At 40.7% G+C, this 55481-nt stretch overlaps 2 long non-coding RNA genes across 2 annotated transcripts; both read left to right on the top strand.

Moving 5' to 3' along the window:
* Positions 1-1127: 1127 nt before the first annotated feature.
* On the top strand, positions 1128-15618 carry LOC124092658 (uncharacterized). Its single transcript, XR_006851686.2, has 2 exons — positions 1128-1282; positions 15375-15618. It is a non-coding gene; the product is annotated as an uncharacterized LOC124092658 (long non-coding RNA).
* Positions 15619-24335: 8717 nt separating this feature from the next.
* On the top strand, positions 24336-49755 carry LOC131424179 (uncharacterized). Its single transcript, XR_009226806.1, has 4 exons — positions 24336-24446; positions 35109-35223; positions 35673-35796; positions 46353-49755. It is a non-coding gene; the product is annotated as an uncharacterized LOC131424179 (long non-coding RNA).
* The last annotated feature ends 5726 nt before the right edge of the window (positions 49756-55481 follow it).

Genomic DNA, 55481 nt, shown 5'->3' with positions numbered 1-55481 from the left:
TGACACTGGAGATCCTGGGAACTTCCTCCCTTTAGGATTATGGATAATGTAGTCCCAATATTTCCTGCTCTTAGATTAGTATTATGGGAGGCCCTCCCCAAATATTGTGGGTGAAGTATTAAGAGGTTTATGGCTCAGGTTGAGGAATTCTGGGTAATTCTTCCTACCAACTCACATGGAATTGTGGGTAATATAATCCCACATTTTATTCAAACTGTGGAGAATTGTGGGAGATTCCTCCCTTGTTAGAGTTGTGGATAATGTAGTTTCATGATTTATTGGCTCTGTGCAGAGGAACTTGGGAACTTCCTTCCTCCTAGGATTATAGGTAATGTAGTCCAAATTTCCTGCCCACTGCTGGGTATTCTGGGAGCCTCCTCCCTGAGGATTTTGGGTAATGTAGTCCTATGATTTGCCCTCTCCATGTAAAGAATTCTGGGAACTTCCTGTGCCATAGAATTGTGGGTCATGTAGTTCCACATATTACACAGTGGGGGAATTGTGGAAGCTTCCTTTCCTGTGGAATTGTGGGTATTGTACTCCCATGAATTAGCCTCTCTGAGCAAAGAATTCTGGGAACTTCCCCTCCTTAGAATCATGAATAACATAGTCTCAACATTTGTTATTCACCACTGGGTATTTTGTGAGCCTTTTCTCATAAGGACAGTGGTTGAAGTAGTAAAAAGCATACCACTCAATTTGGGCAGCCCTGGGAATTCCACCCAATAGAATTGTGAGTAATGTAGCCCTATGATTTGTCCTCTTTGTGCAAAGGATCCTGGGAACTTCCTCCCCTTTAGTATTATGGGTAATATAGTCCCAGTACTTCTCCACTGACCACTTGGTATTTTGGGTGCCTGTTTCCCTGAAGATGGTGGGTGAAGTAGTAAGCATACCACTCACTTTGGGGAATTCTGGGAACTTCCTCCCCTCAGAATTGTGGGTAATATAGTCACACAATTTACAATATCTGTGGGGAATTGTGGGCGCTTTCTCCCTGTTTGAATTGTGGGTAATGTAGTCTCAATTTGTCTTCTTCATGCAGAAATCCTGGGAACTTCCTCTGCTAAGGATTATGGGTAAGGTAGTCACAACATTTGCGAGCTCAATGCTGGGTATTCTGGGAGCCCTTAGTTTTGTGGGATATGTAATCCCAAGTGTTGCCTGCTCATTGCAAGAGATCCTGGGAAATGCGTCTTCATAGAATTCTGGGAATTAAAGTTTCATTATTTGCTTGCTCACTGATGGCTGTCCTGGGAGACTCTTCCCCTAAGAATTATTGGTAATGTGATTTCAGATTTACTACTCACTTTGGGGAATCCTGGGTGCTTTGAGCCCATATAATTGTGGGTATTATTGTTCTAGACATAACCACTTCAGAGGGGAAGGGGGATACCATTACCAATAATCCTAAAATGGAGGAAGTTCCCAGTATCCCACTTCCTCCATTTTAGTATTATCGGTAATATCCCTGGTTTTTCCCTGATAGCATCAGGGTCTCAAGAGAGGATTATGGGTAATGTAGTCCAAATTGCCTGGCCACTACTGAGTATTCTGGGAGCCTCCTCCCTGAGAATTTTGGGTAATGTAGTCCCATGATTTGGTCTCTCCATGCAAAGAATTCTGGGAACTTCCTGTGTCATAGAATGTGAGTCATGTAGTCTCACATATTACACAGCCAGGGACTTGTGGAAGCTTCCTTTTCTGTGGACTTGTTACTCTCCTCAGTGAGGGTTGTGGGTAATGCAGTCTTGGATTTATCACTCACTGGGGGATTCTGGGAGATTCCTCCCACATAAAGATTTTAAAAGTACAGTGTCAGGTTTACCACAGGCCCAGGGGTTCCTGGAACATCTTTGCCTTAGGTAACACAGTTCCAAGATTTATGAATAACATGCCCCCATTATTCCTTGATAACCATTGGCAATGCTGGGAGCTTCCCCTTTTTCTTGGGATTGTGGGTAGTGTAGTCCCTATTTTAGCCAGCTCACAGTAGGAAATTAGGAGTTCCTAAACCTTAGTCTGTATGCGATACATTCCTGAGTTTACCACTCATGACAGAGGATCTTGGAAACTTCCTCCCATTAGGATTGTAGACAATGTATTCCCACATTTTTTTTTTTTTTGCTTGGTACTGGGTACCCTGGGATATTGTTCCCTTTAGGATTGTAGATAATGTAGTCCCAAGTTTTACCTGATCACTTAGGGAATCTTGGGAATTTCTGCCCATATTAGGATTGTGGGTAAAGTGGTCTCACAATGAGGAATTTGGGGCTCTTTCTTTTTAGAAAATTATAGATAACCATGGATAATTGAATTATGGTTAATTTAGTCCTGGGTTTAATCACTCAATGTGGGGGATTCTGGGACCTTCCTACCTCTTTAGAATTGGAGGTAATACTTTTCCAAAATCTATTTGCTTGCTTCAGAGATTCCTGGGAAACTTGTTAAAAATTATTGTGGGCACTGTAGTCCTATTTGACTGCCCATTGGATAATCTTGGTGCTTACTACCCCTTGGGATTGTGGAGAATGTAGTCCTTGGGATGCCCCTCACTGTTGAGGATCCTGGGAACTTTCCAAGGTTGTGGATAATGTAGTCCCAAGTTTTGACTGCAAACTGCAGTGATTCCTGAAAAACTTATTCACAAAAGATCGTGGGCACTGTAATTCAATTTGAGTGCTCACTGGTGGGGAACCATGGTGGTTTCTGCCCCTTACAATTGTTCGCATGTTAGTCATTGGAATTTCTCTCTTGCTGTAGAGGATTCTGGAAACTTCCTAAGAACTGTGGGTAATATAATCCCAAAATTTGCCTGCTTACTGCAGAATATTCTGGGAAATTTGTCCATATAGGATTGTGGGTAATGAATATTTGTAATTTATCACATAGCAGAAAATTTGGGAGCATACAGTGTCATAGCATTGTGGGTTTTGTAGTCCTTGGATTGCCTTCTTACTTTGGAGGATCCTGGGAACTACCTCACTAAGTATTGTGGTGAATGTTGTCTTGTAATTTGCCAGATGACTGTATGGATTACTAGGAAACTTGTGCATTAAAAAAGTGGCCATCAGTGAGCAGTCAAAATCGTCCAATTTGACTGCTCACTGATGGACACTTGAAGGATCTTAACTGTTACAATTGTGGGCAATGTATTCCTTGGATTTACCTTCTCAATGTAGAGGATCTGGGGAAATTCCTACTTAAAGATTATGGATAAGGTAGTCTCACACTTTTTTGAACACTGAAGAGATTCTGGGAAACATGTCCATGTGGTATGGTGGGTAATGTAGTCTAGAAATTTCACCACTCATTTTAGGAACACCTGAAACCTTCAAGGACTGTGGACAATGCAATATTCAAAACTGCCACCTAGCTGCAGAGAATCCAAAGTACTACTTCCCTAAGGCTTATAGGTTATGAAACTCAACGATTTTAATGTTAACTGCAGGGTTAGGTTTAAGGTAAGATTGTTAGGGTTATGGTTAGGGTTAGGGTTTGGGGTTAGGGTTAGGATCAGTGGTTAGGATTAGAGTTAGAGTCAGTGAGCTGATTTCTATGATATCAACTCACAACAGTACTGTACTCTACATGGTACCCTGGGGAATTAAGGCTCTATTGATGGTACCACTCCCAGAGTTACTGGCTATATGTGCATAACCACAGAATAGGGTTTCTATTATAGGCAGTTTCATTGGCTCCTGAACTCTGTGAAGAACCATATAACTCATCTTATATGATGGTAGGATACACAAGCCTGCTGAGCACAATGTAGAACATAGTTAACTGTTTTCTATTATGTTAGAATTCCCAGAACTGTCAAGATCTACCTATGGTTCTTGGGATTTATGATGAAAAACTTACCATATCATCTTGTGTCTATGGGTGCCATATAACTGGCTTTCCATTATGGCAGGATTCATAGATCTGCTGACCTCTATGTGTAGAAAAAGGAACCAGTTTCTATGATGGGAGGAAAGCAAAACTGTTGGTATCTACAAAGAGAGTTAGAAAAGTGGTGTTGTATTTTCTAAGGATCTTCAGGTCTTCTGCACTTTACTTGGAGATCCAGATAAGTAGTGTCTTATGATAGCAGTTATAAAAGGTATGCTGGTCTCCATGTGAAAAGCAAATGTGCCGCAGTCTGGCTGGGCACAAAATCATGAGCCACTCACAGCCTTGTAGATTCAAACAGCAATTCTTTATTCCTGAACTCACACTGGCACTCTGCAAACACGTTCTGGGCAAAATCCACACCTCCACTGGGCTCTGTATCCCAAAATACTCTCTGAATCTTGCAAGAACTCAACCGGAACTCAAGGAGCAGGTGCGCCTGAGGCAGCAGGATACGCCCTATTCCCAGCAGGGTACACCTTAAACCTGGATCCGCCCTGGTCCTTGAGCAAGGTCACCTTTCATGCAAAGTCACTGCAAATGACCTGGGTCCACCATGGAGAGTCCTTCCTCTAAGCAACATGGGGTAGGCTGATAAAGAAATTGCCATGCGTCATTCCTACTTGGCAATGGCTCTCAGCACAAATGAAATAGGGTTTAATTTGGTAGAAGTCAAATGAATGATTTACTGTGTGTCCAAAGCTAGGGAACTGGGTTTCTCTCATTTCATAACACACAGAGGTGCTCAGCTGTCTGTGCAGACAGAAAAATGGGTTTCTGTGATGGCAGGTACCCCTGGGCTTCTAAACTCTGTAGTGGCCAGCCAGGGATCTGAGTTTCTTTTGTTGGCAATGTGATTATTGTTGCTGGGTCTACATATAGAGACAGGTAACTGGCATTATAGGATGGCAAGACATGCAAGACTGCCAGATTCTACTTTGAGAGTCAGGGAAATAGGGTTTATGATGATAGGTGTTTGAAGGCTGCTGGACTTTATTTTGAAATCCAGGCAACAGGGTTTAAATTAAGGCTGACTCCAAGGACTGCATGGCTCTCCATGGAGGCCTGGTCAATTGAAATCTATGATTTCCTAATACCCAAAGCTGCCTCAAAAATGTGGAGTCATAGAACTGGGTTTCTTTGATGACAGGACACCCAAAGCTACTTGAATCTCTGTGGAGAGTAAAAAATGACAAATTCTATAATGACAAAACTTATAGAAATGTTAGGTTTTTCATGGTTAGCCAGAGAACAGGAGGAATAAAATAGCAGGGATTCCAAGTCTTCATGATCATATTTGGAGAATCAAGGAACTGGAGTACTGATGACAGGAATCTCCATGCTGCAGGACTCTTTGTGGAGTGTCAGGGATTTGAGGTTCTATTATGACATAACTTGAGATTTGACACTATAATGGTGAAACTCACAATGTTGTTGAGATTTATGTATCCTAGGTAAATGGAGTTATATTATGACAGGAGTCACATTTTTTTTTTTTTTTTGTCCTCTTGGTGAAAATTGAGAGATCTTGATTTTATGTTGACAGTACTCAAAGTGCTACTGTGGTCCATGCAGAGAACAAAGGGATGAAATTAAATTGATGGTAGAATTCCCATCCTGTCTGAGCTGTACATGAAAAAACAAAACAACAACAAAACAGGTTTTCTGTTTATGGCACGATGCACAGGGCTCCTGGACTCTACAATGAGAGATGCAAAACTGGTGTTCTATGACAGCAGGACAACTGATCTTTATGCAGAGAAAAGAAACTGTTTTCTTTAATAGCATAAACACCAGAGCTGCTATGAGATATGTGGAAAGCCAGGGAACACAGGTTTGATAAATTGACCTCCCATGTTTTCTTGGCTTTACTTGGAGATGGAGAAATGGGTTCTATCATGTCAGAACTCACAGTTCTGCAGGTCTGTATATGGAGAACAAGGGAACTTGGTTTCTATGATGGCATGACTCTCAGGACTGCTGTTCTCCATGGATATAGCAAGTGAACTATTTTTTTTAATGTTTCCAGGAAATTCTAGTCTGGTGGAATTTACATGGAAATCACAAGAAACTGCGGTTATATGATGACAGGACTCTCAGTACTTTTGACTATCATATTAGTATTAAAGTTCATAGGGGAGTCATTGTATTAGTTTATACATATGTATACATACTAAAGATATTTAAAATACAAAAAAAGGGCTGGGGATGTGGCTCAGTGGTTGAGTGCCCCTGAGTTCAACCCACATCACCAAAACAACAACAGCAACAACAAAAAACCCACAGGGGACTGCAATTCTAGGATGGTTGGACTATCTGTCCTGCTAATATTTATGTGAAAATCATTGAAGCTGAGGTTCTATTTATGGAAGAATTTCTGGTCTCCTGGGGTCTACAAGAGAGACAGGTAAGTGGGTTTCTCTGGTAGCAGTGAAGCCAGAATTAGACAGGTAGTCAGTGTAGATAGGTAAATAGAGTCAGATCAGATCTAGGAGACAATTTGAGTGAGTATGGGCAGTTGGATATTGTCCCCTGAGGGATCTTATCAAGAACCTTCCCCTGCTCCAACCCGTTGCCAAAGTAACCTGTCCCAAGAATTTCCCCTCCCTATAGGGAGCTATAAGGTTGTTCAGATGTCCTTGGCTACTCTGCCCTGCCCTTCCCCCTTCAGCCCACCAGTTTTCCAACTTTTGGCCATCCCACTGGGCATTCCTGGGTCTACTCACTAGGCAGGAAGGAGAAAGATCAGGGAGAAAAGGCAGAAGAAAAAAGGAATTCTAGAACATATAAAAAGGACAGAACACCTCTCCTCTTGGGATACCAGGATACCAGCTATGGCCCCCTTCTCCCTCACTGGAGAAGTCTATGTTACCCCTTTTTAAATAAACCCTGGTTCGTATGCTTGCTTTGGTGTGCTTCTCTAATGTTAAAACTTCAACATGTGGGGAAGCAGGACTTGTCACTGATAACTGGCAGTGTTATAGCTGTGTACTGGTGACAAGTCCTTGCTTCCCCAAACATTGAAGTATAACACCAGAGAAGCATGCCGAGGCAAGTGTAGAGTGGAAAGTGGAAGGCTTTATTAAAGGATTTCAGAAAAGACTTCCTTCAGGAGGAAAAAGGGAATCCATAGATGGGGGAGATCTTCCCTTTTTTATAGCTAAGGTCTTCTTTTAGTCTTCCCACATTTTTGTCCTTTGTTTCCCTTTATCCTACAGTGATAGAATGTAGGTGGGAAGGCCAAAGTGTGGGAGATATATGACTGGAGGAGTTATCTGGGCAGGAAGGGCCTGGGGTGGTTTGATTAGCACCTCCCTGTTTGCTGGGAGCTGTTTCATTAACAGTTCCTTAGAATGAATTCCTGGAGGGCCATGGGGACATTAACATTTCAATTTCCCCAAATGCTGCTCTGGTTTCTTGGACTCCAGTTTTTGATAATGGCCTCAATTTTCTTTATCTTACTCCATATTAGACCCAATTTATGTAACTACACTAACTACCTATCTTTAAATCTGGCTTCAGCAGTATCAGCAGGGCAGTCAGTTCCTCTAAACACTATGTTTAGAAAAATTGAACTGTGGTTCTCTTTATTGGGAAAACATAACGGTAGCAGCACCCCAGAAGAAAAACCCCAACATGGCATCTAACGACCCTCTTTCCCCTCTTTGTTTCTTTCACTGGCGCGAAATGTTCCCGCCAGCGCCAATGTTCAAACCCTGCTGGTGGGAGGCCTTAGCCCCAATTAGAATTAACTTCTTGGGCTCCAGAACTGACATATGGAAGAGCTTACCAATAAATGGGTGACCTGTTATCTACCTCAGCCCCTGCTACCTCTCTTAGACCTATATAAACACACAGCCTTTTGTAATAAAGCGGAAAACCTCTTTGGTAATCTGTGTTGTGTGGTGTGGCATTTTCCAGTCTTACACTCTTGATGGTAGGACTCACAGTGATGCTGGGCTTCACATGATGAGCTAGTAAATTAGAGTCTATGACAGCAGTACTCACTGGGAATCTTGGCTTTTTTGTGGAGCATTCAGAACCTGGGATTTTATCATGGCAGTGTAAGGGTAAAAGAAATTGAAGTTAAAGTGTAAAAAAAACGGGCATTGTAAAGTTTCTAAGCTGCAAGGCCTGAGTTAAAAAGTAAAGAACCAGGTATTGTTAAGTTCCTATGCTACACGCAAAACCTGAAATTCCTGTAGCTGTTAGGACAATACCGGAACTGCCCAGTAAATATTCCCCCTGACCATTTGGTTGTTTAATAACTTAGGACCCTGTGTGTCTTGGCACGTAGGCATCGCAGGGCCTGAACCAATCAGTTTGAATGTACCTCCCTCCTTAGAACTCACCTATCACTCCCGCCCAACCTGTTCCCGCCAATGAACGTACTAATCATGTCTAAGAATTGTTGTTTGATTTTCCCACGGTGTATGATGATTTGTTAAAGGAGACTGTGATGTATGTAAAGTCCCCGCCCTCCCCAAAAAGTGTACTTAAGCATTGCTCAACCCCTGCTCTGGGCTCTGGGCTGCTCTCCCTTCTTGAGTGAGCACGCTGGATTGGATCCTCAATAAACCCCTTTTGCTGTTGCATGAGCTGCGATCTCTTGGTGGTCTCTTCCTCCTCCGACGTTCGCCGGACCCTTACAGCAGTATGGCTGGGGTCTATGTAGAGAGCCAGGGACCTTGAATTGTGGAGAGCAGGATTTGCAGAGATGGTTACCTCCTCATGGAATGTCAGAAAACAGGACTGAGGGAGCCTTCTGGCTGGAGAGATGATGAGGTGCACAGTAAGATGGACCTTAAAAAATGGTGAGGATTTTAATTAAGGCAAGGACATTCTAGGCACTCAGAGCAGCAAGAACCAAGGTGAAAAGAGAGGTGGCAAGTCATAATGACACAGGATTCATTTAGAGGAGTGGTTCTTAAATTTTTTGTCTCAAAGGCAGAGAGGCTGAGGCAGGAGGATCAGTTGAGAGGTCTTGAATTTGAGACAAATTCTGGGCAACAGAGCACAATCCCATTTTTATTCATTATTAAACATTATTCATCACAAAGAGCCTTTATCATAAGATGACATCAATTAGTTTTTATTGTTTTGGAAATTAAAGTTGAGTAAAGTTTGAGTTACTATGTCAATTCCCCATGGCTGCTCAAGGAAGTTGCCACAGATAGTGACTTAAGTGACAAAAAATTATTATCTAGGCTCCTGTAGTAAGAAGTCTAAGATGAATTTCACAGGGCTAAAATGAAGGTATGCCAGGCAGCAGTCTCTTGATGTCTAGCTCCCAAGATAAACCTCAGCTCCATGGGATTACAGATGTGCACCACCAAGCCCAGCAAAAGATTCTTAATTATATCTACAAAATCCCTTTTGTCACTTAAGATAACATATTGAAAGTTTCCACAGATGAAACATGTATATATCTTTTGAAAGACCATTATTCTGCTTATCACAATTAGTAATCTACTAATTGCGCATTAGCACACATTCATAAATCCTAGGGACATGGGAAGTTGAGGCAAGTTGGTCAAAAGTTTGAGGAGAGCCTGGGACACTTAGCCAGACCCTGTTTCAAAATAAAACAGAGGGCTGGGGATGTGGCTCAATGGCCCACATCCTGGGCTCACACCTTGTAAGGGTCCCACGAAACGTCGGAGAAAGAGACCACCAAGTGACCACTCATGCAATTGGCAGAAGGGGGGATTTATTGAACCAGCATGCTGGGGCTCCGTGCCCACTCAAGAAGGGAAAGCAGCCCAGAGCCCCGAGCAGGGGCTGAGCACTGCTTAAGTACACTTTTTGGGGAGGGCGGAGGGCTTTGTATACATCAGAACAAATCATCATTAGGCACGGGAAAATTGAACAACAACTCCTAAACCTGATTAGTTCATTCATTGGCGGGAACAGGTCAGGCTGGAGTGATAGGTCATTCCTAAGGAGGGGGTTACATTTAAACTGATTGGTCCAGGCCCTGCAATGCCTGCGTGCAACCACACAGACCCCTTAGGTTATTAAACAACCAGACAATCAGGGGAAATGTTTACTGGGCGGTTCTAAGCATTGTCTTAACAGCTAACTCAGACCTTGCAGCTTAGAAACTTTTACAACACCCGGTCTTTTACCCTTTAACTTTTACGCTGTAACTTCAATTTCTTTTACCCTTACAACCTCAGTACCACAACACACACACACACACACACACACACACACTCACTTATAAATGCATTACAAGTTAACATAAAATTGTTATAAATAATAATCAAAAGAGTGAGAAGAGCAGTATTGTTTTACTCTTTTGCAAATATTTTAAATTCTAGCATGATAAAATACCAGATTCTTGAAATTTGCTTCTGCATTCAGTTTCTTGGGTTAATGTAAGTCTGGTAGTCTCTGGTCAAATTCTGCTATACAAATATGAAATGATGATAATAAAAAGGCAAATAATGTATTATACCATGAAAAGTTTTCATTTTATGGACCCTCTGAAAGAGCTTCTTGTTCCACAGGGGCTTCTGGATTATACTTTTGATGGTTGTTTTGAGTTTGTCTGAGATACAAGGTGTAAGTGTGGATGATGACCTTGGAACTATTGTTGTCATATTGATCTCCCGCCTATGGTGGCCACCGAGTCCCCAAATGTCTGTAAGTTATACTGACATCAATAGAGGCTTTATGAATTGGAAAAGGTGTCACTATGTTGTTTTTTTATTTTTATTTTTTAGTTGTAGATGTGCTACCGCTGTTTTACCGGTGAAGAGTCCTTGCTTCCCCAATGTTGAAGTATAACACCAGAGAAGCACGCCAAGGCAAGTTTAGAGTGGAAAGTAGAGGCTTTATTAAAGGATAGCAGAAAAGATTTCTCCCCTCCCTGGAGGAAGAAGGGGACCCAAGAGGTGGAATCCATGGAAGGGTGAATGTGTTCCCCTTTTTATAGCTAAAGTCTTCATCCAGCTTTCCCCCATTCCTGTCCTTTGTTCTGTTATCTTTCAGTGATGGAAGATAGGGTGGGGCACAGGTGGGTCAAAGGTGTAATCTGGTCAGGAAGGACTTTTGGATTAGCATCTCCATTTTTGCTGGGAGCTATTTCATTAACATTTCTTTGGGATGGGCTCCGGGCCTTGGGGACATTAATATTCCAAGAGTTGTTCTGCTTTTCCCTGACTCCATTGTCAACATGGCCTTCATTTTCAATTTTACTTGATTTACCTAACTACACTAACTACCTATCCTTAAATCTGGCTTCAGATGGACACAATATCTTTATTTATTTACTTATTTTTATGTGCTGCTGAGATTCAAACTCAGTTCCTCATGCATGCAAAGCAAGTGATCTACCACAGAGCTACAACTCCAGTTCACTATGTTGTTTTTATGTTATTGTTTTTGCAGTACTAGGGATTGAACCTAGGGGCTCTTGCATGTTTGGCAAGTGCTCTGCAACTAAGCAAGATCTCTATCTCTCCTTGCCCTTTATTTTATTGTTTTTTTTAAAGAGAGAGAGAGAGAGAGAGAGAGAGAGAATTTTAATATTTATTTTTTAGTTCTCGGCAGACACAACATCTTTGTTTGTATGTGGTGCTGAGGATCGAACCCGGGCCGCACGCATGCCAGGCGAGCGCGCTACCACTTGAGCCACATCCCCAGCCTTATTTTATTGTTATTTTGAGACACAAGGGATGGCTAGGTTGCCCAGGTTGGCCTTGAACTTTCCAGGACTCCTCCTGCCTCAGCTTCTCAAGTAGCTGGGATTATATGTATGCCCTACAGCACTGGCTCACCACATATTTTTATTTATTTATTTATTTATTTTTTTATATTTTATTATTATTATTTTTTCAGTTTTAGGTGGACACAACATCTTTATTTTATTTTTAGGTGGTGCTGAGGATCGAACCCAGTGCCTCATGCATGCTAGGCAAGCACTCTACCACTGAGCCACAACCCCAGCCCTTCACCACATGTTTTTAAATGGAGAAAGATATGATTTAAATTTTCAAGTTACTTTAGTAGAATCCTGGTAACATTTTGTGGCAAAAAAGAAAAACCACATAATTTTCACATGGAGGATGAGAGTAAAAAATTTGTCATAATGAGGAATTAAGAAAGTAATAGTTCAAGGTTGAGCTCTTGAAGCTGAAGAGGTTGCTAAAGATGTTCAGGTGGAAGGTGTGGCTGTGACTGTACAGGGCTATAGGACCAGGTAAGTGCTCTTTGGCATGGAGAGATTCAAGGATGAGTGTTAGAAAACTCACCACACTTGCATCACTCTGCAAGACAGGGGGCCTGCTAAAATTACCAAACAAAACAGGAGGCTGCTCTGGAGGCCTTTAGGTGATGATATGCGAAACCAAGTATCATATCATTACTAACACAGAACACAGACCTACATAATTATCTCACTTCTAAATAATTTTAAAACTCATTTCTCTGTTTTAACAATGAGAATAGTAGCACAGTCAACTTCTATAAAATACCACATGGTAATAAGTTACTAGGAAGGACTTGTACTTGGCAAACACAGGTTATTAAGTTCCTATGACACTGAGATGCAATACTGTTACACTGGAGCCTTAACTCGTGCTCAACAGTCAATGGGTTGGGCTTTGCTTAGGCTCCGTGAGTGGTTTCTAGTGTGTTCCTGCTTGGGCTCACAGGAGGGCACTGTCTGCAGCAAGCAGCACCACCCAAAGGAGCCATTCCATGGTTTACCGACTCACTCAAGTTGATTCCTTTCTATGGAACCTCTCGCTGCAAGGACACCGGGCAGCCTTGGCTTTAGCTTTCCTGGGAGTCCACTTGGGTGAGCAACAGAGGCCTGGGGCCGCTCACCCTGGAACCCCAGCTCGAGCTGCGGGACCGCGCAGATCGCGACCTGGAAAGAGACCCCTCCCTTGAGGCTCAGGGGGCTAGACGGAGCCCAAGCACAATGGCAGGCATTGCGCCCGCACTGCTTCCTTCTCTCTTATGCTGGTCCTCCTGTGCATACCATTAGCTCACCTGGACACTACTGTGGGTCTGCTGTCTGTCGTGATTGCCTCCGCCCAGGTGAGCTCAGGCTCAGGCTCCCCACTCACAGTGGCGTCAAGATTGAGAGGGCAGTCGTGGCAGGCGGGATGGGGGACTGCGGGGGACACTGGGGCAGCGGGGCATGGAGGCTTCTGCCGCTGAAGCCAGATTTAAAGTTAGGTAGTCAGTGTAGTTAGGTAAATCGGATCTAATATCATATCGAGTGAAATCTAAAATGGAGGCCATGCTGATAATGATTCCGGGAAATGCAGGACAACTCATGGAATGTTAATGAAGTCCTGGAAAGGCCCTAGACCAAAGTCCACCCCAAAGAAATGTTAATGGAACCCAGGAAACATCCCCCAACAGATTTGGAGATAGCCCATCCCAAAGAAGTGATAATGAAATCCCTCCTGCCCAGATTACTTGTTTGGCCCACCTGTGTCCCAACCCTTCCCCCTTACATTCCATCACCAAAACTATAAAAAGGGGAGACAACTGCACTTCCACGGATTCCACCTCTTGGGTCCCCTTCTTCCTCTGGGAGAAGTCTTTTCTGCTATCCTTTAATAAACTTCTAATTTCTACTCTGATATTGCCTCGGCATGCTTTTCTGGTGTTATTCTTCAACATTGGGGAAGCAAGGACTCGTCACCGGCCAACAGCGGTAACACCGATGCGAATATGGCAGCGCCGGGGAGAGGGGCACCCTGGAACACGCTGTCCATGGCCGCCTTGGGAACTCTGATTAGGCGCCAAGGTCCTAAGGTGAAGGTCAGGTGGAGAGCAACAGCTCCCTCTGACCAGGCAGGCGGTGGTCGCATCCTTAATGCAGAGGGGTCTGCGCTGCTCCAGAGCCTGCCTCTTAGAGGTCAGGGCTGTAATTAGCTGGAGGGGCTCTTGGTGGCTAATAGCACCTGGGAGCTCGTCCTAAACCACAAAGCCAGAGTTGTCCTTGATGGGACTTAAACTCCTTGTACTTGATTGAGGAAGGACAGAAGTCATGTCCTTGTGCACATTTCTGAGATTAGCCTAAAGATCTGCATCTCCAGGCACTGGGACAGTGTGCCTGACACTCAGGGAGGCTAGGCACCCAATCTTCTTTTTCTTGTTTTTTCCTTTGTTTTTTGTTAAAATTGTGAGTAACTATCAAAGTAACTTTAAAATTGAAGATATGAAACCTATTCCCATGGCTTATGATTTTCAGAAATTGTTTTAGCAGTATATTGTATTGGGGATATATGATCACAACACCCAAGTTTGCTGGGTTCCATGTGGTGATCCAGGAAACTAAGTTTCTATAGTGACAGTGTTTCTGGGCCCCTCTGAAATTCAGTGTCCGTTCTTTCTATAATGGAAGAATTTCCAGAGTTACTTGACTCTATCTGGAGTGCCAGGATTTCTATCTGGGTTTCTATAATATGATATATGCAGTGCTGCTGAGCTCTGTGCAAACATCAGGGATCTAGAGCCTATTGTGACACTGGGCTATTAGACACTTGTAAAACAACAGAGAATGAGGTTCTATATTAGTAGGACTCATAGGGATGCTGACTTTTTTATGGAGAGAGGGACATAGGTGTCAATGATGGAGGAACTCCCAGTGCTGCTGAGCTCTCCCTGGAGTGCCAGGAAAGTGGACTTTTGTGATGGCAGTGCTCACAGTATTGTTGACCTCTGTGTGATCATCAGGGAGCTGGAGTGTATGGTTACCAGATACACTGGGTTTCTGGGCTTTGCATTGAGAGCCAGAGAATGGGGTTCTAGGATGGCAAGTTTTGCAATCCTGAGGATCTTTGTGTGCAGAGAGAAGAAACTGGATGTCTATGATTTCAGGATTCTCAAGTTGCTGGGATTCACATGGAAGACCCAAGGAACTGGTGTTCCATGAATTCAGGACTCACAGATTTTCTCTGCTCCTGGAGAAGAGAAAGGGATTCTAAGATAACTGGATAGGCAGCACTTCTTGGTTCTAGGAAGAGGCCAGGGAACAGTATTTCTTTGGATGGCAGAATTCCCAGGGCAGATAGGAATTCTACTTAGAGAGCCATGGAAGACAGGCTCTCCATCAAGATTCATGGGGATGCTGACTGTATGAAAGGTGGGATGTTAATGGTATTTTAAGATGGCAGAATATGGGAAGCCAAGGAACTAACTTGTCTTATGTAATTGAAGGATTACAAGGGCTACAGTAATCTACATGGAGAATTGGGAAAATGGGATTCTATGATTGCAGAACACTTTTGGGATCCTGATCTTTATGTGCAGTGACAGGGAGCTATGTTTTTCACTAAGGACTGGTGATCACTGCATTCCAAGCTTGAAACTGGAGTTCTATGATGGCAGATCTCACGGGATTCTGTGTTCCTGATGGAGAGGTGGACAATGTTGATTGTAGTGATGGCAGAATGTGCAAGGATGTTCAGTTCTATGTGGAGTTCCATGAAACTAATGTTGTATGCTTGTAGGATTCACAGGGCTTTGCCAGGGACTAGAAGGGAGTTGTCCTTCAAAGAATAGCCTGACAGTTACAAGAAACAGCCCCCTGGGAGACATCCTGCCTGGGAGACATCCTGCAGCCACCTATCTTCCTGAAACATCCTGAGGTTATCTCACCTTGTGAAGACATCCAGCAACTGCTGATAAGAGAGCTCCCCCATTCCCAGCCCATAAATACCCCTGTGTGAACAATAAAAGTTTGCAGCTTGATCAGACACCTGTCTTGCTGTCATCCTTCTGTGTCTCTTGTCCCTTCATTCCTCCCCATCTAGGTTCGCTGCCCACGTTGATGTGTCCTGCCGGATGGGACAGGGCTTCTTGGCTCTACATGGTGAACCTGGAAGTTCATTATGGCTTGATGTTCAGGACTGCAGCCTCTTCACAGATTGCCAGAGAACTGGGGATCTATTAAGTCAGAACACCCAAGGCTTCTGGAGTCTGTTCAGAGATCTAAGGAACCCTAGTTCTATGATAGCAGTACACTGAAAGCTGCTGGACTGTATATGAAGAGTAAGGGAACTGGCTTTATAAAGTTGCAGAACTTGTAGAAATGCTGAGCATTTTGTGGAGAGCCAGAGAACATGATATCTAAATTGGAAGGAAACACAAGATTGGACTTTGTGAAAAAACAGGATATTGTTTTTCTACTGAGCTCTTTTTGGAGAGCCAAGATACTGGAGTTCTAGAAAGGTAGCAGTTGTAAAGCTGCAGGGCACTTTGTGAGGAGCCAGGAAACCAGGGACCTATTAGGGCATGATTCTGAGGTCTGCTGCGTGCTAGGTGGACACCAAGGAAAATGGAGTACTATTATGGTAGGAATCACAGAACATTTAGACAACATATGGAGAGGTGGGAAACAGGGCATCTATGATGGCACACATTGTGGTACTGCTGGTAATGGGGTTCTATGATGGCAGGGCTTGAAAGGCTAATGGACTTGATGGAGAGCCAGGGATATGTGGTTCTATTGATGGCATGATTTGGAGTTCTACTAGTCTCTACGTGTTGGACTAGTATAAAGGATTTATATGGATGACAAGCCTCATAAGGCTGCAGAATTATACATGGAGAAGTGGCATTTCTGATGACATGGTTTCCAGTGTTGCTGAGCACTGTTTGGATGGCCCAGGACTGGGATTCTAATGATGAAAGGAAACAGGATTGAACCCAGGACCTCACATGTATGAGGCAAGCGCTCAGTCACTGAGCCATATCCCAGCCCTGCAAATGAGGGCATTTACTGCATGGTTCTCCAAACAATGTGGGGTATATTGAAGTATGGGTGAGTACCTATGTGGAATTACGTCATGGCTGCAGTGACACAAAGCGTGAGTACAAGCTGAATACAGAGCTATGGAGAGGGGAGCAGGATCCATGCCCAGAGGGTGGCAGTGCTACAGAGCCCCAGAGTGCTTTCCAACCCTGAAAGCACCAGCTCCTTGTTGCCCATCTGGCGGGAACCAGGACAGCACTGCCACCACCTGGCGCAGGTGGGAAACTACAGCTCAGAGTTAAGTCACATAGCCAAACCACGCAGGCCTGGGCCAGGGTGTAGCGGAATTAGAACTCAGAAATCACGACCTGGAATGCAGCCCTTTCTCCCACTCCAGCGCCCTGGATTGACTTTATGGAGCCTGGAGGGCACTCGCCCTTCCCAGGTGTGGCTTCAGGGGTTCCGGTCTCCACGCTCTGCTGCCAAAAAGTTCCCTGTTTGTGTCACCCATAGGAGGTGCCTGGCGGACAGAAGCCAGGTTGTAGGTTTCTGAAAGGTGCTTGGTTTATCCTGCAGTGGAAACTGTGGGCCTGGCATCCGCGCACCACGGCTCTGCTCTTTCTCCTCCAGGCTCCCCAGCCCGAGGAGGCGCTCACCTGTTCTGCTCCACTCCCACAGTGTGGCCACCAGTCCCCGGGAGACAGGGACAGTCTGCTCACCGGGGGAGACCTGCAGAATTTCGGTGGGTTGGAGCTACAGTTGCTAACCTCAGGGCCACTATGGCTCAATGAAAATGAAGGGAAAAGTTAATTGGAACAACAGATAACACCTCTGCAGCCTCTGGACACAGAGAAAGTTGCTCAGATGGCAGAGTGTGCAAACCCCAACAACTGCTAAACTATCCTTTTAGATCTATTTTAGCAAAAAATATGCAAATGTATGTTGAATAACCAGAACAGTGAATTTCAGAGGTTGTGCATCAGGACTAGGTAGTGGAATAGCTCTCTTTGCAACATTAAACAAGCTAATCAATCAACAGAATCCAAGCTCAGGATGCATTTGCAACCTGGGAAAGAGATGAAATTAAAAGTTGGGAGGGAGGTATGAAGATGTAGCATAATGTCCTCTAAGCTAATCAGAGGTGAGACATAGGGGCCCTAATGACAGACACCTCCAGGTTCTCCCCTAGATGTGGTTCTGTGGGGATCCTGGAGTTGCCTCCATGTTTGTCTGTTGTTCCCCAGGAAGCTTCTATGAACAAAGATGTAGGCCTGGGTTGTTGTGCTTGCATTTTTCTGAGTTTACCACCCACATCCAGAACTTTTTAATCTCTTTCCATAGGCAGCAACTGCATTCTGAGCCTGAGTTTATCAGCTGTATTTACAGGTGTTTCTATTCAGAATTCACTTTTCCCTCTGTGAGGTGTGCAAAGGTAAAGGCAGTCCAGGGTCCAGACCAGAGTAGAGACCTGGGGGAGCTCAGAGACACCAGGGCCTCCATGGCATGCATTCATAGCAGTTATGCTATTTGTTCACCCATTGAAGCACATCCTGATTGCTTAAGGTATTGGAGCATTGTGAATAGAACTACTATATGTAATGGTGTGCTGTTATCTAGATATACATTTTTGAGGCAGTTGTCTATATTTTTAGGACCATGTGGTGAAACCATGTCTAACTTTGGGGAAAGTGCCCAGTTTTTTGATAGTGTTGAACTGTTGTGTGCTCTTCCAGCAATGCACAAGAGTGCCTGTGGCTGTTCATCATCCTCATGGTTGATACTACACTTACTAAAGACCTTAGCAGCTCAGTAGGTGTGCAGTGCACTTGGGGTCTTAGTTTGTGCTTTCCTCATGACAGGTGATACTAAGAATCATTTCTATGCTTCTTTACCATCTTGTATCTTTCTTGTGAGTTGTCTGTTCATATTTTTACCCATTATGTTGTCTTATTGTTGAGTGTCTTACTATATTTTTTACACAAGTTTGTTTTAGACATATACTTTCCAAAGATTCCTCCAGTGTTTGACTTGTCTTTTCATTTCCTTAATATGATTTTTTTTTTTACAGAGGAATTCAATACAGTCCACATTATCAGGTTTTTCTTTCATGGATTTCTTGTTGTTATTGTTTGTTTGTTTGATAGCAGGGATTGAACCCAGGGTGCTTAACCACTGAGCCACATCCATAGCTTTCATGGATTTTGGGCGTGGTTTGTATTTAGAACCTCATCATGAAACATGTGGTCATGCACATCTTCTAGAGTTTTACAGTTTCCCATTTTAAATGAAAATCTAGAGAGTAGTTTGATAGGTTCTGGCATCCATATGTGTGGCTTCTTGAAGTGTGTGTCCTTTTGAAGTCATTTATGTCTAGTCTAGGTTTAAAAAGAGCGTGTTGGGAATTTCTGGAATGCACTGAATCTTCAGATCAGGTTTGAGGTAGTTTCATCTTAATTATATTGAGACCTGAACAAAGACTATCTCTGTATTTATTTATATTTCATTTGATTTCTTTCTAAACATTTCAAGAATTTCTGAAGTATGATTGTACTTTAATACTTACATGTAAATACTTCAAATTTGGGGTCTCTATTTTAAATATTAATGCTTTAAAATTTTTCTTATTTCAGTTTATATATTTCACAATTTCCCCTACATGATGGCTGAAATATAGGAAATCAATGAAATTTTGTCTATGGGCCATGTACTTTGCTGCTTGCTATCTCCATCCATTCTGATCAAGACATAGGAGGTAGGCTCTATTTCTTTTCAATTTCCAAAATCATGACCTGGAATAGTCAGAACTATGAATTTAAGAGCTTCATTGTGCCTAGCACAAGGGGGTGCAGCTCTGAACAGTGAACACCCAGCATCCTGCACTGCCCACAGTGGCCAGCACGGGGCACTCAGAACAACTTTCTCTGATCAACTGCTTTTGTGGGCTGTGTTCTGTGCCCTAATCAAACTTCCTTCTCCTGGGGACCCACCTGAGAGATGCCACATCTAGGGACTCCTAGAGGCTCTATCTAACGTGTAGACCAGAGTTTTTTTCTTTTCTTTTCTTTTTTTTTTCTTTTTTAATCCTGGGGAGACACTGGAAAGATACCATGGACTAGGGATGCCTGGTGGATATGTCTGTGGTGAGGACCAGAGCTTCTTTCTCCTTGGCACCTACCCATGGAGGCTCTACTGTGGATTCAGGATGCCTGAGGTCCATGAGAGGAAAACATGAGGAAGAAACTTCCTGTGCACTGCCTGATGGGCTGAGAAGTAAGTTCTGCCACGTTCTTTACTTTCTCAGGTAATATTTTAGGAGAACTTATTTTACAACAGTATTTCTTACTGAGGCTTTGGCTGCTCATTATCATGGTATGTCAATGTATTTTGTATGACTTGAGTGTCTGAGGACACAAATGCCCCCTCAAGATGGTGCAGGGAGGGCCCAGTGCCTGGAATCTCACTGGGACCTGAGGTTAAGGGCTCATGAAAATGCAGCAAGAAGCTCTGAGGAGCCTCTAGGGTGAGAGATGCAAAGATTATGATGGATTGCACACTACCCAGAATCCTGGGTAACTGTAGAATCCTCATTGCAGTTACCAGAGCCTTCTGCAGGGAGGGCAGCATGGGTCAAATGACAGACTGTGCTACCCATAATTCTTGGGGACCTGCAGCTTGCAGAGACCTCTGCAGAGAGGGCTGTACTGACAAAAAATCAAACTATGCTGCCAATTACTTTTGGGTGCCTTCTCTACCCAGGAGCCTCTGGGGGTGAGAATTGTAAGGGCAGAATACCAGACTTCAATGCTCAGAATCTCTGGGGATGCCTACATACCCTGTAACCCTGTAAGTCCCAGAAGATTTGGTGGTGATGGTTTTGTTGGTAGAGCTCATATCCTACAATCTCCAGGGTCCCAGGGAAAGCATGGGGTCTTCAGCACCTGTGATCCTCAGCAGGACTGTGCAGGCCAAACACTAGACTGCATTATTAGAACCCTTAGGGACTGCAGCTTCCAGAATCCTCTGTGGTGAGGGGCAAACCACTGAACTGCATTACCCTCAATCCTAAGGGGGAACTTTAGTTTCAGAATTTCTGCAGTGAGTAGGAAAAACACAGGACTAAATTACCCACAAATCTCGGTGCCAGTAGCTCTCTGGATCCTCTGTTGTGAGGACTGTTGGACTGAGAACTTAACTACAGTATCCAGAATCCTTGGTGAGGTGTGTTGCCCATTAGTATGCAGCCTGCAACTCCCTGAGGCCTCCCAAGTGAGAGCTGTGCATTATGCAGGTCAGACTACACTACCTACAATTCCTGGGGACACACTGGTGAATGTGCTGCCTGCAATTCCGGGAGGCTCCCACAGTGAGGTCTTCAGTACCAAGACAAGCATGTGGCCTTCAGTTCTCATGGCCCTTGCAGTAGGGGCATGTAGGCAAAACACTGGACTACCTTATCCAGAGTCCTCAGGGGGAATTGCAGTTCCCAGGATCTGCAATAGTGAGGGCTTCAGGGTAGGGAGCTGAACTATGCTACCTAGAATTCTTGGAGGTGCCCCGTGTCCATGTGGCCTGGAACTCTCAGAGGCTTCCACAGTGAGGGCTATGGAGGTAGAGGGCAATACTATACTACCCAGAATCCCTGGGGGCCTGCAACTCCCAGACACCTTCCTTTTGAGTACCGCCGGGGCAAACTTTGTATTGCACTACACAGACTCCTCAGGGGTGTCTAGGTAGGCTTGTGCTACAAAGATCCCAGAGCCGTGATGGGGGTGAAGTCCACTTAGGTAGGATGGATTGCACTACCCAGAATAATCATGGCCCACAGCTCTCAGTGACCTCTGCAGTCAGAGCTGACTGAGTAGAACTGACTACAATATTCAGAATTCCTGGAGGCTCCGAGCTCTAAGTAGTCACTGTACAGTTGAACATAGCACCAGGCTATAATACCCATGATCATTGGGGGCTTGCAACTCCCAGAATCCACTGTAGTGATGCTGCATGGGCAGAACACCAGAATACACTGTCTAGAATCCCTAGGGATGCCTGAGTGACTGTGTAGCCTGCAATTTCTAGAGACCTCTGCAGTGGGGGCTGCATTGTAGAAGACTAGATTACACTACCCAGAATCCTGGGTGGGGGTATGAGGTTGAATGTGCTACTTGAAGCCCCCAGAGACCTCTGAAGTGAGGGCTGTGTGGGCACAATGCCAGGCTACACTGTTCAGAATCACTAGGGGTTCCTGAGTAGCCTGCAGCTCACAGAGACCTCTGCAGCTGGCCTGCAATGTGGAATACAAGACTGCACTACCCAGAATCCTGATGGTATGAGGGTGAATGTGCTATTTGCAACCCCTAGGCATTTCCATATGTCCTATTAAAGTTCTATATTCATCAGAAAGTTCTCTTATTCCTTGCATACAAAGGGGTGGGCCTTCTAATGAGCATGATACTTTATGTTGTCAGGAATTCTTGTGGGAGAACTCTTTTAAGTGTTTTGCCTCTGTTCAAAATATCATTTAAAAATGTATCAACTTACTTTTGATTTCAGAAATTTGTCTTTCTTTTGAAATTATGTATTTATTAGTATTTAGGGTTATTTCATGTAGGAAATGCCATGATTACATTTTATCCTAATGTTGGTGCCCCTATGTGCTTATAAGGTGACTTTCAGAATGCAGTTGAGTATCTCGCTCATATTTGTTGGATTCATTAGAAAAGTACATGCACTTTTGATCATATTTAAATGGTTGCATTTGAATTATTAGAAGCAGAAATCATACATGTTAGTATTGTGAGCTGAACAAAGTGCAGGTTTACTTTAATCATTTTGAGGAGGTTGACATAATGGCTTCTGCCTTGTTCTGTACCTGCCATAGTTGTCAGATGTCTCACCTGGAGAATTTTTTTTTTTTGGCACTGGGGATTAAACCCAGGGCCTTGCTTGTGCTATGCAAGCCTTGAACTACATATGTCCCCAGTCTTTGTTACAATTTCATTTTGAGGCAGGGTCTAGCTGAATTGCTAATGTCAGCTTCAAATTTGTCATCCTTCTGCTTTATCCTCCCAAATAGCTGAGATGACAGGCATGAGTCAAAGTGCCTGGCTTGTCCTGGAGGATTTTGATGTCAGTATCATATGTTTCCAATGTGTTAATAATTTCCTAAGCTAGATTATGTTCATTTTTCTTATCAACATTCAATAAAGCCTTTTTGTTGTTTTTTGATGGTATGCTTAATGTGAACATGCTTTATGATGTGACACCACTGTTCATGATGGTCTAGGTATGCAATACACTATAAGGAGAGTATTTTGATTCTGAGAGTCTCAAGTGTTTTAGGTCCAACGTGTTTCCTTAAGAGGAGTGATTATTCATTTTCTATTTGATTACAAAAATAAGACACAAATTCTCTCTTTTTTTTTTGTGGTTCTGGGGGTTGGTCCTAGGGACTCCTGCATGCTAGAAAATCTTTCTACATCCCCAGCCCCATAGATCCTTTAGTTGTCTTTAGCTTCATGATGAGCTAGTGACAATAAAATTACTTAGAAGTTCAACTAGATTTAGACTCATACAAGAGTGTGGGCATCCATAGCTCCTTGTGATTTCTAAAAGGTAGAGTGTTTTCTCACAACACAGCAGCATCTAATATAATTTCTGGACCAAGCTGACACCTCTGCTTCTCTTGGCTCAACACTTCCTGCAGAGTTCTTGGAGGAGATGACTATTTCTTTGACTATTTGTCCCAGTCACAAATATTTGATTATATTGCTGCTAAAAAGGTATGCATAGAAATAAAATAGAGACAAGCATTCTTTGGGATAAATGATTCAGTCACAGTGAGTCAATTTGCATTAGGAATATATATATATATATATATATAATATATATATATATATAATATATATATATATATATAATCACTCTTTCAGGAAAGTTAAATCAGGAATTGAAATAGAATCTCTAAAATGTCATTTTTTTTTCCTCTAGTGATCAAGTTTTAAGAAGGCAAACCTAGAACCTAGTGACAGCTTAAAAATATAAGGAGTTATGTTATTAGTTCAACATTAAATATGTAAAAGAAGCACATATTTTGAATTTTATATTAGTTTGAACTATTTGATTTTTGTGTTATGAATGTTCATAATAAAATACAGAACTAGCTAAGAGTGTCAGTTACCAGTAATTAACTGTATGAATAATTAAACAAGTAATTGTTTGAGAAAATATAACCATGTCCTAAGGTTTTACTTTAGAGTAATTTAATGGTGTTTTTTTTTGTTTGTTTGTTTTTGGTGTGGGGGTACTGGGGATTGAATCCAGGGACACTTAATCATTGAGCCACATCCCCAGCCCTTTTTTATATTTTATTTAGAGGCAGGGTCTCACAGAGTTACTTAAGGCCTCACTAAGTTGCTGAGGCTGGCTTTGAACTCGAAATCCTCCTGCCTCAGCCTCCCAAGATGCTGAGATTACAGGCATGTGCCACCACGCCAGGCTTAGTTTTATCTTTATACAGAAATTGAAAAGAAAGTGCAGAGATTTCCCAGGTAGCCTCAACCTGATTTCTTCCCTTGTTATGACTTAGATGAGCTGTCTCTAAAGTGTTAACATCTTAGACCATTTGTCATGAAGAAAAAATAATGGTATGTTAACATTAACTGAAGTCACATATCCTTTGGATTCTCAGTTCCGTGTCTTCCTGTTCTAGGATCTCATCTAGGAGACAACATGACATCCAGTCATCATGTCTCCATAGACTTCTCTTGGCGTGACAGTTTCTATGAACTTCCTTGTTCTGATGACCTTGACAGCATTGAGGACGACTTGTCAGGTATTTTTTAGAATTTTTTTTGAATTTTCCTTTTTTTTCATATTTAAACTGGGGCTGTGGGTCTGGGGGAGGCAGGTCACAGAGATGAAGAGTTGTTCTGCCATCTCTTGTCCTAATTGTCATATTAGTATTGACTGTGCTCACCTGGCTGAGTGCCTTTCAGGTTTCCTTGTGTTTCTCATATTTAGCCTGGGGCTATTGGACTGGGGAAGCTGGTCACTGACATGAAAAGCAGCTCTATCATCTCATGCCCTCAAGGTGAAATGGTAGTATTGATTGTGCTTACCTGCTTGAAGAAGGGCCTTTCAGGTTTCTTACTGTGAGGTTACTCTTTTTTTGCATGTCCACATTGTCTGTTCTTCTGGAAGAAGTCATAATGCAGAGCCCATGCTTAGGGATCAGAGAGTTAGCTCTACCTCCTTGATGACTGTGTCTCTCTCAATTATATGGAATTCTTCTGCACAAGAGGTTTCTACTCAACCTCATTTGTTTGTGTATTCAGTCATTTATATATATCAGTCATCTGGACAGTTTCCTTAAGCTGTTTATTGTTCTCTCCCCCCCCCCCCCTTTTAAAATACTACTTTGCTGCTCAATTAATCCCTACTTTAACCATTGGGAATTCTTTCCATTGGAGATCTTTCCATTATCTCCTGTTGTCCTTTAACATATTTTCTGGTTTTGTCCCAAAGTTCTTTCTGGTATTTAAATTACCCTGACTAATATATTTACTGTCTTACTCTTAGTATCAGCCATTTCTTCAAAGAGTCCTGGCTCCTTTGATTAGAGAGTGATATTAAAATCTTTCATCTGGCAGGGGCTGTGGCTCAGTGGTAGTGCACTCATCTGGCATGTGTGAGGCACTGGGTTCGATCCTCAGCACCACATAAAAATAACAAATAAAATAAAGGTCTTTTAAAAAAGTCTATAAAACATATTTCATCTTGCATCTTGATCCACACAACTGACAATGCAAAGAATTGTATATGTATTCTAATCTTTTCATATCCCCTAGTTATAACTATGTTTATGTGGAACCATCTGTGAATGTTTTAAGCAAAATGTGAGTTTATACTCATCTGCAGTCAGTGGATTCTGACCCCTTATGACATAGATCCCTCTGCCTTCACCCCTTGTTTATCATAACTTCTCACCCCATCTAGCTCCCAGTTTCTGCCATATAATTAATTCATTGTTTCATTATGAGCAATGAATTTATTATTGCTCCAGATTATGGGCTTTGACATAATAAGAAATACATATTCAGGGCTGGGGATGTGGCTGAAGTTGTAGCGCGCTCTCCTGGCATGCATGCGGCCTGGGTTCGATCCTCACCACCACATACAAACAAAGATATTGTGTCCACCGAAAACTAAAAAAGAAAAAAAAAAAAAGAAATACACATTCAGCCTCTGCACCCAGTTCCTGGTACAGGACTCCTAAAATCTTCATATTTTCTGAGTGACAGAGGTGTTAGGAGCATTTTTTGTTCTAATATTGATTGTTTTACCTGGGTTATTTGCACAGAGCTCCTATATCCTGTAGAATCTCCTGGGGGCCTAGGAGGGGCTTGTGCTTTAATAAGGACTTTTGGTGGGCTCTAGGGCAGCTTCAGGATGGAGGATGGTCATGAGAAAAACCACAGGAAGGGTGGTGCACCCCAACTCCATGTAGATGGAGACTCCTGTGCTGGGAGGCTCCTGGGCCTCATCCTGCACAACTTTCCCTCTGTAATTTGGTCTTTTCTAGAATGTCATAAAAGGTAAACCATATAGCATGTAGCCTCTTCAGCCTGGCTTTTTTTACTTAACAGTGTACCAGGTAGGATTTATCTATGTCTCTGTGTAGGGTGGCAGTTCATTCCTTTATATTCTGTGTTGGTTATGCATTCAGCTATGGGAGGACATTCTTATTTATGATCTGATCAGCATCATAGAGCTGCTATGCATAATTACATGCTAGTTTTGTTTTGACATACTTGTTCAAAGAATTTCTCTAAATGAAGATAATTTATAGGGACACTGTTGGGTCATAGATTGGACTTTTTTGCTTTGGGAAGAACTGGCACATCATCTTCCAAAGTGGCCATGCCACATGTTCTCCTAGTAATGCCTGAGACTGCTGGTATCTCACATCCTGCAGCTGTTGGTGCACTGCTGTTTCTTAGAGTTCAGCAGTTCTAATAGCTGTGCCATACTACCTCACTATCATTTTAATTTATGATTCCCTGATCATATGGGATGCTGAACATAATTTTGTATAACTATTTGCCATGTTTTACAGAGTAGGAAAAAAATTGTGTGTGTGTGTGTTTGTGTGTGTGTGTGTGTGTGTAGTGCTGGGGATTGAACCCCAGGCCTCACATAAACTAGGCAAGTGCTCTACCACTGAGCTATATCCCATCCTTTAAAAAATTTCCTAGGCTGGGCTCAAGTTTGCAATCTTCCTGCTCCAGCCTTTTGAGTAATTGGGATTGTTGGCCTGCAACAGTGCACTTTGTAAAAATTGAACTTTATAAAGTCCATGTTATTGGTTATTTTTTTTCAGTCAGTTGATATTTGGTATTGTGAGTTAAAACTCATCATCAAGGACTGGGGAAGTAGCTCAGTATTAGAAAGTTTGTATAGCATGTGTGAGGCCCTGCATTCAACCCCTCATACCAGAAACAAATATACACTACCATCACTAAATCTAAGATCACATAGATTTTCTTATTTTTTTTTTCAAATTTCTTTTAGTTTTACCACATTTTAGTTATGGACTATTATGAGTTAATTTTTGTAGGAGTTTCTGTTTTTGTCTACATTCATTTCACTCAATATGGTTTGAATAACTTGTTCAATCACCATTTCTTAAAAAACAAGGATACTGGGTTTCATTTTAGTTTGAATTTCCAAAATCATGGCCTTGAGTAATCTAGATACAGTACTGAATTTCATCCATTTCTCAGGAATGTCAGGGGGTGCCCATACACCACTGAATTGAAGTATTCTGTGCTGGGTCCTAATGACAACTAGAGGGTATGTGCCACCTTCCTGGATATGGCAGTGTCATAATACTGTTATGGTGGAGTGATAATGCTAACATGTTGTCCAAGTGCAGCCTCTAATGCTAATGTATTATCCATAGTAGTCTTTGATGCTATTGCGTCCACATGTGGCCTCTGATGCAAATATAGTATTTGTAGAGTGGACTTGAACACTAATACAACAGCTTCCATGTTAATATAATGTCCACATCATGGCCTCTAATACTAAAATAATATTCACAACATGGCATCAAAAACTAATATAATAGCTGCCCTATGGTCTCTAATCCAAATATAATATATATACTATAACATCAAAAACAAAATAGTATCTCCCTATAATCTTTAATACTAATTTGATATCCACAGTGTAGCATCTAAGGCTAATATAATAGCTGCCCTGTGTCCTTTCATGTTCTTATGGTATTCATAGCTATTGTGGTTTAGATATGAGTTGTCCTTTAAAAATCTCATATGTGAGTCAATGAGAGAAAATTTAGATGTGTAATGACTGGATCCTGAGAGCATTAACCTGCATCAGTGCACCAACCTAATGAAAGCATTAACCTAATTATCCACTGATAGGGATTAACTGGGTGGTAATTGTAGGATATAAAGATAAAGATTAGGGTATAAAGATAAGATTCTGACGGATCAAAACATGAGATGATGGGCTCTATTTTAGCTAAAATATGCAAACGTATGTTGAATAACCAGAACAGTGAATTTCTGAGGTTGTGCATCAGGACTAGGTAGTGGCACAGCTCTCTGCAACACTAAACAAGCTAATCAATCAATAGAATCCAAGCTCAGGATGCATTTGCAACCTGAGGAAAGAGAGGAAATTAAAATTGGGATGGGGGTATGAAGCTGTAGCATAATGTTCTCTAAGCTAATCAGAGGTGGGTCACAGGGGCCCTAATGACAGACACCTCCAGGTTCTCCCCTAGATGTGGTTCTGTGGGGATCCTGGAGTTGCCTCCATGTTTGTCTGTTGTTCCCCAGGAAGCTCCTATCGACAAAGATGCAGGCCTGGGTTGTTGTGCTTGCATTTTTCTGAGTTTACCACCCACATCCAGAACTTTTTAATCTCTTTCCATAGGCAGCAACTGCATTCTGAGCCTGAGTTTATCAGCTGTATTTACAGGTGTTTCTATTCAGAATTCACTTTTCCCTCTGTGAGGTGTGCAAAGGTAAAGGCAGTCCAGGGTCCAGACCAGAGTAGAGACCTGGGGGAGCTCAGAGACACCAGGGCCTCCATGGCATGCATTCATAGCAGTTATGCTATTTGTTCACCCATTGAAGCACATCCTGATTGCTTAAGGTATTGGAGCATTGTGAATAGAACTACTATATGTAATGGTGTGCTGTTATCTAGATATACATTTTTGAGGCAGTTGTCTATATTTTTAGGACCATATGGTGATACCATGTCTAACTTTGGGGAAAATGGCCAGTTTTTTTGATAGTGGTGAGCTGTTGTGTGCTGTACCAGCAATGCATAAGATTTCCTGTGGCTGCTCATCATCCTCATGGTTGATACTGCACTTAGTAAAGATCTTAGCAGCTTAGTAGTTGTGCAGTCCACCTTGGGGTCTTAGTTTGTGCTTTCCTCATGACAGGTGATACTAAGAGCCATCTCTATGCTTCTTTGCCATCTTGTATCTTTCTTGTGCATTGTCTGTTCAGATCTTTACCCATTATGTTGTGTTATTGTTGAGTGTCTTACTATGTTTTATACACAAGTTTGTTTTAGACATATACTTTCCAAAGTTTCCCCCAGTCTTTGACTTGTCTTTTTATTTCCTTAATATGATTTTTTTTTTACAGAGCAGTTTAATACAGTCCACATTATCAGGTTTTTCTTTCAAGGATTTGTTGTTGTTATTGTTTGTTTGTTTGGTAGCAGGGATTGAACCCAGGGGTGCTTAAGCACTGAGCCACATCCCCAGCTTTCATGGATTTTTTTTGGGGGGGGCTGTATTTAGAACCTCATCATGAAACATGTGGTCATGCACATCTTCTAGAGTTTTACAGTTTCCCATTTTAAATGCAAGTCTAGAGAGTATTTTGATAGGTTCTGGTGTCCATATGTGTGGCTTCTTGAAGTGTGTCCTCTTGCAGTCAGTGCTGTCTAGTCTAGGTTTAAAAACAGTTTGTTGGGAATTTCTGGAATGCACTGAATCTTAAGGTCAGGTTTGAGATAATTTCATCTTAATTATATTGAGACCTGAACAAAGTATATCTGCATTTATTTATATTTCATTTGATTTCTTTCTAAACATTTCAAGATTTTCTGAAAGAATGATTGTACTTTAAGACTTACATGAAAGTACTTCAAATTTGGGGTCTCTATTTGAAATATTAATGTTTTAAAATTTTTCTTATTCCAGTTTATAAATTTCACTCTTTCCTCTACATGATTGTTGAAATCAATGAAATTTTGTCTATGGGCCATGTATTTTGCTGCTTGCTATCTCCATTCATTCTGATCAAGACATAGGATGGTAGGCTCTTTTTCTTTTTGATTTCCAAAATCATGACCTGGAATATTCAGAAGTATGAATTTTAGAGCTTCACTGTGCCTAGCACAAGGGAGTGCAGCTCTGAACAGTGAACACCCAGCATCCTGCCCTGTCTACAGTGGCCAGCAGGGGGCCACTTTCTCTGATCAATTGCTTTTGGGGGCTGGTTCTGTGCTCTAATCAAACTTCCTTCTCCTCGGGACCCACCTGAGAGATGCCACATCTAGGGACTCCTAGGGGCTCTATCTAAGGTGTAGACCAGTGTTGTTGTTGTTTTTTTTTTTTCTGGGGACACACCTAGAAAGATACCATGGCCTGGGGATGCCTGGTGGATATATCTATGGTGAGGACCAGAGCTTCCTTCTCCTTGGCACCTACCCATGGAGACTCCACTGTGGATTCAGGATGACTGAGGTCCATGTGAGGAAAACATTAGGAAGAAGCTCCCTGTGCACTGAGAAGTAAGTTCTGCCATGTTCTTTACTTTCTCAGGTAATATTTTAGCAGAACTTATTTTACAACAGTATTTCTTTTTTTTTTTAAATATTTACTTTTTAGTTTTTGGTGGGCACAACATCTTTATTTATTTTTATGTGGTGCTGAGGATCAAACCCAGCGCCCCATCGCATGCCAGGTGAGTGCACTACGGCTTGAGCCACATCCCCAGCCCCACAACCACAATAGTATTTCTTACTGAGGCTTTGGCTGCTCATTATCATGGTATGTCAATGTATTTTGTGTGGCTTGAGTGTCTAAGGACACAAATGCCTCCTCAAGGTGGTGCAGGGAGGGCCCAGTGTCTGGAGTCTCACTGGCGCCTGAGGATAAGGGCTCATGAAAATGCAGTAAGTAGCTCTCAGGAGCCTCTAGTGTGAGAGATGTAAAGATTATGATGGATTGCAGTACCCTGAATCCTGGGTAACTACAGAATCTTCATTGCAGTTACCAGAGCCTTCTGAAGTGAGGGAAGTATGGGTCAAATGACAAACTGTACTACCCATAATTCTTGGGGACCTGCAACTTGCTGAGATCTCTGCAGAGAGGGCTGAATTGACAAAATATCAAACTATGCTACCAATTACTTTTGGGTGCCTGCTCTACCCAACAGCCTCTGGGAGTGAGAATTGCAAGGGCAGAATACTAGACTTCAATGCTCAGAACTTCTGGGGATGCCTATATACCCCGACCCTGTAAGTCCCAGAAGTTTCTGTGGTGACAGTTGTATTGTTAGAGCACACTACCTAGAATCTCTAGGGTACCAGGGAAAGCATGGGGTCTTCAGCTCCTGTGATCCTCAGCAGGACTGTGCAGGCCAAACACTAGACTGCATTATCCAGAATCGTCAGGGACTGCAGCTCCCAGAATCCTCTGTGGTGAGTGGGCAAACTATTGAACTGCATTACTCACAATCCTAAGGGGGAATTTGAGTTTCAGAATTTTCTGCAGTGAGTAGGAAAAACACAGGACTATATTACCCACAAATCTCGGTGCCAGCAGCTCTCAGGATCCTCTGTTGTGAGGACTGTTGGACTGAGAGCTTAACTACAATATCCAGACCTTGGTGAGGTGTGTTTCCCAGGTGAGTATGCAGCCTGCAACTCCCAGAGGCCTCCCAAGTGAGAGCTGTGCATTATGCAGGTCAGACTATAATACCTACAATTCCTGGGGACACACTGGTGAATGTGCTGCCTGCAATTCCGGGAGGCTTCCACAGTGAGGTCTTCAGTACCAAGGCAAGCATGTGGCCTTCAGTTCTCATGGCCCTTGCAGTAGGGGCATGTAGGCAAAACACTGGACTACCTTATCCAGAATCCTCAGGGGGGATCACAGTTCCCAGGATCTGCAATAATGAGGACTGCAGGGTAGGGAGCTGAACTACACTACCTAGAATTCTTGGAGATGCCCATGTCCATGTGGCCTGGAACTCTCAGAGGCTTCCACAGTGAGAGTTATGGAGGCAGAAGGCAAGACTGTGCTACCCAGAATCCCTGGGGGCCTGCAGCTCCCAGATTCTACCTTTTGAGTACTGCCGGGGCAAGCTTTGTATTGCACTACACAGACTTCCAGGGGTGTCTAGGCAGGCTTGTGCTACACAGATCCCAGAGCTTTGATGGTGAAGTCCACTTAGGTAGGATGGACTGCACAACCCAGAATAATCAATGGCCTACAGATCTCAGAGACCTCTGCAGTCAGGGCTGACTGAGTAGAACTGACTACAATACTCAGAATTCCTGGATGATCCAAGCTCTAAGTAGTCACTGTACAGTTGAACATAGCACCAGGCTATAATACCCATGATCCTTGGGGGCTTACAGCTCCCAGAATCCACTGTAGTGATGCTGCATGGGCAGAACATCAGACTACACTGTCCAGAATCCCTAGGGATGCCTGAATGACTTTGTAGCCTGCAATTTCTAGAGAGTTCTGCAGGGGAGTGGGGGGGGCTGCATTGTAGAAGGCTGGTTTATACTGCCCAGAATCCTGGGTGGGTGTATGAGGGTGAATGTGCTACTTGAAGTCTCTATAGGCTTCTGGAGTGAGGGCTGAATGGGCAGAATGCGAGACTACACTGTTCAGAATCACTAGGGGTGCCTGAGTAGCCTGCAGCTCACAGAGACCTCTGCAGCTGGGCTGCATTGTAGAATATGAAACTGCACTACCCAGAATCCTGGCACTATGAGGGTAAATGTGCTACTTGCAACCCCTAGGCTTCTGGGGTGAGGGCTGCATGGGTAGAACATCAGAGTCCACTGCCAGGGTCCTCCAGGGTTCCTGGACCAGCACATGGCAAACAGCTTCCATGGTCCTGAAGGGCAAAGACAGTGTGGGTAGAGCACCAGACTACACTGTCCAGAATCCCTGAGAAGCCCATCTGTGTAGCTTGCAGTTCCCAGAGGCATCCATGGTGAGAGCTGTATAGGCAGGACAGACTGAATGACCTAGAATGCTCCCAGAGGCTACTGGGAATTTGGCCTGAGCTCAGGTTCTTCTACCCTCCTACAGTGGTCATCCTGGGCTGGGAATTAACAGATTTTCTTAAAATCCCTGATTCTAAAATGGGGCAGACCCTGGCTAAGTCACGGTCTCAAAGACTACATGTCCCAGAAGCCTTTGAGGTGGTCTCTGCCCTTGGGCACCTGAGTGAGGGTCTAGACTCCCTGTGGAAGCCTCCCTCTGTGCCTCTGCCCACCTGTCTCAGGCTGCTGCAGCCCTTGGCCTGGTGGAGTGCAGGGAGGGGGTCTCCTGGACTCCATTTCTCCTCTCCTGAGATTCCACTACTCATGGTGCCACAGCCAGACCTAGTTACAGCAGTGGGAACAGATTTTATTCAGTAACAGCTGAGGGTGGAAGAAGGCACTGACATTCACCAGGGAGCTGGGAGAGGCCCCGCCTCTGAGCTGTGAGCAGGTTGGGGCTGGAGCACCTGCACGTGGACAAAGGGGCGTGGTCAAGAAGGGGCAGGGCCTTGCCGCCATCTTTAATGCTGCCTCCCTGAGAGTGAGGAGAGCTGGCTTCCCACTCAGGACCAACCCGGGAGAGCCCCAGTTCCCTGGAGTGTTGGGTCACTCCACAGAGAGGGGCAGAGCTCCCTTCTCAGAGCAGATTGAGAGAGAGACACCCAGGTTGGGGACCCTCGTGGGTCATGCCTCCAGGGACTCCCGGAGCTTCCTTCTCCTCAGAGAAGCCTCAGCGGACTCTTGGCTTAGAGACTTCGTGAGTCATGGCTCTAGGAATGCCTGGGGTTTCTTTGTCCTCAGAGCATCCTAAGGGGGACAGCTGTCTTGGGGATCCTCGTGTTTCTAGGGTTTCCTGAGGGAGATACCAGGGTTGGGAACCCTCACAGGTCATGTCTCTAAGTAGGCCTGGGGTTCCCTTCTCCTCAGAGCGGTCTGGAGGAGACGCCAGTGTGGGGACTCTCTTGGGTCACGTCTCTATTGACGCCCGGGGTTCCTTTCTCTTCAGAGCAGCCTGAGGGAGATGCCTGGTGTGGGGCAGCTCTATTTTGTATTATAGAGACAGGGTTTCACTGAGTTGCTTTGTGCCTTGCTTTTGTTGAGACTGGTTTTGAACTCAAGATCCTTCTGCCTCAGCCTTCTGAACCCCTTAGGTTTAAATATATTACTTCTAACAAAGCCAGAATTTATTAAAAATACATCCCCTGTATTTTTAATAATGAACCACATTTTTTTCTTTAATCTTTGCTTAGTTTTGTCCAATTTTTTTTTTTAGTTGTAGAAGGGCACAATACATTTATTTTATTTATTTTTATGTGGTGCTGAGGATCAAACCCAGTGCCTCACACATGCTAGGCAGGCACTCTACCACTGAGCTACCACTGCCACACATTTTTATTTTGGTGGAGAGTTTAATTAGCAAAAAGCCACCCCTCCAGGACCCTCTTGCTAAGGCCTCCCCCTCCAGACCCTGCCTCTTCTCCAGACCCCACCCATATTCTTTGGCCCTGCCTGTCCTCCTGAATCACCTTCCCCCTCCTTCCTACCCTGCCTCTCTACATCCTACTCATGTTCTAGGGCCTGTCCCTCCCTCAGGTCTCACCCATCTGCCAGGCCCTGCCCCCTTGTGGCTCATTATCCCTCTCCTTCAGACCCTGTTTCTCCTCCAGATTTTTCCCTTCTTCCTGTCCTGCCCCTCCTCCAGACCTCACCCTCCTCCTCTTTTTAATTTTTTTTAATTGCACGTGGACACAATGCCTTTATTTTGTTTATTTATTTTTATGTGGTGCTAATGTTTAAACCCAGTGCCTCACACATGCTAGGCAAGCCCTCTACCACGGAGCCATAACTCCAGCCCAATCCTCTTCCTCTTTAAGACCCTGCCTCTTCTCCAGACCCCACCTATCTTCCAGGCCCCCTTCTCCTCCTGACATTCCCTCCACCTCCTCCAGACTCTGTTCCTGCTAGTCTGGGATGAGCAGCTCCCTGGCTGCTGTGCTAATTGGCAGTATATTTGTAATGGTGCACAAATAACGTCCGTTGTGTAAACACTGACATCCTACATTGGATGAATTATCTTGACTGAATCAGAATGCGATATAACATAAAATAACTTTAGAAATGTCACCTTTCTCATTTTTAATTTTCTCTGTAGATCATGAACATTTGAAATAAAATCAGAATTTGTTAAAGGGCAGATGACAGTCAGCCTTGAGCCCTGATGATCCCAGGATCCCATCCAGTGGGGGAACTCTAAGTACCAGTCCAAGGTTTTGTATGCTAATTGATTCATTTTCTTATTTCAGAGTTATTTTGTAATGTAATTCCCCATGGCCTCCAGGTCTCCAGTTCTGTGCAGTAGGTGTTTCTAATTCAATTTTTGATTAATATTCTTTCAGTTTTCTATAGAAATTTTAAAATATTTTTTTTTAAGTTGTCAGTGGATCTTTTTATTTTATTTATTTATTTTGTTTATTTATATGTGGTGCTGAGGATTAAACCGAGGACACATGCCAGGCAAATGCTCTGCCTTTGCACCACATTCTAGCCCTTTATAGAATTTTTAATTCTGTGGACTTCTATTTTTTTATAAGGAATATTTTAAAAATTACTTTTAGCTTACTTTGTTTTTGATTGAGAGAATTTGCTTGCTTGAGAGAATTGTATTGTTTGGAAATGCTCATAATCAAATGATTTTAATTAATTTCCACTTATTAAGGTATCTTTGGAGACTGGATGTGCAGCTCAGTAGCAGAGCATTTGCCTGGCATGTGGGAGGCCATAGAGTCCATCCCAGTACCACACACACAGAAGATGTTTTTGACAGGACTCAAGCATGAGAGGTATGCTTTTAAAAGATCATGTATTGGGGCTGGGGTTGTGGCTCAGTGGTAGAGCACTCACCTAGAACATGCGAGGACCTGGGTTCGATCCTCAGCACCACATAAAAATAAGTAAATAAAACAAAGGTATTGTGTCCAACTACAACTAAAAATAAAGATTTTTTTTTTTTAAAAAGGTCATGTATTTCCACATACATACATATACCACAGTGCGTCTTCCAAATTCATATGAAATTATTCTAAGAAAATTTCAAATCAATTTTAAAAGAGAAGAGGGATGATATTTTTAATGTCAACTATTGATATTTCATGATATTTAAAACCACTATAGATGAAATTTTCTGAGATGCAAATCATTACAAAATGTAAGAGACAAGTCAGTAGCTGCTTTTTTGCAATTCAGATACATTTACTAAAAATAAGCTTTTTTTATAAAAAGATATTTTTCTTCTTTAAAATTTAGAAAGCATGTCCATATGTCCTATTAAAGTTCTACATTCATCAGAAAGTTCTCTTATTCCTTGCATACAAAGGGATGGGCCTTCTAATGAGCACGATACTTTATGTTGTTAGGAATTCTTGTGCGAGAACTCTTTGTTTTGCCTCTGTTCAAAATATCATTTAAAAATGTATCAGTTTGCTTTTGATTTCAGAAATTTGACTTTCTTTTGAAATTATGTATTTATTATTATTTAGAGTTATTACATGTGGGAAATGCCATGATTACATTTTATCCTAATGTTATCCTAATGTTGTTAATAATTTCCTAAGCTAGATTATGTTCATTTTTCTTATCAACAGTCAATAAAGCCTTTTTGTTGTTTTGATGGTATGCTTAATGTGAACATGCTTTATGATGTGACACCACTGTTCATGATGGTGTAGGTATGCAATACACTATAAAGAGAGTATTTTGATTCTGAGAGTCTCAAGTGTTTTAGGTCCAACATGTTTCCTTAAGAGGAATAATTATTCATTTTCTATTTGATTACACAAATTCTTTTTTTTTTTCCTTTTGTGTTTCTGGGGCTTCCTGCATGCTAGGAAATCTTTCTACCACTGATCTACATCCCCAGCCCCATAGATCCTTTAGTTATCATTAGCTTCATGATGAGCTAGTGACAATAAGATTACTTAGAATTTCAACTAGATTTAGACTCATGCAAGAGTTTGGGCATCCATAGCTCCCTGTGATTTCTAAAAGGTAGAGTTTCCCACAACACAGCAGCATCTAATATCACTCCTGGACTGATCTGACACCTCTGCTTCTCTTGGCTCACCACTTCCTGTAGAGGTCTAGGAGGAAATGGATGTTCTCTGACTGTTTGTCCCAGTGACAAATATTTGATTATATTGCTGCTAAAATGTATGCATAGAAATAAAATAGAGACATTTTTTATAAAGTCACTCTTTCAGGAAAGTTAAATCATGAGTTGAAATAAAATCTCCAAAATGTCATTTTTTCCTCTGTAGTGATCACGTTTTAAGAAGGAAAACCTAGAACCTAGTGACAGCATAAAAATATAATAAGTTAACATATGTTATTACTTCAACATGAAATATGTAAAAGGGGCATATACTTTGAATTTTTTTTTTAAAAATTTTTAGTTGTAGTTGGACACAATGCCTTCATTTTCATTTATTTATTTTTATGTGGTGCTGAGGCTCAAACCTAGCACCTCACACATGCTAGGTGAGTTCTCTATCACTGAGCTACAACCCCAGCCCACATACTTTGAATTTTATATAATATCTGAATTTTGGTCCTTACTACTAATATCCACAGTATAGCATCTAAAAGTAATAAAATATGTGCCCTGTGGCCTATAAATGTCATATGATAGCCATACTATAGCATCTAAAACTAATATAATGGCTGCCCTATAGCCTTTGACTTTAGTATAATATCAATACTTTGTCCTCTGAAACTAACAGAATAGCTGTCCTGTAGCCTTTTAATACTAATTTTATCCATATGTAGTATCATTATAGTCTCCATGTAGCCTTTTATTCTAATATTATATTCATACTGTAGACTCTAAAATAAATAAAATAGCTTCCTTTTTGCCTTCAAGAGTAATATGATACGCTCTATGGTACCTAGAAAATATTATAATAGCTTCCCTGTGGTCTTTAATACTAATAATATCCATGCTATAGTACTTAAGACTAATAGGTGCCTGTTGTGTTTAATATTAAAGATGTCCATACTATACCTTCCAAAAACTAATATAATAGCTGCTCTGTGACCTGTAATATTAACATAATATCCATACTGTAGCATCTAAAACTGGCATAATAGCTGCCTTGTAGCCTTTAATATTGAGATAAAAACTGTGGCCTCTGAAATTAATGTAATAGCTTCAAGTGATGTTTTAATACTGATAGTGCACACATACTATAGCACCAAAAACTGATAATACAGCAGCCTTGTAGAATTTCATAGTAATATAATAATTATAACAGAATATAAAACTTTAATATTAATAAAATATCTATACTGTTGATCTAAATCTGATGAAATGGCTGCCTGTAATCTATAATAACCATACAATATCCATACCAAAGCTTCTAAAACTAGAATAATAGTGCCCTGTGGCCTTTAATGTTAATAGGTATTCATACTACAGTATTTAAAGCTGATACAATAGCTGAATTGTGGTCTTCCATATCAATGCAATGTCAATATTATAGCATATTGAACTAATTTAGTAGCTTCCCTATGACATTTATATGCCAATATAATATCTAACCTGTTCACTTTAATACTAACATATTTGTACTGTAGCCTCTGAAACTGATATAATAGCTAATTTATCATCTAAAACTAATATAGTAGCTGCCCTGTAACTCTAAACCTATTACAATTTTTATAGTATAGCATCAAAATTAATATAATAGCTTCCCATTGGCTTTTATATTAATATGATATCTGTGCTACAGTATATCCAATACTAATAAAATAGTGGCACTGTGGCTTTAAATACCAATATGATATCCATGCTACTGCAACTCAAACTAACATAAAAATGATTTGTGTCTTTTAATCTTACTATAATATCCATATAATAGCATATATTCCATAATAGATGATTTCTGGCTTTAAATATTAATATTATATCCATAATATAGCATCTTAAATTAATATTACATATGTCCTGTGTCCTTAGGACAAATATTATATCCATACTGTTGGATTTAAAACTAGTATAATAGATACCTTGTGGACTTTAATACTAATATGATATCCATACCGTAGCTCCTCAACTTAATATAGTAGCTGCCTGGGCCCTTTAATATGATATGTAATATGATAAACATATTGTGCTCTTTAAAACTAAAGTAATTACTGCTCTGTGGCCTTTAGTGCTAATATAATATACCCTGAAAAACTAATTTAATAGCTTCCTTGTGTCCTTTAATATTGATAGTATAGCATTCAAAACTAATATGATAGCTGCCCTCTAGACTTTAATATCATAATATTCATACTTTGACCTCTAAATTTAATACAATAGCTGTCTTGTGGCCTTTATTACTGGTTTTTTATTCATACTGTAGCATGGAAAACTGATTAAATAACTGTTCTGTGGCCTTTAATATTAATATGATTTCCATATTATAGCAAAAAAATTATATCGGAGGTCTTTATTACTAATAGATGCAAACTATAATATCTAAAACAAGTAAGTAGCTGTGCAATAGAGTTTAATACTAAGTGACATCCATGCTAAAGCATATTAAACTAATAGCTCCCCTGTAGCTTTTGATACTAATATTATAGCCTCCAAAACTGATGTAATAGATGTCCTGTGGCCTTTAATAGTAATGTTACATCATTCCTATAACCTGTGAAGCCAATTTAATAAGTTTCTTATGAAATTTAATATTCATTTAATATCCATATTATAAATATAAAACTGATAAATACGTGCTTCATATAAAACTGGTAAATAGGTCCTATAGTATTAATATGATATTGTATCACCTTAAACTAATATAATATCAGCTTTGTGTCCATTAAACTAATATGATATTTATAGGATAGTGTTAAAATCAATATACTGCCATGTTGACTTTAATGCTAACATGATATCCATACTTGAGTATCTAGTAGTACATAATTATTGACCTGAAGTGTTTAATTCTGATATGATATTCATATTGGAACATCTGAAACTGATGCAATAGTTGTACTGTGGCCTTTGATATTTATATGATATCCATCCTATAGTATCCAAAGCTAATAAAATATATTAGCTACCCTGTGGCCTTTAATATTAGTATAATATCCATACTGCAGCATTTAAAATAATAGATGCACTGTGGCCTTAATACCAAATAATTGGTTTGGATATGCTCATGTGTGAGACAATTTAAGGAAGTTTAAAGGTGAAATGATGGGTTATGAGAGCCTTAACCCAAATTAGTAATCCTCTGAAGGAATTAACTGAGTGGTAACTGCAGGCTGATAATGTGTACCTGGAGGAGGTGGGTCATTGAGGCTGTGCCTTTGGGGTACATATTTGATGAGCTGAGCTTAGGTTCTCTGCTTCCTGATCACCACTTTCCTTCACCACATTCTTCTGCCCCACCTTAAGCCCCAAAGAATAGAGTTGGCCATCTATTGGCTGAGATCTCTGAAACTGTGAGCCCCTAAATGAACTTTTCCTCCTTTAAAATTGTTCTTGTCAGGTCCTTTGGTCAAAGCAGTGAAAAAGATGACTGAAATAATAACATACATGTCATAGATCTAAAACAAATACAATAGTTGCCCTGATGCCTTTAATACTAATATGATATTAAGAGTGTAACATCTAAAACTGATATATAATAGTTTCCCTGTGACATTTAATGTTAATATAATATTCATGCCATAACATCCAAAACTAACATTATAGCCTCCCTATAGCCTTTTATACTAAAGTAATATCCATATTATAACATTTCAATCTAATATAATATCTTCCCTGTGGCCCTTAAAGCTAATGTAATACATAATATTGCATCTAAAATTGATATAATAGCTGCTCTGTATCCTTTAATATCAATAGACATCCTTATTATAGCATCTTAACTTGATATAATAGTTGCTCTTTGGTCTTAATATTTATATGATACCCATAGTAGCATCTAAAACTGATAAAATATTAGCCCTGTGGCTCTTATAGGTAATATGATACCCAAACTATAACTCCTAAAACTAATCTAATAGCTAGACTGTGGCATTTAACATTAATAATTTATCCGTATTATGCACTCTAAAACTAATAAAATAGCCTTCTTGTCATTTTAAGTGAAATATCCATATGATAGCAATAAACCTTATAATATAGCATATCCATATGATAGCATATAAACTTAACATAATAGCTGACCTCTGGCATTTAATAGTAATCTGTTGGGCTGGGGATGTGGCTCAAGTGGTAATGCACTAACCTGGCATGTGCAGGGCACTGGGCTCGATCCTCAGCACCACATATTATTTTATAAAGATGTTGTGTCCACTGAAAACTGAAAAATAAATATTAAAAATTCTCTCTCTTCTCTCTCTCTCTCTCTCTCTCTCTCCCCCCCTCTCCCTCTCTCTCTCTCCCCCTCCCCTCTCTCCTCTCTCCTCTCTCTCCTCTCTTTCTCTCTCTCTTTAAAAAAATAGTAATCTGTTATCCAAAGTATAGTACCTAAACTAATATAATTCCTTATACTAATAAGATAGTCATCACATAGCATATAAAACTAATATAATAACTGAACTTTGGAGCTTTAATATTAATGTAGTATGTATACTACAACATCTCAAAGTACTGAAAGAGCATCCTTGTGCATCCTGTGCATTTGCCATTAATATTTTATCCATACTGTGGCCTGTTAATGGGATATTATAGCTCTTTGTGGCTGTTCATATTAATATCCATTCAATAGCATCTAATGCTAATATAATAGATGCCCTATGGCCTTTAATACTAATTCAGTATCAATACTGTGATCCCTAATACTAAAATAATAATTCTCCTGTGGCCTTTTAATATTACATAAAGTTCATTTATAGCAATTATATGAATATAATTCCTGCCCTATGGCGTTTAGTACTAATATGATATCCATATCATAGCATCTATTAATGATCTAAAAGCAGTCCTCTTACCTTTGTACTGTTATGATATTCATATTATAGCATCTAAACTAATATAATTGTTCTCTTATGACCTTTAATTCCTATATATTTACCATAGCATCTAAATATAGTATAACATCTTTGTAGCTTTTAATACTAATGTAATGTTCTTACAATTACATCTAAAAGTGATATAATAGCTACCATGTGGTCTTTAATACTGATATTATATTCATGTCAGATCATTAAAAACTGATAGAGTAGCTTCCCTGTGGCTTTATTAGTAATATGACATTCTTATTACAGCATGTAAAATTGATATGATAGCTGCCTTTAATATTTATATGATATCCATTATATAGTGTCCAAAGCTGATATAATATCTGCAATGTGCATTTCATAGGTAATATGACATCCTTACTAAAGCATTTAAAAACATCATAAGCCAGGCTCAGTGGCACATGCCTGTAATCCCAGTGGTTTGGGAGGCTGAGACAGGAGAATTGTGAGTTCAAAGCCAGCCTCAGCCACTGTGAGGCATTAAGCAACTCAGTGAGACCCTGTCTCTAAACAAACTACAAAATAGGGCTGATGATGTTGCTCAGTGGTCAAGTGCCCCTGAGTTCAATCCCTGATAAATAAATAAATAAATAAGTAAATAAATAAAATATAATAGCTGCATAATGGTATTTAATACTATTATTATATCTATATTATAGTATCGAAAATGAATATTATAGCTTCTCTGTGGCCTTTTGTATTAATGTAATCATAGAATTGCATTGAAAACGGATATAATAGCAGCCCTGTGGCTTTTAATTCTACTGTGATATACATGTGGCATCTAAAACTGATATAAGAGCTGTCTTATTGCCTTTAATACTCATATAATATCCGTATTGTAGCATCTGAAAATAATTTAAAAAACTACACAGTGGTGTTTTATGCTAATATGATATCCCTAGTGTAGAATCCTTACTAAAACAATAGGTGCCTTATAGCCTCTAATACTATTATTATATTCATAGTGTGCCTTCTGAAATTGATTTAATAGCTGCTCTGTCACTTTTAATATTTCTATGATATTCATACTATTGATCTAAAAGTAATATCTATTCTGTGGCCTTTGATGTTAATATGATATCATACTATAGCATTCAAAACTAATATACTGGCAGTCCATTGTTGATTAAAATTAATATATTATTCACATTATATAATCTAAAGCTAAAGCAATTGCTGCCCTGTGGTCTTTAATACTATTATAATACCCATACTATAGCATCTAAAGCTAATATAATAGCTATACTGTGGCCTTTAATATTACTGTGATATCCTAGTATAGCATCTAAAACTAAATACAACTACCTTTTTGCCTTTAATTGATATAACATTAATATTGTAGCATCTATGTTTTTTTATTAATGTAATATTCATATTTAACATAAAAAATTAATAGCTTCCCTGAGACCTTTAATACTAATATATGTACTATAGCTTCTAAAAATAATAAAAGTAATCAAATACGTGTTCTAGTGCCCTTTATATTAATATTATGTTGATATTATACCATGTAAGCATGACATAATAGCTTCCCTATGGTCTTTAATAATAATGTGATATTCAGGGGCTGGGGTTGTAGCTCAGTAATAGACTGTTTGCCTAGCATGTGTGAGGTGCTGGATTCATTCCTCAACACCACATATAAATAAATAAATAAAGTGCATCAAAACCTAAAAATATTAAAAATAATAATAATGTGATATCCATACTATAGCATGTAAAACAAATGTAATAGCTGTCTTGTCCTTAATATACTGTCTATATTATAGATTCTAAAACTAATATTATAGGTGCCCTGTGGTCTTTAATATAAATGAACTATTCATACTATACCATATTAATATATATAATATATGTCCTATGGCCTTTAATACTAATGTGACAACCATATTTTGCATCTATTACAAATATAGTAGCTGCCACATGGCCTTTAATAGTAATATGATATCTGTAGGAGCTGGATTTATACCTCAGTGGTAGAGCATTTGCCTTGCACATGTGAGGCATTGGGTTTGATTCTCAGCACCACATAAGATAATAAAATAAAATAAAGATATTTTGTCCATCTTAAAAAAAAGAACACCTTTTAATTTGTTCAGAGTCAAATTAAATGTGTGAGTCAAACTGGAGCTTAGGAAGGTGTGATTGTTAAAACATCATGACCACTAAAGAGATGCTAAATACTTTGCCCAGAGACAATAGGAAAGAAGACTTGAGTGCATCTCAGAAATTGGCAAAACCACCCCAGTTTCAGGCTCAAAGATTTAATTTTTCTTTTTCTTTTTTTTGTACCAGAAATTGAACCCAGAGGTACTTAACCACTGAGTCACATCCTCAGCCTTTTTAAATATTTTATTTAGAGACAGGATCTCATTGAGTTGCTCAGGGCCTTGCTAAATTGCTGAGGCTGACTTTGAACTTGCAATCCTCTTGCCTCAGCCTACTAAGCTGCTGGGATTACAGTCAGGCACCATCTTGCCTTGCTCAAAGTTTTAAAAATAAAAATTCCTTTGAGAAGAGATCAGTGAGGCATCATGATTGAAGAGAGAGGCCTAAGAGGTTATTTCACCATGCTTAGCTGCCCAGGCACTCAGAGGTTGCTGTAGTCATGGTTTTAGGAGGTTTGTCTACTGCTTGAGATGGTGGCAGATCTTGGTATCAACTACATGGTGCTGGTTTTTTAAGTTTGCAAGACATTGGCATTAGGGGGTCATGGAGGCTCCCACTGTGATTTCAAAGGACAACCTGGGAGGTCGGGAAAAATGTATTAGAGTTGGAATACCATCAGGCAGCCCCTGAGAGGATGAAGAAAACTATAGTGGGGACTCCTGAGATTAAGAGATGCTAGTAACATGGATCATTTTCCAAGGAAACCCATAGGAATTGAACAAACACAAGTCAAGCTAGGCCATGTGGGCCTCTATTAACAAAGCCATAGGAGTGGAGATGCACAAGTCCTTTGGAGAGAATATCACAATGTTATTTGCCCCAAATATGCTTGATGTGGAACTACAGATCTTGTTTGCCCAGCTGGATTTTGGTCTTGTTTTGGTCCCATCTCTTCTTTCTATGTCCCTATTTATCACTTGTAGAATGGAAATGTTTAATCCATGCCATTATATATTGGATTATATAGCTTGCTTTGATTTTTATGGGGTCTCATGCTGAGTTTTCCTTAAGTTTCAGAAGAGGTTTTGGACTTAGACTTTTAGGGAATACTGGAACTGTTAAGAACATGTGGAGTCCTGGATATGAACTCAATGTATTTTGCATCATGAGATGGACATGAACTTTTGGGGGCCAAGGGCAGAATGTTATGGTTTAGATATGAAGTGTTACTCTAAAACTCGTGTGTGAGAAAAGGCAAGAAAGATTTAAAGGTGAAATTATTTGGTTATGAGAGCCTTAACCTAGTGAGTGCATTAATCCACTGATAGTGTTGAACTGGATGGTAACTGTAGGAAGGTAGTGTGTAGCTGGAGAAGGTGGGTCACTGGGGGCATTTCTTTGGAGTATATATTTGTCTCTGGTGAGCATAACTCTCTATCTGCTTCCTCTTTGCCATGTTCTGATTTGCTTCCTACCTCTATATCATTTGGTCAAGAGCTGTGGAGTTGGTCTTCTATGGACTGAGACATGGAAAATATAAGTGTCAAATAAAATTTTAATTCTCTAAAAATTGTTCTTGTCAGGAATTTTTGACACAATGGCAAAAAAGCTTACAAAAACAATACTGTACTATCTAGAAATAATATAATAGTGGCCCTTTGGCCTCTTATATCAGTAATATAGCATCTAAAATTAATAGTTACCCTGTGGCATTTAATCATATTATGATATAAATACTATAGCATCCAAAACTTAGATAATACCTGCAATGGCCTTTAATACTACTATGATATCCATAATAATGCAAGTAAAACTAATATTATAGCTTCTCTGTGGCCTCTGATATTAATGTAGTATCAATAATGTGGTCACAGGGTAGCTATTATATTACTTTTATAGATCACTGTATGGATATTAATATTAAATGTAAGGAAAATAAAGAGACATAGAGAGAAGATGCAGAGTCAGAATGACAGAATGGCAGAATGGTCAAGCTGCCAGCTTTATTTATATCAATAGGTTGCATTAGGTCATTGGCATCAGTAATATACTAATGTTTATTGTGTTATTTGGAAGGTTATAGAGTTAGCATCGTTATGCAGCTTATTCCTCAGTTACATTCTACAGTTACAATATGCAATGTTAGAAGCTTTGTGTAGCTATCAATAAAGTTTGTTGTTTACAGTTACTGTTAGATGGACAGGTCCAGGAGCATGGGAGCTTGGTGAAACATTTTTATTGTATAACAAGAGTGTTTCTTTATTCCCAGGAGCTGTGTGCCTGAGATCAAGGCCAAAGCTGATAAGACTCCAGCACAAAGCCTTCTAATACAGGACATTGCTATAGCAGGTAGGCATCCCGTGTCTTTGCACAGAAGTTTTCCTAGCATCCAGGCATTCCACATCTTTGCACAGAAACTTCCTAGCCACCAAGTATGCCACATTCATGAAGCCATCAGAGACCCCAGTCCCAAACACAGAACCCTTACAATTAAGGCCAAAGGGAAGCTGTTATATCAGTTTTACATGCTATAATGTGGACATAATATTAGTTTTAAAACTGAAGAGCTGCCTCTGACCTTTTAATACAAACATGTCATCCATACTATGAAATTATAATGGATATAATAGCTCTTTTGTGGACTGTATAACTAATATGGTATCCATATTAAGGCATCAAAAACTGACATAGTAGCTGAAATGTGTAATTTAGTGTTAATATTATATCCATACTATGGACCTAAAACTAATCACATACCTTTCCTGTGGTCTTTCATTTTAATACAATATCCATATTATAGCATCTAAAACTAATATAATAGCTGCCCTGTGGCTTTTAGAACTAATATGATATCCAAATTATAACATTTGCCAAGGACCCTTAATATTAATATGATATTGATAAACTAGCATCTAAAACTAATAAAATATTTGCCTGTGACCTTTAATACTAATATGATATTCACATATACCACCTAAAGCAATATATTAGCTTGCCTATGGCCTTAAATATTAATATAATATTCATACTGTGACATAAAAAACTATATAATAGCTACCCTGTGAATTTTTTTTAAATATTGTTTTAGTAGTTGATGGACACAATTCCTTTACTTTATTTATGTTTTTTAATGTGGTGCTGAGGATTGAACTCAGTGCCTCACATGTGCTAGGCAGGCGCTCTAAAAATGAGCCTCAACCCCAGACCAACTACCCTGTGACTTTAATAATAATATAACATCCATAACTTTTAATAATAATATAACCCATAAAACTAATATTGTAAATTCCCTGTGTATTATATTAATATAATCATTATATTATCATTATATTATTATTAATTATTATATTAATATAACATCCTTGGTATAGTATCTAAAACTGAATAGCTCTTCTATGGCCTTTAATACTAATAAAACATCCATACTATAGCTGTTAAAAGTGGCATAATAGTTTTCTTGCAGCCTTTCATAGTATACTAACATGATATCCATACTCTACCATCTAAATATAATAAAATAGCTTCCCTGGAGTCTTTAATAATAATGTAATATAGTACTACAGCATCTAAAACAAATAGAATAGCTGCCATGTGGCCTTCAATACTATCTTATTCATATTATTAGATAATACTGACAAAATAGCTGCACTGTGGATCTTTAACACAAACGTGATAGCCATATAATGGCATGTAAAACTGATACAACAGCTGTCCTGTGACCTTTAGTACTAACTTTATCCATATGATAGCTTTGAAAATCGATATATTACCTGCCTGTGGATTTAGTGTTAATATTTTATCCTTACTATGGCATCTAAAACTAATTTAATAGGTTCCCTGTGGATTTTAGTACTAATATAATATTCATATTATAGAATCTAAATCTAATACAATATCTGCCTTGTGATCTTTAATACTAATAAGATATCCATATAATAGAACCTAAAATTAATATTATAGGTGTCCTGTGGGCTTAAATACTGATATGATATTCATATTATAGCATCAAAATTGAATATAGTAACTGCCTGTGTTTTTTAATTCTAATATGATATGCATATTATTATATCAAAACCTAAGATAATGTATGCCATGAAGCTTTTATTATTAAGATATTCATATTATAGTATGTGAAATGAATAGCTGCACTGCCTCCTTTATTACTAATATAATACTCATCCTTTAGCATCTAAATCTGATATAATAATTGCCTTGTTGCCTTTATTACTAATATAATATATAATAATATCTAATTACTACTAATATAATATCCATAAAATAGTGTATAACTGTAATGTAATAGCTGCAAAGTGGCTTTTATTATTAACTCAAACTCCATTCTATAACTCCTTAAACTAGTAGCTTGTTGTGGCCATTAATATTTATAAAAGAAGTATCCTGTGGCTTCTAGTACTAATATAATAGGTAGCCTTGAATATTAATATAATATCCATATTATGAACTCAAAAACAAATATACTAGCTGCCCTGTGATCTTCAATATTAATATACAATCTGTACTATAGCATATAAAACTAATATCATGGCTGCTTTGTGGTCTTTAACTAAGATGATATCCAAACTAAAGCATTTGAAGCTTACATAATTGTTGCCCTTTGGCATTTAATATTAATAGTATATCCATAACAGAACATCTAGAACTAATATACCTTTAATACTAATACTGTATTTCCATTGGTATTAAAGATCACATTATGTATGTTATATTAATATTGAAGGCCACAGTTCAGCTATTCTATTGGTATTAAATGTGACTGGGTGGGTGTGTATATACTAATATTTATGACCTCTAATACTAACATAAAATCCAAAATATAGCATTGGAAACAGACATAATAGTTTCCCTATGGCCTTTAATACTAATATAATGTACATATCAGAATATCTGAAACTGATATAATGACTACCCTGTGCCTTTAGTATTAATATGATATTCACACTATATCATTTAAAGCTAATGTAATAGCTGCTCTGTGTTTTCCAATACTAACATGATATTCACATCATATCATCTAAAACCAACATAACCATTGCCTTGTGCCTTGAATACTAATACAATATTCATGGTATACCCAATAAAATAATGGCTACCCTTCATCCTTTAATAATAATATGATGTGAGTATACTAGCATCTAAAATTGATAATAGCTGCTCCATGGCCTTTAATATTGATATAACATCCATATTTGCCTTATGAAACTAAAATAATAGCTGTCCTTTGTTCTTTTAATACAAACACAGAATCCATACTAAAACTGATATAAATAATAGCTGCTCTGTGGCCTTTATAACTAATATGATTTCCATACTATAGTATCTAAAATTAATATAATTGCTGCTCTGAAGAATTTAAGATTAACACAATGTGCAAACTGTAGCACCTAAAACTACTTGCTGTCCTGTGTACTTTAACACCAATATGGTATCCCATATTATAGAATCAAATATTATACATTAAGTGTACTGTGATTTTAATAGTTATATATTCATACTGTATCAACTAAAGCTGATATAATATCTGCCCTGTGATGTTGAATAATTATGCAATAGTCATACTGTCCATACTAAAGTTTCTTAAACTACTATAATGGTGAGTCTCTGGCCTTTAGTACTTATAAAAACATGTACACTTTAGCATGTCAAACTGTTCTAATAGCTGCCCTGTGGCCTTTAATATTAATGTACTATCCATATTACAGCATCTAAGTCTCATAAGATAGATGAACTTTAACCTTTTGTGAAATATATATGTATATATTATATATTAACATATAATAATAATACAGTAATATATTGATATATTTATTAATATATTTTATATATTTTATATATTAATTAAAGGTTAATATAACATTAACTTTTTAATGTGATATATATATATATATATTTCAATCTCTGAAACAAATGTAATACCTTCTCTGAGTCCTTTATTACTAATATCCACAGTGTAGCATCTGACATCTGATATATTAGTTGCACTATGGCCATTAATATTAATATGATATCCATGCTACAGCATCAAAAGTTTAAAAAATGTTGACTTTTGGCCTTTAATACTAACATAATATGTACACTATAGCATCTTAAACTACTATGAGAGCCATCATGTTGCCTTTACTACTTTATCCATAATCTGGCTTCTAAAACTGATGTAATAGCTGCCCTATTCCTTTAGTATTAATGTAACATCTTTCCTACATCAAAACTTGAAGAATAGCCACCCTGAAATTTCAGTATTACTATAATGTCCATACTATTGCATCTAAAACTAATACAATATCTGCCCTGTGTACTGTGTACTGTAGCATCTAAAACCGATGTAACAGTTGTCCAATTGCCTTTGGTATTAATATAATATTCACACTAATGCATCTACAACAAATTTAGTAGCTGTCCTGTCTTTTAATAATATTATATTCATAGTATAGTATCAGAACTGATATTATAGTTGCTCTATGGCCTTTCATATTAATGTGATAATCATACTCTTGCATTGAAAACTGATACCATAACTATCCTCTAGCTTTTAATTTAATGTGATATATATCATTTAAAATAATATATATCACACTGCTATTCTTCCTTATACACTGCTCTTCGCGTGCACGACATTACCTCACAAGAATGCTACGGTCATCCAGCTGCATATCTTGAGTACCTCCAACAAGGTGAGTGCAGGTTTCTAATTTGTGGGTTAGGGTTAGGGGTAGGGTTAGGGTTAGGGTTAGGGTTAGGGTTAGGGTTAGGGTTAGGGTTAGGGTTAGGGTTAGGGTTAGGGTTAGGGTTAGGGTTAGGGTTAGGGTTAGGGTTAGGGTTAGGGTTAGGGTTAGGGTTAGGGTTAGGGTTAGGGTTAGGGTTAGGGTTAGGGTTAGGGTTAGGGTTAGGGTTAGGGTTAGGGTTAGGGTTAGGGTTAGGGTTAGGGTTAGGGTTAGGGTTAGGGTTAGGGTTAGGGTTAGGGTTAGGGTTAGGGTTAGGGTTAGGGTTAGGGTTAGGGTTAGGGTTAGGGTTAGGGTTAGGGTTAGGGGTTAGGGTTAGGGTTAGGGTTAGGGTTAGGGTTAGGGTTAGGGTTAGGGTTAGGGTTAGGGTTAGGGTTAGGGTTAGGGTTAGGGTTAGGGTTAGGGTTAGGGTTAGGGTTAGGGTTAGGGTTAGGGTTAGGGTTAGGGTTAGGGTTAGGGTTAGGGTTAGGGTTAGGGTTAGGGTTAGGGTTAGGGTTAGGGTTAGGGTTAGGGTTAGGGTTAGGGTTAGGGTTAGGGTTAGGGTTAGGGTTAGGGTTAGGGTTAGGGTTAGGGTTAGGGTTGGGGTTAGGGTTAGGGTTAGGGTTAGGGTTAGGGTTAGGGTTAGGGTTAGGGGTTAGGGTTAGGGTTAGGGTTAGGGTTAGGGTTAGGGTTAGGGTTAGGGTTAGGGTTAGGGTTAGGGTTAGGGTTAGGGTTAGGGTTAGGGTTAGGGTTAGGGTTAGGGTTAGGGTTAGGGTTAGGGTTAGGGTTAGGGTTAGGGTTAGGGTTAGGGTTAGGGTTAGGGTTAGGGTTAGGGTTAGGGTTAGGGTTAGGGTTAGGGTTAGGGTTAGGGTTAGGGTTAGGGTTAGGGTTAGGGTTAGGGTTAGGGTTAGGGTTAGGGTTAGGGTTAGGGTTAGGGTTAGGGTTAGGGTTAGGGTTAGGGTTAGGGTTAGGGTTAGGGTTAGGGTTAGGGTTAGGGTTAGGGTTAGGGTTAGGGTTAGGGTTAGGGTTAGGGTTAGGGTTAGGGTTAGGGTTAGGGTTAGGGTTAGGGTTAGGGTTAGGGTTAGGGTTAGGGTTAGGGTTAGGGTTAGGGTTAGGGTTAGGGTTAGGGTTAGGGTTAGGGTTAGGGTTAGGGTTAGGGTTAGGGTTAGGGTTAGGGTTAGGGTTAGGGTTAGGGTTAGGGTTAGGGTTAGGGTTAGGGTTAGGGTTAGGGTTAGGGTTAGGGTTAGGGTTAGGGTTAGGGTTAGGGTTAGGGTTAGGGTTAGGGTTAGGGTTAGGGTTAGGGTTAGGGTTAGGGTTAGGGTTAGGGTTAGGGTTAGGGTTAGGGTTAGGGTTAGGGTTAGGGTTAGGGTTAGGGTTAGGGTTAGGGTTAGGGTTAGGGTTAGGGTTAGGGTTAGGGTTAGGGTTAGGGTTAGGGTTAGGGTTAGGGTTAGGGTTAGGGTTAGGGTTAGGGTTAGGGTTAGGGTTAGGGTTAGGGTTAGGGTTAGGGTTAGGGTTAGGGTTAGGGTTAGGGTTAGGGTTAGGGTTAGGGTTAGGGTTAGGGTTAGGGTTAGGGTTAGGGTTAGGGTTAGGGTTAGGGTTAGGGTTAGGGTTAGGGTTAGGGTTAGGGTTAGGGTTAGGGTTAGGGTTAGGGTTAGGGTTAGGGTTAGGGTTAGGGTTAGGGTTAGGGTTAGGGTTAGGGTTAGGGTTAGGGTTAGGGTTAGGGTTAGGGTTAGGGTTAGGGTTAGGGTTAGGGTTAGGGTTAGGGTTAGGGTTAGGGTTAGGGTTAGGGTTAGGGTTAGGGTTAGGGTTAGGGTTAGGGTTAGGGTTAGGGTTAGGGTTAGGGTTAGGGTTAGGGTTAGGGTTAGGGTTAGGGTTAGGGTTAGGGTTAGGGTTAGGGTTAGGGTTAGGGTTAGGGTTAGGGTTAGGGTTAGGGTTAGGGTTAGGGTTAGGGTTAGGGTTAGGGTTAGGGTTAGGGTTAGGGTTAGGGTTAGGGTTAGGGTTAGGGTTAGGGTTAGGGTTAGGGTTAGGGTTAGGGTTAGGGTTAGGGTTAGGGTTAGGGTTAGGGTTAGGGTTAGGGTTAGGGTTAGGGTTAGGGTTAGGGTTAGGGTTAGGGTTAGGGTTAGGGTTAGGGTTAGGGTTAGGGTTAGGGTTAGGGTTAGGGTTAGGGTTAGGGTTAGGGTTAGGGTTAGGGTTAGGGTTAGGGTTAGGGTTAGGGTTAGGGTTAGGGTTAGGGTTAGGGTTAGGGTTAGGGTTAGGGTTAGGGTTAGGGTTAGGGTTAGGGTTAGGGTTAGGGTTAGGGTTAGGGTTAGGGTTAGGGTTAGGGTTAGGGTTAGGGTTAGGGTTAGGGTTAGGGTTAGGGTTAGGGTTAGGGTTAGGGTTAGGGTTAGGGTTAGGGTTAGGGTTAGGGTTAGGGTTAGGGTTAGGGTTAGGGTTAGGGTTAGGGTTAGGGTTAGGGTTAGGGTTAGGGTTAGGGTTAGGGTTAGGGTTAGGGTTAGGGTTAGGGTTAGGGTTAGGGTTAGGGTTAGGGTTAGGGTTAGGGTTAGGGTTAGGGTTAGGGTTAGGGTTAGGGTTAGGGTTAGGGTTAGGGTTAGGGTTAGGGTTAGGGTTAGGGTTAGGGTTAGGGTTAGGGTTAGGGTTAGGGTTAGGGTTAGGGTTAGGGTTAGGGTTAGGGTTAGGGTTAGGGTTAGGGTTAGGGTTAGGGTTAGGGTTAGGGTTAGGGTTAGGGTTAGGGTTAGGGTTAGGGTTAGGGTTAGGGTTAGGGTTAGGGTTAGGGTTAGGGTTAGGGTTAGGGTTAGGGTTAGGGTTAGGGTTAGGGTTAGGGTTAGGGTTAGGGTTAGGGTTAGGGTTAGGGTTAGGGTTAGGGTTAGGGTTAGGGTTAGGGTTAGGGTTAGGGTTAGGGTTAGGGTTAGGGTTAGGGTTAGGGTTAGGGTTAGGGTTAGGGTTAGGGTTAGGGTTAGGGTTAGGGTTAGGGTTAGGGTTAGGGTTAGGGTTAGGGTTAGGGTTAGGGTTAGGGTTAGGGTTAGGGTTAGGGTTAGGGTTAGGGTTAGGGTTAGGGTTAGGGTTAGGGTTAGGGTTAGGGTTAGGGTTAGGGTTAGGGTTAGGGTTAGGGTTAGGGTTAGGGTTAGGGTTAGGGTTAGGGTTAGGGTTAGGGTTAGGGTTAGGGTTAGGGTTAGGGTTAGGGTTAGGGTTAGGGTTAGGGTTAGGGTTAGGGTTAGGGTTAGGGTTAGGGTTAGGGTTAGGGTTAGGGTTAGGGTTAGGGTTAGGGTTAGGGTTAGGGTTAGGGTTAGGGTTAGGGTTAGGGTTAGGGTTAGGGTTAGGGTTAGGGTTAGGGTTAGGGTTAGGGTTAGGGTTAGGGTTAGGGTTAGGGTTAGGGTTAGGGTTAGGGTTAGGGTTAGGGTTAGGGTTAGGGTTAGGGTTAGGGTTAGGGTTAGGGTTAGGGTTAGGGTTAGGGTTAGGGTTAGGGTTAGGGTTAGGGTTAGGGTTAGGGTTAGGGTTAGGGTTAGGGTTAGGGTTAGGGTTAGGGTTAGGGTTAGGGTTAGGGTTAGGGTTAGGGTTAGGGTTAGGGTTAGGGTTAGGGTTAGGGTTAGGGTTAGGGTTAGGGTTAGGGTTAGGGTTAGGGTTAGGGTTAGGGTTAGGGTTAGGGTTAGGGTTAGGGTTAGGGTTAGGGTTAGGGTTAGGGTTAGGGTTAGGGTTAGGGTTAGGGTTAGGGTTAGGGTTAGGGTTAGGGTTAGGGTTAGGGTTAGGGTTAGGGTTAGGGTTAGGGTTAGGGTTAGGGTTAGGGTTAGGGTTAGGGTTAGGGTTAGGGTTAGGGTTAGGGTTAGGGTTAGGGTTAGGGTTAGGGTTAGGGTTAGGGTTAGGGTTAGGGTTAGGGTTAGGGTTAGGGTTAGGGTTAGGGTTAGGGTTAGGGTTAGGGTTAGGGTTAGGGTTAGGGTTAGGGTTAGGGTTAGGGTTAGGGTTAGGGTTAGGGTTAGGGTTAGGGTTAGGGTTAGGGTTAGGGTTAGGGTTAGGGTTAGGGTTAGGGTTAGGGTTAGGGTTAGGGTTAGGGTTAGGGTTAGGGTTAGGGTTAGGGTTAGGGTTAGGGTTAGGGTTAGGGTTAGGGTTAGGGTTAGGGTTAGGGTTAGGGTTAGGGTTAGGGTTAGGGTTAGGGTTAGGGTTAGGGTTAGGGTTAGGGTTAGGGTTAGGGTTAGGGTTAGGGTTAGGGTTAGGGTTAGGGTTAGGGTTAGGGTTAGGGTTAGGGTTAGGGTTAGGGTTAGGGTTAGGGTTAGGGTTAGGGTTAGGGTTAGGGTTAGGGTTAGGGTTAGGGTTAGGGTTAGGGTTAGGGTTAGGGTTAGGGTTAGGGTTAGGGTTAGGGTTAGGGTTAGGGTTAGGGTTAGGGTTAGGGTTAGGGTTAGGGTTAGGGTTAGGGTTAGGGTTAGGGTTAGGGTTAGGGTTAGGGTTAGGGTTAGGGTTAGGGTTAGGGTTAGGGTTAGGGTTAGGGTTAGGGTTAGGGTTAGGGTTAGGGTTAGGGTTAGGGTTAGGGTTAGGGTTAGGGTTAGGGTTAGGGTTAGGGTTAGGGTTAGGGTTAGGGTTAGGGTTAGGGTTAGGGTTAGGGTTAGGGTTAGGGTTAGGGTTAGGGTTAGGGTTAGGGTTAGGGTTAGGGTTAGGGTTAGGGTTAGGGTTAGGGTTAGGGTTAGGGTTAGGGT

The sequence above is a fragment of the Marmota monax genome, unplaced genomic scaffold (assembly GCF_021218885.2).
Source record: "Marmota monax isolate L192 unplaced genomic scaffold, Marmota_monax_Labrador192_F-V1.1 WCK01_AAM20220418_F8-fsc00038, whole genome shotgun sequence".
Classification (NCBI taxonomy): domain Eukaryota; kingdom Metazoa; phylum Chordata; class Mammalia; order Rodentia; family Sciuridae; genus Marmota; species Marmota monax.
Note: the sequence above shows the minus strand (reverse complement) of the source record. Positions and strands in the feature narration are given on the sequence as shown.